This window comes from Bombina bombina, chromosome 5 (genome assembly GCF_027579735.1).
Source record: "Bombina bombina isolate aBomBom1 chromosome 5, aBomBom1.pri, whole genome shotgun sequence".
Lineage (NCBI taxonomy): Eukaryota > Metazoa > Chordata > Amphibia > Anura > Bombinatoridae > Bombina > Bombina bombina.
In genome coordinates, this window is record NC_069503.1 from 90,840,995 (window position 1) to 90,913,083 (window position 72,089).

The following is a 72,089-nucleotide window of genomic DNA, read 5'->3' on the forward strand; positions in this document are numbered from 1 at the left end:
TTATTCCTATTTAAAGCTAAATACTTACCTGTAAAATAAACCCTATTATAGCTACAATATAAATTATAATTATATTGTAGCTATTTTAGGATTAATATTTATTTTACAGGCAACTTTGTAATTATTTTAAACAGGTACAATAGCTATTAAATAGTTCATAACTATTTAATAGTTACCTAGTTAAAATAATTAAAAAATTACCTGTAAAATAAATCCTAACCTAAGTTACAATTAAACCTAACACTACACTATCAATAAATTAATTAAATAAAATACCTACAAATAACTACAATGAAATAAACTAACTAAAGTACAAAAAATAAAAAAGAACTAAGTTACAAAAAATAAAAAAATATTTACAAACATTAGAAAAATATTACAACAATTTTAAACTAATTACACCTACTCTAAGCCCCCTAATAAAATAACAAAGACCCCCAAAATAAAAAAATGCCCTACCCTATTCTAAATTAAAAAAGTTCAAAGCTCTTTTACCTTACCAGCCCTGAAAAGGGCCCTTTGCGGGGCATGCCCCAAAGAATTCAGCTCTTTTGCCTGTAAAAAAAAAACATACAATACCCCCCCCCCAACATTACAACCCACCACCCACATACCCCTAATCTAACCCAAACCCCCCTTAAATAAACCTAACACTAAGGCCCTGAAGATCTCCCTACCTTGTCTTCACCTCACCGGGTTCACCGATCGGTCCAGAAGAGGGTCCGAAGTCTTGATCCAAGCAGCGGCTGAAGAACTCCATCATCGTGCTGAAGTCGGAAGTCCATCATCGGGATGAAGTCTTCTATCAAGCCGCATCTTCAATCTTCTTTCTTCCGGAACGGAGCGGAGCCATCTTCTTCCCAGCCGACGCGGATCCAACCTCTTCAAGCGACGCCTACTCGCCGAATGACGGTTCCTTTAAATGACGTCATCCAAGATGGCGTCCCTCGAATTCCGATTGGCTGATAGGATTCTATCAGCCAATCGGAATTAAGGTAGGAATATTCTGATTGGCTGATGGAATCAGCCAATCTGATTCAAGTTCAATCCGATTGGCTGATCCAATCAGCCAATCAGATTGAGCTCGCATTCTATTGGCTGTTCCGAATCGAAATGGATTTTTAATCTTGATTGTCTCTACCCAAAGGGACTAAATAATAAAGAAGACCTCTCACACCTGTTTTAAATATAATCTAAGACTTCAAAGAACTACACAGCAACTTTGAAGAACACACCTCAAGAAATAACTATATGGCTAATGATTCCCTAGAATATCTCTCAAAAAATCCTGGCCTTACGTCTCGACTTGAATATGTTATGTTCTGATATGAAACGTTGAGAGAAACACCATCTAACCTCAAAATAAGAATATAACATGATCCACACCTAGTCCTCCAAAAAGAAAAGAAACTACTAAGATTCCAAACATAGATAAGTAATAGAGAACACTATCCCTCTTATCTCCTCAAGTTAGAACACCAAGATTAAGGATATACTTCTGCTAATTAAAATCGATTATCTATCAGATACATCACCTCAAAAGTGCAACTACAGAAGATACACCAACTCTGAATGATAAGTAGTCAACTTAGGTTTTAAATTTCATAAACTAAGTATATAAGATCTCTCCCCATAGCTCTCCTTCTACTCACGAATATATGATACACCATTATTATATTTATACTATCCGTTATAAATACAGTAGCAATTTAGCAGGAAATATAGCTTTCTCTTGTTCCGCTATGAGTAATGATTAAAATATTTGTACCCTAAGGGATTATTCCACAAACAATTAACGCTTTATTTTTATTTTTATATATTAAACAATTAGCCCCCCAGAGAGGATAGACCAACACATAAAAGTAGGTCTTTTAGAAAATATACGTGCAGAGTATCTGAGCAACAAGCTGTGTCCTTGCTACAAAATATACAACTGACACATGTCCTGTCCCCTTACACATAACTGACAAGTCTTCAGATCTCCCAATTAGTTTAAGAATCGATTCCTCTAACAACCATACATATATATATATATAGCTCTACCATAAAATATTGTAACTAAAATTCCTTTTATTCAGATCCAAGCTCTATGATGCAAACACACTTAATATAGTTGTCAGAAGATAAGATATCTCGGTATACCTCTATAATGGAAAAGATTTAAGAAACATCATAATCACATTTTTTAATAGGAGTTTCGTTTTTTTAAAAAAAAGGGATATTAAAAGCACTAAAATAGTGATAACATAAGCAAGATAAGCTTTCCAACTCCACTATGTATTAAACATACTAAAGGATTATAGAGTACATATCCCCAAATATATAAGAATTAAGGAATTCACACCCTCGGCTATGCCCTATCACCAGTGTAGCTACCAGTGACGTCATAGCCAATGGGATAGTCAAGAATTCGGCACTCCCAAAAAACAACCAATAGGATGCCCCAAAAAACGGCACTGCAAAATACAGGTAAACATCGCAACCAAAAGTATATAATTGAGGCAAAGGATATTACATCACCAACATAGATGTAACAGTCAGAAGAATAAATCTGCAATATAGTTTATATCAGGTATAGAGCTGCGATTAACGGCAGCCACCCCCGACCGGAAGTGACGTCACGGGTACACGGAGGCTAAAAAACCTTTTTTCTAATAATATAACCTCATTTCTCAAAGTGTATATATAGAGCATATCACTACCATATAGGGCTCTATTAAATGAGAGACAACAAAACAAAATATTTATATTTTCAACAAAACAACGAAACCGGAAGTAATATGAACATCTACATCCGGTCACTCACAGGTAATAGCTATAAAAGGCCATTAACAAGTACAAGTAATCAGTCTTGATAAAGGCCTAGAGAGGCCGAAACGCGTAGACCTTGTACTGGTAAGTCTGATTCTATTGGAGCACCTTTCTGTTAATTTATTACACATTGTACCTATTTCTTTTTTCCACAGGTACCCACTGTTACTTTTATTTTTGCATTGATTTTGTTTTTTATCGTCTTGCATTCATATTTTTCACCATGATTGACTCTCCTATCTTGTGAGTGAATCCCCTGCTCCAAAGACACTAGAACACTATCTGATTTCAGGAAGTTTCATCACTTTGAAGTTCATTGTGTGTGTAACATTTGGAGTTATTTTTGCACTACCGCAATAATCACTTTCATTTTGTTTTTCTCAACCCACTGTTTTTCACAAATTGGATTATTTTTAAGATTTTTAAGATTTTTTTGACACATTGCTTTGGATAAATTCTGGAACATTAACATCTGAGTTTTGATCACAGCACTAACCCATTTAGGACAGATTTTTTGGGACACAGATCTTCTTTTTCTTTATCTTTTTCACCAGTATCCACAGTCTTAGGACACATATTAATCTTATAGAAACTGGTATTTCGGACATTACTTGCAGTCTAATTACAGTAGATTCCTACTCAAGGTGCAAATTTTAAGTCCTTTTCAATGCTTGATATTGATTTAATCGTATCAATTTGATTATTTGATTATTTGATTTTATTGTATAAATATATTTTATTGTAAACATTGTAATTAGTCTTGGATCCATAGACTAGGAGGTTTTATTGTTTTTATCATTATTGTTATTTTTCTTGTATAACATTAAACTCTGCATTTTTTACGCCTAGCCTCCGTGTGTTGGCGCCTGGTTACCCCATTTTTTCACATTTATATACCACTGGTGATAGCTAGGTATCACCATTTCCCGGGCCCACAGGTGTTAGTTGGCGCTCAAGTAGACAACCCACTCTACACTGGTTAATTATTGTAGGTAGCTGGCGGCGACGTTGTGGGGGGCAGATTAGGGGTTAATAAATATAACATAGTGGTCGGCGATGTTAGGGGCAGCAGATTAGGGGTACATAGGGATAACGTAGCTGGCGGCGGTGTACGGAACGGCAGATTAGGGGTTAATAATAATATGCAGGGGTCAGCGATAGCGGGGGCGGCAGATTAGGGGTTAATAAGTGTAAGGTTAGGGGTGTTTAGACTCGGGGTTCATGTTAGGGTGTTAGGTGCAGACATAGGAAGTGTTTCCCCATAGTAAACAATGGGGCTGCGTTAGGAGCTGAACGCTGCTTTTTTGCAGGTGTTAGGTTTTTTTTCAGCTCAAACAGCCCCATTGTTTTCTATGGGGGAATCGTGCACGAGCACGTTTTTGAAGCTGGCCCCGTCCGTAAGCACCGCTGGTATCGAGAGTTGCAGTGGCGTTAAATATGCTCTACGCTCCCTTTTTTGGAGCCTAACGCAGCCATTCTGTGAACTTTAAATACCAGCGGTATTTAAAAGGTGCGGGGAAAAAAAAGCACGCGTAGCTAACGCACCCCTTTGGCCTGCAGAACTCTAAATCTAGCCGTTAGATTTCTTGGACTCAAGTAAGGTTATTTGTGCATGTATATATCGACGTAAACTAATGACTGTGATTACAATGAATGCTGTTTACCATGTTATATTTTGAATAAAGAAACAATAAAAATAAAAAAAAGAATTACAAAATTTTTTAATTTTTAATTATTAAGAATACTGTGACAACAAATATGATTGGTGTAAATATTTTGAAAGTCGGCCTGGCACACAGGCTGGCAGGCAGGAGGAAAATGCAATTCAATGGCACTAGGAGACTGAATATTTGCAGTCCAAAAAATTATGATTTTTAATTTTTAATATACTGTTACAAGAATTATGATTGGTGCCACTAATTGGCTAGTTGGGCCTGGAAAACACGCTGGCAGGCAGGAGGAAAGTGCAATTCAATGGCACGAGCAAACTGATGAATCACAAGCGATCAATTTGGAATTTTAAAGATTAACAATACTTTTACAACAACTAGAATTGGTGGCACTAATTAGCTAGTTTATGCCTGGCACACAGGCTGGCAGGCAGGAGGAAACTGCAATTCAATGGCACTAGTAGACTGAATATTTGCAGTCCAAAAAATTATGAATTTTAATTTTTTTGATACTGTTACAAGAATTATGATTGGTGCCACTAATTGGCTAGTTGGGCCTGGCACACAGGCTGGCAGATATGAGTCGTGGATGGTAGGTAGGGCAGCAATTTAACACAGTATGCTGTGTAAGTGACAAAAACACAGGCCTGATAGAAAATTAAGTTAGATTACACTAGCAAAAAATTTTAAAATTTTAGATTTTAATATTAAAAAAATGTTAAGAAGTGCAATGCACATATTAGTGGTCGCACTGGCTGGCTGCTACGTAGGGCAGCAATTAACAACAGTATGCTGTGTAAGTCAGATAGACAGTTAGACACAGGCCTGATAGAAAATAAAATTAGATTACACTAGCATAATGATTTAAAGACTTTTTTTTGGCAATTTAAAGAAAAAGGTGAAGCACATACATATGAGTCGTGGCTGATAGCCTTGGAAGGGCAGCTATTAAAAACAGTAGGCTCTGTAAGTCAGATACACACACGTCTGATAGAAAATACTATTAGATTACACTAGAAAAATGATTTAAATTATTTTTTTGGGGGGAAATTAAAAAAAGGTTAAACACATATGAGACGTGGCTCATAGACTAGGGAGGGCAGCAAGTAAACACAGTAGGCTCTGTATGTCAGCAAAACACACAGGCCTGATAGAAAATTATATTAGATTACACTATCAAAAAAAATTAAACTTTTTTTTTTTATATTTAAATTAAGGTGAAGAAGATATGAGTGGTGGCTGCCTGGCACAGACCAATTAACCAAAAGACTGGAAAAAAAAACAGGTATATTAATGCTGTGTGAGCCTGACAGACACAGGCCTGATAGAAAATGTAATTAGATTACACTAGCAAAATTATTTAATTTTTTTTTTTTTATTTAAAATAATGTTATAAACGGATATTAACACTGGTGGCTGGCACAGAGCAATGAGCCAGAGTATATGCTGTGTGACACAGGACTGATAGAAAATGAAAAAAATTACACTAGCAAAATAATTAAAATTTTTGGTTAGTTAAATTTAAACTAATGTTGTTAGGGAGATATCAGTGGTGGCAGTAATCACAGCATATGCTGTGAGCCTTAAACACACAGGCTGAAAGCCAGGCAAATGCTAATAAAAATATGAAGGAAAAAAAAAACGGCACGAAATATAGCCCTAAAAAGGGCTTTTTGGGGTGCTGTCCTTGCAGCAGAGATGAGTGGAGTCCTTCTGGACTGTAGTGGACACTAAATACACTAGCCTAGCTATGTATTTCCCTATAATGTCAGGAGCACAAACACAACACGTCCTCTCACTAAGAAAGCAAGGTCGTTATGAGTCTAAAATAGCGGCTTCCGAGTAGCTGGGAGGGTCTGTGAGGGAGTGTCTGATGTTGATTGGCTCTAATGTGTCAGACGGCTGTGACATACAGGGTCAAAGTTTCCTCAATGATGACACATAGGGGCAGATCGAACATCGCCATGTGTTCGCCCGCAGCCACGAACGCGAACAAGCTATGTTCGCTGGGAACCGTTCGCGGGTGAACAGTTCGGGACATCACTACTGCTCATTTCCTGCACTTCCTTTTATGGCCAGACTGGTGTGCATCATCCATGTGAGACAGGATGCAGTCTCAGAATTGTGATGTCATCACTTATTATTTAAAGGGCCTCTGTTCAGTATGCTTTGCCTTTGCGTTGTCTCAGACCTGTTTGTGAGAGTTCCTGTGTATTACCTGGCTGCCTGACGTCCTTCCTGGTTCCTGATCCCTGACTTGTTCCTGACTCTGCTGTTTCCTTGTTCCTAATTCCGGCTCGTCTGACTATTCGCTTTGGCTCCTGACTCGGCTTGTCTGACTTCCAGCTCTGGTATTGACTCCTGGCTTGTTATTTGACTTGTGGACGTTTTATTATTTTTTGCTATTAATAAAGGTGTGATTATTTTTGCTCGTCTCAGTCTGATTCCTGGCACCCTGACATTACGCAAAGGCCATGAATCCTGATGCTGCTAATTATCCACCTTTACCTGCCATCATTTCCAGGATGGATGTGCAGGATCACCGCTTGGATCAATTTGCACTAGCCCTGTAAACTCTGCTGACTCGCACTGCACATTTGGACCAAAGTGTCCCGCAAGTTATGGCTGCTCCTGTTTCCGCTGCTGCACCTATGCCTACCAGGAGCATGTCCGGTTCTGCACCTCTACCTCAGCGATATGGAGGCGATCCTATTCAGTGCAAGAGGGTTTTTGAACCAGGTGGGCATTTACTTTGAGATGTTAACTCAGGCGTTTCCCTCTGACAGAGCTAAGGTGGGATTTCTCATCTCGTTACTCTCTGACACAGCTCTTGCCTGGGCTAATCCCTTGTGGGAGACTAATAAACCTGTGATTTCTAATTACCCTGAATTTGTGGCCTCCTTTCGAAGGCTATTTGATGTTCCGGCTCGCTCCTCCGCTGCTGCTAAACGACTCATGTCCATTCAACAAGGTACAAGATCTGTGGCTCAGTATGCTATTGAGTTCCATACACGTTGCAGAGGTAGGTTGGAACAGTGAAGCCCTTGTTGCCGCCTTCTTTCATGGGCTCTCTGATGCGATTAAAGACAAAGTTGCTGCCAGAGATTTACCAGAGGATCTCGAGACATTGGTGTCTTATTTTATCCTAATTGACATCCTCTTTCAAGGAGCGCTTGCAGAAGCCTCCTGTTCCGTTGTCTCCTACATGTTCGTTCCCACCCATGCCTCCCTCTCCTCCCATGCCTCCTGGTCCCGAGTCACCAGGTACTGCTGAGCTGATGCAGTTTGGATTCACGCATCTCTCTGTGGCAGAGAGGGCCTTTAGGAGGAGGGAGGGGCTCTGCCTCTATTGTGGGTTACAGGGCCACCTTTTGAAGTCTTGTCCTACACGGCCGGGAAACGCTCACACCTAAGGTCCTGTTGGGGGCAGACCTTCGGTGGTTTATCCTCGTCCCCGGAACCGCTTAAGGAGAAACGTTTGCTCATGGTTGTCCTTTCCTGGGTGGACTCCTCCATAGTCACTCAGGCTCTTGTTGACTTCGGTGCTGCGGGCTATTTAATTGACAGTGCTTTTGTATCAAAGCACTCCATTCCTTTTTTGCCTCAGTCCGTTCCGCTTGCTATTGAGGCCATTGATGACAGACCCCTTCAGCCCGCACTCGTTACTCACTAAACTGCTCCGTTGTCCATGGCTGTTGGGGCTCTCCATTTTGAAACCCTCCAGTTCCAGGTGATAAACTCTCCGCATTTTCCGGTTGTTCTGGGTTATCCCTGGCTCCAAAAGCACAATCCCAGTCTCGACTGGCGCAGGTCCGAAATTTTGTCGTGGTACCCGCAATGTATTTCCATTTGTCTTCGGAAACCAGTTAAAGTCTTGTGCACTTCTTTGGTATCTCAATTGCCAGAGGAGTACCGAGAGTTCCTAGACGTGTTTGACAAGGTGCTTGCCAGTACGTTGCCTCCTCACCGGTCTTATGATTGTGCCATAGACCTGCAACCCGGAGCCATTCCTCCTCGGGGGCCAGCTGTACCCTCTGTGTGTTGCAGAGAATTGTGCTATGGAGGAGTATGTTGCCGATGCTCTGTCGTGGGGGACCATCTGCAAATCCTGCTCTCCTACAGGGGCTGGCTTCTTCTTTGTGAAGAAAAAGGGAGGCAAGTTAAGACCATGTATCGATTATAGGGGTCTTAATCATCTTACCATTAAGAATGCTTACCCTATTCCGCTCATTACGGAACTCTTTTACCACCTCAAGGGAGCTACGGTCTTTACTAAACTTGATTTGAGAGGAGCGTACAATCTCGTTAGGATTAAGGAGGGCCACAAATGGAAAACAGCATTTAATACCAGGAGTGGGCATAATGAGTATCTTGTAATGCCCTTTGGCCTATGTAATGCTCCTGCTGTTTTTCATGAATTTATTAATGATGTCCTACGAGATATGTTGCAACAGTGTGTTGTGGTGTACTTAGACGACATCCTCATACACTCACCCACACTTGAGGCTCATCGTTCTGATGTCACACGGGTTCTTCAGAGACTACGTGAGAACGGACTGTTTTGTAAACTCGAGAAATGTGAGTTCCATCAGACTCAAGTAACCTTCCTAGGTTATGTTATCTCAGTTGCAGGGTTCTCAATGGATCCTGACAAGTTATCTACAGTTCTGCAGTGGCCTCGCCCAGTTGGTCTTCGGTCTATTCAACATTTTTTGGGGTTCGCCAATTACTATAGAAAGTTTATTAACAACTTTTCTTCCTTGGTCAAACCTATCACAGACATGACCCATAAAGAGAATGATCCACTCCATTGGTGACCTACTGCCATTAAGGCCTTTGATAGTGTTAAGAATGCCTTTACTGCCGCTCCAGTTCTGGATCATCCTAACCCTGTCCTGCCTTTTGTTCTTGAGGTCGATGCATCTGAGACTGGAGTAGATGCCCTCTTGTCTCAAAGTCCTACGCCTAACGGTTCCTTGCATGTGGTTTCTTCTCTAAGAAATGGTCTCCAGCAGAGTGCAATTATGAAATTGACGACAGGGAATTACTGGCCATAATTTTGGCACTCAAGGAATGGAGGCATCTTCCCAAGGGTACTAGCGTGCCAGTGCTCATTCTTACTGACCACAAGAATTTAACTTACCTATCTGAAGCAAAACGTTTGTCGCCCCGACAGGCCAGATGGGCGCTATTTTTGTATCGGTTTAATTATATGGTCTCCTACCTGCCTGGTAGTAAGAATGTTAGGGCTGATGCCCTCTCCCGACAATTTTCTCCTCTGTCCAAGGAGGAATCTGTACCTACTCCTGTTATACCTCCTAACCATATTTTGGCTACCATACGTACTAATATGACTTCTCCCTTGGGGGAGGAGATCCTGGCTGCACAAACCAATGCACCTCCTGAGAAACCTAGTGGTAAGTGTTTTGTTCCTGAGAATCTTTGAACTAAACTTTTGCACACTTACCACTATCCTAAAGCTGCAGGTCACCCAGGCAAGAACCAAATGATTTGGTCTGTCACTCGACAATTCTGGTGGCCAGGTCTTCGTTCTGATGTTGCTGCGTATGTTGCCTATGTTGGGTCTTCTTCAACCTATTGCTAATGGTGAGCGTCCTTGGACACATCTTTCCATGGACTTCATTGTCATTGTTTCCATTGGCAATACTGTTATCCTAATGGTGGTTGACCGTTCCTAAAATGTCACATTGCATTCCCTTGATGAAGCTGCCTACTGCTCAGGAGCTTGCTTCAATTTTTGCCCGGGAGGTCTTCCGTTTACATGGGTTACCCAAGGAGATAGTGTCGGACCATGGTAGCCAGTTTGTCTCCAGATTTTGGCGTTCCCTTTGTGCTCAAATGAGGATCTAAGCTTTCCTTCTCCTCGGCATATCACCCTCAATCCAATGGGGCTGCGGAACAGTCTAATCAAGCTCTGGAACAGTTCCTCCGTTGCTATGTCTCAGATCACCACAATAATTGGTCTGGACTGTTACCTTGGGCAGAGTTTGCTCGTAATAGTGCTATTAATGCTTCCTCCAAGTTATCCCCGTTCATGGCGAATTATGGGTTTCAACCATCCTTGTTGCCCGATTCATTCATGTCTCAGGGTATTCCGGCTTTGGAGGAGCATCTCCGGCAACTCCGTTCCACGTGGGTGCAGATTCAGGATTGCCTTCATCGTTCTATGCAGCGACAAAAGTTCCAGGCTGATCATAGGCGTCTGCCCGCACCTTCCTACCAGGTTGGTGAGAGAGTTTGGCTGTCCTCCCGCAACATGAACCTTCGTGTGCCTTCCAATAAATTGGCTGCCCGTTTTGTTGGTCCTTTTCAAATACTCCGACGGGTTAATCCTGTGGCCTGCGCTCTTGACCTTCCTCCTGCTATGCGCATCTTCAATGTTTTTCATGTCTCCCTCCTGAAACCATTGTTTTGTAATCGGTTTACCACTGTGTTGCCTCGTCCCAGTCCTATCTTTGTTGACAACCATGAGGAGTATGAGGTCAGCAGCATTATTGACTTTTGTATGACCAGGGGCCGTGTACAGTATTTGGTTCACTGGAGGGGCTACGGTCCTGATGTTCAAGCTCCCGCCCTACTACGTGCCTTCCATGCCCGTTTCCCCAATAAGCCTTTTGTCCTCCTGCGGGGGAGGGTTCGTTGAGGGGAGGGTACTGTCAGGGTTTTTTCCCTGTTTTGTTTTGTTTGCCATTTGCTGCTGGCAGCCATTTTACTCACCTCTCTTCCTGAATATGGTGCATTGTGGGGGATGCTGCTCATTTCCTGCACTTCCTTTTATGGCCAGACTGGTGTGCATCATCCATGTGAGACAGCATGCAGTCTCAGAATTGTGATGTCATCACTTATTATATAAAGGGCCTCTGTTCAGTATGCTTTGCCTTTGTGTTGTCTCAGACCTGTTTGTGAGAGTTCCTGTGTATTACAAATGTGTGAATAACCAAAGCGCCACTAGTAAGGCCAGGTCTGACTGATCTTGTCGTAGAGTATATAATAAACAATTAATTAAAAATTAATATGTAGTGTTTATTTACATACATATAACAAACAGCATGGATCCATGTAAAATATTTTAAAACAAAAATATCCAATGACAGTACATCAATTAAAAATACATAAAAAAGGTAAAACAGTCGATTGTGCGAATTTATTCCTGCTGGAATATGTGAGTGGAAGCACTTAAATTCCTTATGACAATGTATATAAACTTGTGCAAATAATGATAACACTTGGATTTCTTCTTTATATGTAATATAAACCAACACCTATTCTCTGGTCGGAGTGTGGCAAGTGCTAGTTTCCTACTGGATAAATTGATAGAACATGATCTGTAGAATAAAACCCAGTGTACTGTCTGTATTTATAAGGTACTTAATGAATGGTTTGGTGTATACTAATATCCTACTATTATATATATATTAGTATACATCAAACCACTAGGAGACACTAGGAGTCTATCCACCAGAGCAAAGGTCTAATTCAGTAGGCGCTAAGTGTATTTTACTATTATCTATAGTTCCTGTGTATTACCTGGCTGCCTGATGTCCCTCCTGGTTCCTGATCCCTGGCTTGTTCCTGATTCTGCTGTTTTCCTTGTTCCTGATTCCGGCTCATCTGACTATTCGCTTTGCCTCCTGACTCAGCTCGTCTGACTTTCAGCTCTGGTTTTGACTCCTGGCTTGTTATTTGACTTGTGGACTTTTATTATTTTTTGCTATTAATAAAGGTGTGATTTTTGCACTTCTCGTCTCAGTCTGATTCCTGGCACCCTGACACCCTGTAACCCCCAATAGAGGCAGAGCCCCTCCCTCCTCCTAAAGGCCCTCTCCGCCACGGAGAGACACGGGAATCCCAACTGCATCGGCTCAGCAGTACCTGGTGACTCGGAACCAGGAGGCATGGGAGGAGAGGGAGGCATGGGTGGGAACAAACATGTAGGAGACAATGGAACAGGAGGCTTCCACAAGCGCTATTTGAAAGAGGGCCTCTCACTTAGTCTGATGTCAATTAGGATAAAAAAAAGGCACCAATACCTCGATATCATCTGGTAAATCTCTGGCAGCAACATCGTCTTTAATCGCATCATAGAGCCCATGAAAGAAGGCGGCAACAAGGACTTCATTGTTCCAACCTACCTCTGCGGCAAGCGTACGGAACTCAATGGCATATTGAGCAACAGATCTTGTATCTTGCTGAATGGACATGAGTTGTTTAGCATCAGAGGAGGAGCGAGCCGGAACATCAAATACCCTTCGAAAGGAGGCCACAAATTCAGGGTAATTTGAAATCACAGTTTTATTAGTCTCCCACAAGGGATTAGCCCAGGCAAGAGCTGTGTCAGAGAGTAACGAGATAAGAAATCCCACCTTAACTCTGTCAGAGGGAAACGTCTGAGGTAACATCTCAAAGTAAATGCTCACCTGGTTCAAAAACCCTTTGCACTGATTAGGATCGCCTCCATATCGCTGAGGTAGAGGTGCAGAACCGGACATGCTCCTGGTAGGACTAGGTGCAGCAGCGGAAACAGGAGCAGCCATAACTTGCGGGACACTTTGGTCCAAATGTGCAGTGCGAGTCAGCAGGGTTTGCAGGGCTAGTGCAAAATGATCCTGTTCATCCATCCTGAAAATTATGGCAGGAAAAGGTGGATTATTAGCACTATCTGGATTAATGGCCCTTGCGTAATGTCAGGGTGCCAGGAATCAGACTGAGACAAGAAGTGCAAAAATAATCACACCTTTATTAATAGCAAAAAATATTAAAAAGTCCACAAGTCAAATAACAAGCCAGGAATCAAAACCAGAACTGGTAGTCAGACGAGCCGAATCAGAAGCCAAAGCGAATAGTCAGACGAGCCGAGTCAGGAGCCAAAGCGAGTAGTCAGATGAGCCGGAATCAGGAACAAGAAGAACAGCAGAGTCAGGAACAAGCCAGGGATCAGAAACCAGGAGGGACGTCAGACAGCCAGGTAATACACAGGAGCTCTCACAAACAGGTCTGAGACAATGCAAGGGCAAAGCATACTGAACAGAGGCCCTTTAAATAATAAGTGATGAGGGGCGGTGCCTAGTTGTGAGCCAAGATGGAGGTGTAGGTGAGGAGATCCGTGCAGCTGAGAGCTAAAGAAGGGCACAGTGAGTGCTTATAATGTGGACAATCATCCAAACTTGAAGGAAAAGGATCCTTTAATACTGGGACAAATTTTTTGCTGCACAGAAGCGCTATTAGATGTGCGGATACATAGGGGCCTGAGATAACCCGGTCCGGGCCTAATGCAGTGACGCATAATACCAAGAGCCCAACTGAAGAGTGACTGCTGGGGCTTTCCCTCTACCGGCACCGGGTTAAACAGTCAGGTAGCCTGATCGGATAGTAAGGAGGTCAGAAGACATTGCCCGACGGAGCGGTGTGAGGAGATCCCCGCCGCGATAACGCACCGCCATCACCACGTGGGTAAGACACTCCTTAGGGAAACTCTGTACTAGAGAGCTGAGAGAGTGCTCCAGTCACGGCCCCAACCCTCTCCCCAAAATAGAATACAAAAGAGCCAGCTGATGGGGGGCAGATGGGGAGATTGCTGAACACTGATACATCAAGATGAGAGGGGGAATTTATTATCAATGGCGCAGATTAAATTGAGGCATTGAATGTGACCTAGTACTTAATAACACAGCAAAGGATGCTTTCAAAATAAATATTACTTTAACAGAGAGTGCTGCGATACATGGCTAACTTCTAGATCTTAAAGGGGATGCAACATGCAAATCACCTAAGCTAGCTTATACTGGGATCATTGCTAACTCCTTACTAATTATTAGATCTGCAAGAGGGGGTATTAAATGTATACATTCTGATAACCAATGACAAATAAAACCCTGAAATACAGGAAGCAAAGGTAATATAAAGGCAACTGCGAAAACATTATTGCTGGCTGCAAATAAAACCTGCTCTCTGTCAAAATTTGGAGGACACAGGGACATATTAAACAACACACAGCCATGTCCACCAGAAAGGCAAACAAGCCAGATAAGATTACTAAAATAGTTCCCATGGACTCTTTCTTTAAAACCTCAAAAGGGAATAAACCTCCTGGCAATATGGAGTCAGAAACAGAGGAGGATGCAGAAATGGAATCTACTATGTTAATCCCAGCAGATCAAATCCCTGCCACGAAAGCTGACCTGCAATTGTTGGTTTCCAATCAGGACATTGATACTAATTTTGAATAACTTTGGAACAAAATTGATAACCTCCATTCCACGGTGACAGCTAGTTTAAAAGAAATTAAAAATGACATCACAGAAATAGGCAACAGGGTGGACACCCTGGAAACCAACCAAGATGAGATGTCAGAAGAAATCTCCACACTCTCCCAGTCTGCCTCTTCACAACAGCAAGAGATCCTGGAACTCTAGGAAAAGATGGAAGACTTGGAGAACAGATCTAGGAGGTGTAACTTACGCCTCAAAGGAGTCCCAGAGTCAATCCTAAACAAAGATCTACACACCTATCTTCACCAATTGTTCAGAGCAATTACAGGAGACAACACAGAGGACTCTTATCAAATAGAAAGGGCCCATAGAGCCCTTAGAGCCCGACCAAGAGATAACCTATCACCTAGAGACATCATAGTGAGACTTTTCCGGTTCCCTGAGAAAGAAAAAATCCTACAAGCAGCGCGTCAAAATCTCACTTTTAAATTCCAGGGAAACGTAGTACAATTTTATCAGGACCTCTGTGTTCGCACTCTACAACGTCGCAGCACCCTTAGACCGCTTACAGTACTTCTGCGAAAACACCAAATACCATACCGCTGGGGCTTCCCTTTCGCCCTCATGGTAGTGAGAGACGGAAAGACAACAACCGTCAGATCCATAGAGGATGCCCCTGTGGCATGCCAATCCCTAGGCCTGGATTTGCCAGATTTCCCAACTACTGCGCCATCTGCAAAAGCACAGGATACTTCAGATAATAGAAGCTTAACATCCAAAGCCAGATGGTCAGCCAAAACATGAATCTCCAATCCACTCTCAAAGGGTGGGCGTTGGGATTGCCTCTACAATGTGACTTTTTTGTTCACCGGAACTTTTACTGGACAAGTTACCCTGTTAATGTAAAATCAGTTGCAGCATACCTCCATGATGACAAGGGACACATGGAGTGTTCCAATGAATACCTCTTCATACATCCCCGCTTTGTTACCTTTTGTTCTCATATATCCATGAAAAGTAATTGTCAGTAATGTTTAAATGTCCACTATCCAGAAATTTTCCTTTTTTTTTTCCCTTTTCCAAAGCTCCTAGCAGAAATCAGGCTTTAGCCTGTTACTCCCGGCTGCATGTTCTCTTTTATCTCTTCTCTCTTCTTGCTATTCTAAATCACTTAATTTCTATCTCTCCACCTTCTTAATTTCTTTTTCTAGCTCTCATCTCATTTCTCTTAATGGTTAAAAATGTTTATATGTTTATGTTCATGTTTTGTTTGAGTTTATTAGGTTGTTAATTCATCACTACGAATGCCTTAAAATTCAACTACTCCTGAGTCAGGTAATATTGCTAATTAAAATGCTTCCCCGATTAGGAGATTTTTAGGGCTCTTATCATAAATGTTATACAGCTCACAAGCCAGGTGGTTCTTCCATTGCTCCCCCCTCGAGGGTGTTGATGAGACAGGGGACCAAAATAGCTCACATACTCCATCATGGGATCGACTGCCAACATCACACAACATGATGACACTTCCCACAATTAATCTACTCTCACACAATGTGAGAGGACTACACTCTGACCTTAAGAGACGTACAGCTCTAACTCAATATAGAAGTTTACATGCCAACATTGTGTTCCTCCAGGAGACACATTTTGTTACTTCCACTATCCCCAAATACTGGTCGCGGGAATACACGCAACACTACCATGCCACTTCAAACACAAAGAAACGCGGAGTTTCAATACTGATACATCATTCATTGTTGTTTGTACATGGGGAAACAATAGCGGATAATGAGGGGTGATATATTTTGATACAGGGCCAGATCCAGGGTGTGGATATAGTCCTATGTAATATTTATGCTCCAAATGAGAAACAGAATACCTTCTTTAAAAACATCTCGTATTTACTAACTAACTGGTCCAAGATGCGTGTTATTCTGGCAGGTTATTTTAATCTGGATATCCAAAACCTAGTTTATAACACTCCCAAGACACTGTCCAAAAAAAGCAATAGAATGAGATCTATGGCCAAAACCATTATGGACTATTTGGGACCACATTCCCTTATTGATACTTGGAAAACACAATTTGGCATAACCACTGATACTACATACTATTCAGCAGCCCACAAATCTTATTCCAAGATAGATTATATCTTTATAAGCCAGATATTGCAACCGGTTCTTAGGTCCACCAACATTCACACATGCGAATGGTCAGACCATTCTATAACCCAAATACAGTTGGGGGAGCTGAGAGACATAAACAGACTGCAAACCTGGACTTATGACCCTTCTTGCCTGAAAAATCCCCAAACTAAAACTAATCTAATTAGGGCAATAGGTGAATACTGGAATATTAACCTAGATTCAACATCTAACCCAATATCAGTCTGGGCGGCACACAAGTCAGTAGTTCGGGGAATACTCATTAAAGAAAAAACCATATATAGGAAGAAAATTAAGGCACACCTCTCACAACTATACACTGAAATAGAGGATCTGGAGCGCTCCCATAAATTGACCCTTTCAACAGCAACTCTTCACACATTACAACTTAAAAGACAGACCCTAGCAAAATATTTGAATGAGCACTCCATCAGGATGGCCCATAGACTGAAAACAAATTATTTCCTTTATGCAAATAAGCCTGATAAATATCTGGCCAAAAAAATTAGAGATACACAGCAGGCCTCGTCAATTCCACTCTTACAAAATACGTCTGGTCATCTAACTTCCCATCCACAAGAGATTGTGGACACATTTGCGGATTACTATGGGGATCTGTACGACGGCAAAAAGATAAACTATAGTAACAATACACAACAACTACAGCAAAACTTTTTAGACTCTGCAAGACTAGACAACATAACAGAAAAAGACCATGAATTACTAAATGCTAAAGTCTCCCGGGAGGAAATCCTGGCAGTTCTTAAAGATCTTAAACCAGGGAAAGCCCCAGGACCAGACGGATTCTCTAGCGAGTATTATAAACTGTTCAAATCAGTCCTAATTCCCCATTTGATTAAGTTTGCAAATCATATTCTAGAAGGCCATGCAATCCCAACAGAATTACTTCAAGCTAAAATAGTTGTATTGCCCAAACCAGGGAAAAATCCAAAATATTGCTCCAATTACAGACCTATCTCCCTCATAAACCAGGACATTAAAATAGTGATGAAAGTGATGGCCAACAGACTCAAACTAATAATCCCGACGTTGATACACCCTGACCAAGTGGGCTTCATTGCAGGGAGGGAAGCTCCTGACAATGTACGACGAATGACAGTAGTGGCGGACTATCTAACTGACAATAGAGTGCCTTCTCTGCTCCTGTCCTTGGATGCAGAGAAGGCATTCGACAGAGTGGACTGGCAATACATGTGGACGGTGCTTGAAAAGAGAGGAATCCATGGTGCCTTTCTAACAGCGCTTAAGAATGTCTACTCCAGCCCTTCAGCACGAATTAGAGCAATTGGCCACCAATCTGCAGCCATTCCAATTAGAAACAGGACCAGACAGGGATGTCCTCTTTCGCCACTCCTGTTTGCGTTATGCATAGAGCCACTTGCTGCTTCAATTCGAAATAACCCAAGTATAGCAGGTTTGCAGATCGGAAAATTTACCCATAAGATAACGTTGTTTGCAGACGACATTTTATTGACAATAACCAAATCACTCCTGACACTCCCGACCCTGTATAACACTATCCAAGAATTTTCCTCTGTCTCGGGGTATAAAATTAATCTAGACAAGTGTGAAGCCCTCCCCATTAACCTCCCGAAACAAACAATTAAAATAATCGAAACTAACTTTGAATTTAGATGGGCCAAAAACAGCATCAAATACTTGGGGATAAACTTAACCTCTCATTCCTCTAACCTTTACACACAAAATTACATCCCGTTGTTCAAAAAAATACGCTCAGACCTTAATAGATGGCAGACATATAACTTCTCCTGGTATGGGAGACTAACCTCCATTAAAATGAACATCTTACCGAGATTATTGTATCTATTTAGAGTATTACCAATAAAGGTCAACAAACAAGACCTTGACTCTGTTCAATCAGCATTACATAGCTTTCTCAGAGACAAGAGGCAAGCTAGGATCCCATCTCGGATTCTTACCCGACACAGACAGTTGGGAGGGGTTGGGCTACCTAACCTACAGGACTACTATCGGGCGTCCAGGCTGGCTCAGATCTCCCTTTGTGGCAGGAGAGATAATAATATCCTCTGGCCAAAATTGGAATCCGAGATGGGGAAGCTTAATTCCCCAGAAGACATCATATGGGGTTCGGGGGTGGGGGGGGAGGAGACATTACACAGCACCCCAATTTCTAAACTGACAATACGAGAATGGAATTCGGTACTTGGGACCCCCAATATCTTCCCTGTAAACTCATTGAAAAGACCCCTAAAATACTTGGTAACTCCTGACTATAGACCAATAATAAGTAAATGGGAAAACAAAGGTCTTTATAGAGTCGCAGATCTGGTAAGCAGTGGAGCACCTATTTCTTATCTACAATTAAGTAAAAAAATAGAACCATTACCACTACAGTGGTTCCTATACTTGCAAATATCATCTGCGATACGCACCTACATTGCCAAAAGCAGTTTACAACCTACTACATATCTGGAGAGATTGAGTAGTGCCCCAAATAGAGCCAAACACGCAATCTCACAAATTTATATTGACCTACAGATGGCTAAACTTAAATCTAAATCTCCTTTGATTCTCAGATGGGAAACTGATCTGGGGATGGAGAAAGACCAAGATGATTGGGACAGACTGTTTTCTGAATCATGTAAAAATCTATTAAGCGCAGATCTTAGAGAAAACATTATTAAGACCTCTTTTAGATGGTATCTAACCCCCATCCAGACAGCACACACCGTTAGGAATGGGTCTAGACTTTGTTACAGGGGGTGTGAAGAGGTGGGGACCTACCTCCATATGTGGTGGGAATGCCCTAGGGTTAACAGCATATGGCAAAACCTTTCTAAGCTTTTAAGTGCTCTATTAGACGAACCCATACATCTAGATGTTGCACAAGCCCTTTTACAGGACAACCTACCCACTTTTAATAGGTATATTAATGCTTTTATTAGAATATTATGCACCATCACAAGAACCAGTATAGCAAAATATTGGAAAGTGGGAGCACCCTCATGGCCGGAAATTCTGTCCAAATCAGGCAAACATACTCTATGTATGAATCTGCTGCTCACTTACAAAACACCTCAGAATCTTTCCAGAAAATATGGTTTTATTGGAATCTAGGAGCGGAGGGTGGGAACTTACTGCTAACAGATTCCACTTCGCGGAGCAGCCAGGAGAGGAGTGATGGGGGGTACACTTACATAGACAACACGCTACTGTAGAACTAAGAAAATAGGGGGTTTTCTTTTAATTCTTACATTTTGAGGAGCAATGGAGGCAACTAGCCTTAGCAGAAAAAGAAGACTGAGCTGTAGTGACAAATATAGTTATATCTAATGAAACTTAAAAAACCTTAAACTCATTTGTAAAAAGTTGTTTATACTATAAGTTTAGGTTGTTTCAGGTTTATTGTTATCTATACAAACAGTCAACAATATAGAGTTTGGGAGGTTTTTTCTTTGACCCGCTCTCAATTTAAATCATCTACTCATCTGCCTCATGCTATCCCACTAGATGGACTCTGGGGAGGGAAAAATGTCATAAGATCACCAAACCGTTAACATCCTCCCAGAAGACATAATCAGAGAGACCAGTGGGAGATGAGAACTTAAACCTTAGGATTAGTACTAGCTTTATTAGCGGTACTACAGTGACTTTATGAACTTCAGACACGGTCTTGTTGTGTTACAAGCTATCCCTTGTAGAGGCCAGATGATACATTAGCGGTTGATTGTGATTCACAGGTTCTGTATTGTAAACTTGAAATGTTTAATAAAAAAGATTTAATCTAAATAATAAGTGATGACATCACAATTCTGAGACTGCACCCTGTCTCACACGGATGATGTACACCAGTCTGGCCATTAAAGGAAGTGCAGGAAATGAGCAGCATCACACAGTATTTTACAGAGTCAGGAAGAGAGGTGAGTAAAATGGCTGCCAGCAGTACATGGCAAACAGATCAGGGAAAAAACCCTGACATTATCATGACAACTATTACATACCACAGCTGGAAATGCACTTAGCTTTGGTAGAACTGTTATGAGGCAGCAGGGTTCCAACAATGGTTTCTGAGACAGGATCAGATTGAGACATTTTGCAAATGTAAGAGTAAAAAACAACATATAAAGCAAAATTATCAATTTCCTTAAATGGCAGTTTCAGGAATGGGAAAAAAATGGCGCACAACGTAAATGAAAAATTTGGGGCGCTAACAATATCCGTAAATGGTACACTCGCGTCATTGACGATGCAACCTTGTGCAAGGAAATCAGCGTCAACTAAGACGCCGGAAATGACGAATTTGGGTCATCGGACGTACCTTCGCGGCAAAAAAATTCTCACACCAAGAATGACGCAATAAACGTTGGCATTTTGCTCCCTCGCGAGCCTAATTTTGCCGGCGAAATTTTAATGTAAAAAGCAGTCAATTTGAAAAAAGACTAAACCCCAGGTAAGAAAAATATTTTGCTAAATATGTTACTCCCCAAATATGAAACTGCGAGTCTGCAAAAGGAAATATACATAAACCTGACATGGCAAATATAAGTACAATACATATATTTAGAACTTTATATTAATGCATAAAGTGCCAAACCATAGCTGAGAGTGTCTTAAGTAATGAAAACATACTTACCGAAAGACACCCATCCACATATAGCAGATATTCAAACCAGTACTGAAACGGTTATCAGTAGATTTAATAGAATATGAGAGTATATCGTCGATCTGTGCTAGTGAAGGGTTAATACACACTGTGCTGCTCTCTGTGCTAGTGAAGGGTTAATACACACTGTGCTATCTCATACCCCCCAACTGTCCCGATTTTCGCGGGACAGTCCCGATTTTAGGGGTCTGTTCCCCTGTCCCGAGTTGCTAGCCATCTGTCCCGATTTGCCCCAGGCATTAAAAAAAAAATATATATTTTTTTTAAATTCTGTTGGGCCCATACTAAGAAGCAGCTGGCTTTGCTTTCACAGGGTTAAATACCTGTTTCCCTGTGGAAAAGGAATGGTGTGTGGGTTAAGCAGGAGTAAGAAGGCTGTATACACTCTGACCACGGGTAATGGTGACCTCTCTAACCTACTTCTGGTAGTGATGATGTCTAACCCTTGGTGATAATACTAGCATGCCTTCAGTTTTATACAATGAGCAGTGCTAATACCAGGGTAAAAAACAGTGGCAGCCGCAGACTGCCAGCTAATGCTTGCCAACCCCAGGACCCCATACAATGAATGTAGTGCGTGTGTCTATCTGTATCCATAACTGTGTGTGTGTATCTGTATGTATAAGTTTATGCTATGTAGTGTGTGTGTGTCTGCATGTATAAGTGTATACTATGTAGTGTCTGTGTATCTGCATGTATAAGTTTATGCTGCCTGTATAAGTGTATGCTATGTAATGTGTGTGTGCATCTGCATGTATAAGTGTATGCTATGTAGTGTGTGTGTATCTTCATGTGTAAGTGTATGCTATGTAGTGTGTGTATCTTCATGTGTAAGTGTATGCTATGTAGTGTGTGTGTATCTGCATGTATAAGTGTATGCTATGTAGTGTGTGTGTATCTGCATGTATAAGTGTATGCTATGTAATGTGTGTGTATCTGCATGTGTAAGTGTATGCTATGTAGTGTGTGTGTGTATCTGCATGTATAAGTGTATACTATGTAGTGTGTGTGTATCTGCATGTATAAGTGTATACTATGTAGTGTGTGTGTATCTGCATGTATAAGTGTATGCTATGTAGTGTGTGTGTATCTGCATGTGTAAGTGTATGCTATGTAGTGTGCTACTGTGCATTTTTGCTGACTTTAAAGGCCAGAATTTAGAATATTAATGGGGAATGCAGAGAGCAGTTTTAAAGAATTTATTCTTAAATGTCCAATTAAGATAAAAATATTTAGCAATGTCTTTGCAAAGGATAATTAAATACATAGCTCACATAGCCATACCAGTGGTTTGAGCTTCTGTTGATTTGCTGCCTAAGTGTATTAAAATCTAGGACTTTATTTAAAATTTTATTTATATTACTTTGGTCTTATGATTTTTTAAGCCCCGCCCACCACATTTAAAAAAAATTTGCCGGGGGGGGGGGGGGAAATGTTCCTCTTTTGAATTTTGAAATGGTTAATACACACTGTGCTGCTCTCTGTGCTTGTGAAGGGTTAATACTCACTGTTTAACTCTGTGCTTGTGAAGGGTCAATACACACTGTGCTGCTTTTTGTCTTAATGAAGGGGTTACTACAATGTGTAGATCTCTGTGCTAGTGAAGGGGTTAATACAAAGTGCAGCTCAGTGCTAGTGAAAGTGCTAATATATATTGTGTAGCTTTATGTATATAGTGTAGCTTTATGTATATAGTGCAGCTTTATGTATATAGTGTAGCTTTATGTATATAGTGTAGCTTTAAGTATATAGTGTAGCTGTATGTATATAGTGTAGCTTTATGTATATAGTGTAGCTTTATGTATATAGTGTAGCTGTATGTATATAGTGTAGCTTTATGTATATAGTGCAGCTTTATGTATATAGTGCAGCTTTATGTATATAGTGTAGCTGTATGTATATAGTGTAGCTTTATGTATATAATGTAGCTTTATGTATATAGTGTAGCTGTCTGTATATAGTGTAGCTGTATGTATATAGTGTAGCTTTATGTATATAGTGTAGCTGTATGTATATAGTGTAGCTGTATGTATATTGTGTAGCTTTATGTATATAGTGTAGCTTTATGTATATAGTGTAGCTGTATGTATATAGTGTAGCTTTATGTATATAGTGTAGCTGTATGTATATAGTGTAACTTTATGTATATAGTGTAGCTGTATGTATATAGTGTAGCTTTATGTATATTGTGTAGCTTTATGTATATAGTGTAGCTGTATGTATATAGTGTAGCTGTATGTATATAGTGTAGCTGTATGTATATAGTGTAGCTTTATGTATATAGTGTAGCTGTATGTATATAGTGTAGCTTTATGTATATAGTGTAACTTTATGTATACAGGGAGTGCAGAATTATTAGGCAAATGAGTATTTTGACCACATCATCCTCTTTATGCATGTTGTCTTACTCCAAGCTGTATAGGCTCGAAAGCCTACTACCAATTAAGCATATTAGGTGATGTGCATCTCTGTAATGAGAAGGGGTGTGGTTTAATGACATCAACACCCTATATCAGGTGTGCATAATTATTAGGCAACTTCCTTTCCTTTGGCAAAATGGGTCAAAAGAAGGACTTGACAGGCTCAGAAAAGTCAAAAATAGTGAGATATCTTGCAGAGGGATGCAGCACTCTTAAAATTGCAAAGCTTCTGAAGCGTGATCATCGAACAATCAAGCGTTTCATTCAAAATAGTCAACAGGGTCGCAAGAAGCGTGTGGAAAAACCAAGGCGCAAAATAACTGCCCATGAACTGAGAAAAGTCAAGCGTGCAGCTGCCAAGATGCCACTTGCCACCAGTTTGGCCATATTTCAGAGCTGCAACATCACTGGAGTGCCCAAAAGCACAAGGTGTGCAATACTCAGAGACATGGCCAAGGTAAGAAAGGCTGAAAGACGACCACCACTGAACAAGACACACAAGCTGAAACGTCAAGACTGGGCCAAGAAATATCTCAAGACTGATTTTTCTAAGGTTTTATGGACTGATGAAATGAGAGTGAGTCTTGATGGGCCAGATGGATGGGCCCGTGGCTGGATTGGTAAAGGGCAGAGAGCTCCAGTCCGACTCAGACGCCAGCAAGGTGGAGGTGGAGTACTGGTTTGGGCTGGTATCATCAAAGAAGAGCTTGTGGGGCCTTTTCGGGTTGAGGATGGAGTCAAGCTCAACTCCCAGTCCTACTGCCAGTTTCTGGAAGACACCTTCTTCAAGCAGTGGTACAGGAAGAAGTCTGCATCCTTCAAGAAAAACATGATTTTCATGCAGGACAATGCTCCATCACACGCGTCCAAGTACTCCACAGCGTGGCTGTCAAGAAAGGGTATAAAAGAAGAAAATCTAATGACATGGCCTCCTTGTTCACCTGATCTGAACCCCATTGAGAACCTGTGGTCCATCATCAAATGTGAGATTTACAAGGAGGGAAAACAGTACACCTCTCTGAACAGTGTCTGGGAGGCTCTGGTTGCTGCTGCACGCAATGTTGATGGTGAACAGATCAAAACACTGACAGAATCCATGGATGGCAGGCTTTTGAGTGTCCTTGCAAAGAAAGGTGGCTATATTGGTCACTGATTTGTTTTTGTTTTGTTTTTGAATGTCAGAAATGTATATTTGTGAATGTTGAGATGTTATATTGGTTTCACTGGTAAAAATAAATAATTGAAATGGGTATATATTTGTTTTTTGTTAAGTTGCCTAATAATTATGCACAGTAATAGTCACCTGCACACACAGATATCCCCCTAAAATAGCTATAACTAAAAACAAACTAAAAACTACTTCCAAAACTATTCAGCTTTGATATTAATGAGTTTTTTTGGTTCATTGAGAACATGGTTGTTGTTCAATAATAAAATTAATCCTCAAAAATACAACTTGCCTAATAATTCTGCACTCCCTGTATAGTGTAGCTGTATGTATATAGTGTAGCTTTATGTATATAGTGTAGCTGTATGTATATAGTGTAGCTGTATGTATATAGTGTAGCTGTATGTATATAGTGTAGCTGTATGTATATAGTGTAGCTTTATGTATATAGTGTAGCTTTATGTATATAGTGTAGCTGTATGTATATAGTGTAGCTTTATGTATATAGTATAGCTGTATGTATATAGTGTAGCTGTATGTATATAGTGTAGCTTTATGTATATAGTGTAGCTGTATGTATATACCGTAACTTTATGTATATAGTGTAGCTTTATGTATATAGTGTAGCTTTATGTATATAGTGTAGCTGTAATGTATATAGTGTAGCTGTATGTATATAGTGTAGCTGTATGTATATAGTGTAACTTTATGTATATAGTGTAGCTTTATGTATATAGTGTAGCTTTATGTATATAGTGTAACTTTATGTATATAGTGTAGCTGTATGTATATAGTGTAACTTTATGTATATAGTGTAGCTTTATGTATATAGTGTAGCTTTATGTATATAGTGTAGCTGTAATGTATATAGTGTAGCTTTATGTATATAGTGTAGCTTTATGTATATAGTGTAGCTGTAATGTATATAGTGTAGCTGTATGTATATAGTGTAACTTTATGTATATAGTGTAGCTTTATGTATATAGTGTAGTTGTAATGTATATAGTGTAGCTTTATGTACATAGTGTAGCTTTATGTATATAGTGTAGCTGTAATGTATATAGTGTAGCTTTATGTATATAGTGTAGCTTTATGTATATAGTGTAACTTTATGTATATAGTGTAGCTGTATGTATATAGTGTAGCTTTATGTATATAGTGTAGCTTTATGTATATAGTGTAGCTGTATGTATATAGTGTACCTTTATGTATATAGTGTAGCTTTATGTATATAGTGTAGCTTTATGTATATAGTGTAGCTGTATGTATATAGTGTAGCTTTATGTATATAGTGTAGCTGTAATGTATATAGTGTAGCTGTAATGTATATAGTGTAACTTTATGTATATAGTGTAACTGTAATGTACTAGTAGAGGATATGACAGTGACAATTTGCTCAGTTACTAATTCTATTAATTTGCAGATAGAATCTAGACATGTTAAAACGCATCCAATTAAATTTGAAATGTTTGCAGTTTTTGCTTTTGTCTGGCTGCTGTTTAACATGTGACTTCTTATCATGTATTCTGCGAGATGTAGTTCTGTATTGCAGTGATTTTTAACCTTTTTTTTGCCGGGGCACACTTTTTTACATTAAAAAATCCTGTGGCACACCACCATCCCAAAATTTTAAAAAAATCACACATTGTAGCCTAATACAGCATATATATACACATACACACAAACACACACATACTGTATGTATTGTGCTGTTATGCCATGCCTCCTACAAACTACCCCTGCACTGGGAGTAAAAAACAAGCAAAGTTTAAAAAATATGTCACACTGTTGTCAGTCTGCCGTGGCACACCTGAGGATCTCTCACGGCACACTAGTGTGCCACGGCACACTGGTTGAAAAACACTGCTGTATTGAACTGACGTTTGTTCCCCTCCCATTTACTTCCTGTGCAGCTGCTGCTGGGTGAGTGAGTCAGGCTGTGTGTATTGTGTGAAAAAACGTTTTAGTGACTTTCTAGTCTGCTTAAAAAGTTTATAATTGTTGTTCTTTTAATGCATGTTATTCATCTGCTTCTGCCAGGTAATGGGATATTAAGTTCTGTTTAACTATTTGTGTTAGTGAAGGGTTATTACACAGTGTGTAGTTCTCTGTGCTAGTGAAGGGTTAATACCCACTATAGATTTCAGTGCTAGTGAAGGGGTTAATACATACTGTGCAACTCTCTGAGCTAGTCTAGGGTTAATAAACACTGTTCAGATATCTGTGCTAGTCAAGGGGGTTAATATATAGTCGGCAGATGTTTGTGCTAGTGAAGCGTTAATGCACACTTCTGCTCTTTGTGCTAGTGAAGGGTTAATACACAATGTGCAGCTTGCAGCTCTCTGTGTTAGAGAAGAGTAAATACACACTGTGCAGCTCTGTGCTAGTGAAGGGTTAATACACACTGTGCTGCTCTCTGTGCTAGTGAAGGGTTAATACACACTGTGCTGCTCTCTGTGCTAGTGAAAGGTTAATACACACTGTGCTGCTCTCTGTGCTAGTGAAGGGGTTAATACACACTGTGCAGCTCTGTGCTAGTGAAGGGTTAATACACACTGTGCTGCTCTCTGTGCTAGTGAAGGGGTTAATACACACTGTGCAGCTCTCTGTGCTAGTGAAGGGTTAATACACACTGTGCTGCTCTCTTTGATAGTGAAGGGTAAATACACACTGTGCTGCTCTCTGTGCTAGTGAAGGGTTAATACACACTGTGCAGCTCTCTGTGCTAGTGAAGGGTTAATACACAATGTGCTGCTCTCTGTGCTAGTGAAGGGTTAATACACACTGTGCTGCTCTCTGTGCTAGTGAAAGGTTAATACACACTGTGCTGCTCTCTGTGCTAGTGAAGGGGTTAATACACACTGTGCAGCTCTGTGCTAGTGAAGGGTTAATACACACTGTGCTGCTCTCTGTGCTAGTGAAGGGGTTAATACACACTGTGCAGCTCTGTGCTAGTGAAGGGTTAATACACACTGTGCAGCTCTCTGTGCTAGTGAAGGGTTAATACACACTGTGCTGCTCTCTGTGCTAGTGAAAGGTTAATACACACTGTGCTGCTCTCTGTGCTAGTGAAGGGTTAATACACACTGTGCAGCTTGCAGCTCTCTGTGTTAGAGAAGAGTAAATACACACTGTGCAGCTCTGTGCTAGTGAAGGGTTAATACACACTGTGCTGCTCTCTGTGCTAGTGAAGGGTTAATACACACTGTGCTGCTCTCTGTGCTAGTGAAAGGTTAATACACACTGTGCTGCTCTCTGTGCTAGTGAAGGGGTTAATACACACTGTGCAGCTCTGTGCTAGTGAAGGGTTAATACACACTGTGCTGCTCTCTGTGCTAGTGAAGGGGTTAATACACACTGTGCAGCTCTGTGCTAGTGAAGGGTTAATACACACTGTGCAGCTCTCTGTGCTAGTGAAGGGTTAATACACACTGTGCTGCTCTCTTTGATAGTGAAGGGTAAATACACACTGTGCTGCTCTCTGTGCTAGTGAAGGGTTAATACACACTGTGCAGCTCTCTGTGCTAGTGAAGGGTTAATACACAATGTGCTGCTCTCTGTGCTAGTGAAGGGTTAATACACACTGTGCTATCATCATACCCTCCAACTGTCCCGATTTTCGCGGGACAGTCCCGATTTTAGGGGTCTGTTCCCCTGTCCCGAGTTGCTAGCCATCTGTCCCGATTTGCCCCAGGCATTAAAAAAATATATATATATTTTTTTTTTTTTAAATTCTGTTGGGCCCATACTAAGAAGCAGCTGGCTTTGCTTTCACAGGGTTAAATACCTGTTTCCCTGTGGAAAAGGAATGGTGTGTGGGTTAAGCAGGAGTAAGAAGGCTGTATACACTCTGACCACGGGTAATGGTGACCTCTCTAACCTACCTCTAGTAGTGATGATGTCTAACCATTGGTGATAATACTAGCATGCCTTCAGTTTTATACAATGAGCAGTGCTAATACCAGGGTAACAAACAGTGGCAGCCGCAGACTGCCAGCTAATGCTTGCCAACCCCAGGACCCCATACAATGAATGTAGTGCGTGTGTCTATCTGTATCCATAACTGTGTGTGTGTATCTGTATGTATAAGTTTATGCTATGTAGTGTGTGTGTGTCTGCATGTATAAGTGTATACTATGTAGTGTCTGTGTATCTGCATGTATAAGTGTATGCTATGTAATGTGTGTGTATCTGCATGTGTAAGTGTATGCTATGTAGTGTGTGCATCTGCATGTATAAGTGTATGCTATGTAGTGTGTGTGTATCTTCATGTGTAAGTGTATGCTATGTAGTGTGTGTATCTTCATGTGTAAGTGTATGCTATGTAGTGTGTGTGTATCTGCATGTATAAGTGTATGCTATGTAGTGTGTGTGTATCTGCATGTATAAGTGTATGCTATGTAATGTGTGTGTATCTGCATGTGTAAGTGTATGCTATGTAGTGTGTGTGTGTGTATCTGCATGTATAAGTGTATACTATGTAGTGTGTGTGTATCTGCATGTATAAGTGTATACTATGTAGTGTGTGTGTATCTGCATGTGTAAGTGTATGCTATGTAGTGTGCTACTGTGCATTTTTGCTGACTTTAAAGGCCAGAATTTAGAATATTAATGGGGAATGCAGAGAGCAGTTTTAAAGAATTTATTCTTAAATGTCCAATTAAGATAAAAATATTTAGCAATGTCTTTGCAAAGGATAATTAAATACATAGCTCACATAGCCATACCAGTGGTTTGAGCTTTTGTTGATTTGCTGCCTAAGTGTATTAAAATCTAGGACTTTATTTAAAAATGTATTTATATTACTTTGGTCTTATGATTTTTTAAGCCCCGCCCACCACATTTAAAAAATTTTGCCGGGGGGGGGGGAATGTCCCTCTTTTGAATTTTGAAATGTTGGGAGGTATGCTATCTGTGCTAGTAAATGGTTAATACACACTGTGCTGCTCTCTGTGCTTGTGAAGGGTTAATACTCACTGTTTAACTCTCTGTGCTTGTGAAGGGTTAATACACACTGTGCTGCTTTTTGTCTTAATGAAGGGGTTACTACAATGTGTAGATCTCTGTGCTAGTGAAGGGGTTAATACAAAGTGCAGCTCAGTGCTAGTGAAAGTGCTAATATATATTGTGTAGCTTTATGTATATAGTGTAGCTTTATGTATATAGTGTAGCTTTATGTATATAGTGCAGCTTTATGTATATAGTGTAGCTGTATGTATATAGTGTAGCTTTATGTATATAGTGTAGCTTTATGTATATAGTGTAGCTGTATGTATATAGTGTAGCTTTATGTATATAGTGCAGCTTTATGTATATAGTGCAGCTTTATGTATATAGTGTAGCTGTCTGTATATAGTGTAGCTGTCTGTATATAGTGTAGCTGTATGTATATAGTGTAGCTTTATGTATATAGTGTAGCTGTATGTATATAGTGTAGCTGTATGTATATTGTGTAGCTTTATGTATATAGTGTAGCTTTATGTATATAGTGTAGCTGTATGTATATATTGTAGCTTTATGTATATAGTGTAGCTGTATGTATATAGTGTACCTTTATGTATATAGTGTAGCTGTATGTATATACTGTAGTGTAGCTGTATGTATATAGTGTAGCTTTATGTTTATAGTGTAACTTTATGTATATAATGTAGCTGTATGTATATAGTGTAGCTTTATGTATATAGTGTAGCTGTATGTATATAGTGCAGCTTTATGTATATAGTGTAGCTGTATGTATATAGTGTAGCTGTATGTATATAGTGTAGCTGTATGTATATAGTGTAGCTTTATGTATATAGTGTAGCTTTATGTATATAGTGTAGCTGTATGTATATAGTGTAGCTTTATGTATATAGTGTAGCTGTATGTATATAGTGTAGCTGTATGTATATAGTGTAGCTTTATGTATATAGTGTAGCTTTATGTATATAGTGTAGCTGTATGTATATAGCGTAACTTTATGTATATAGCGTAGCTTTATGTATATAGTGTAGCTTTATGTATATAGTGTAGCTGTAATGTATATAGTGTAGTAGTATGTATATAGTGTAGCTGTATGTATATAGTGTAACTTTATATATATAGTGTAGCTTTATGTATATAGTGTAGCTTTATGTATATAGTGTAGCTTTATGTATATAGTGTAGCTGTAATGTATATAGTGTAGCTGTAATGTATATAGTGTAGCTTTATGTATATAGTGTAGCTTTATGTATATAGTGTAGCTGTAATGTATATAGTGTAGCTGTATGTATATAGTGTAACTTTATGTATATAGTGTAGCTGTAATGTATATAGTGTAGCTGTAATGTATATAGTGTAGCTTTATGTATATAGTGTAGCTTTATGTATATAGTGTAGCTGTAATGTATATAGTGTAGCTGTAATGTATATAGTGTAGCTTTATGTATATAGTGTAGCTTTATGTATATAGTGTAGCTGTAATGTATATAGTGTAGCTTTATGTATATAGTGTAACTTTATGTATATAGTGTAGCTGTATGTATATATATATATATAGTGTAGCTGTATGTATATAGTGTAGCTTTATGTATATAGTGTAGCTGTATGTATATAGTGTAGCTTTATGTATATAGTGTAGCTTTATGTATATAGTGTAGCTGTAATGTATATAGTGTAGCTTTATGTATATAGTGTAGCTTTATGTATATAGTGTAGCTTTATGTATATAGTGTAGCAGTATGTATATAGTGTAGCTGTATGTATATAGTGTAACTTTATGTATATAGTGTAGCTTTATGTATATAGTGTAGCTTTATGTATATAGTGTAACTGTAATGTACTAGTAGAGGATATGACAGTGACAATTTGCTCAGTTACTAATTCTATTAATTTGCAAATAGAATCTAGACATGTTAAAACGCATCCAATTAAATTTGAAATGTTTGCATTTTTTGCTTTTGTCTGGCTGCTGTTTAACACGTGACTTCTTATCATGTATTCTGCGAGATGTAGTTCTGTATTGAACAGACCTTTGTTCCCCTCCCATTTACATCCTGTGCAGCTGCAGCTCGGTGAGTGAGTCAGGCTGTGTGTATTGTGTGATAAAACGTTTTAGTGACTTTCTAGTCTGCTTAAAAAGTTTATAATTGTTGTTCTTTTAATGCATGTTATTCATCTGCTTGTGCCAGGTAATGGGATATTAAGTTCTGTTTAACTATTTGCATACCCCCCAACTGTCCCGATTTTCACGGGACAGTCCCGATTTTAGGGGTCTGTTCCTCTGTCCCGAGTTGCTAGCCATCTGTCCCGATTTGCCCCAGGCATTTTTTTTTTTTTTAAAGTCTATTGGGCCCATACTCAGAAGCAGCTGGCTTTGCTCTCACAGGGTTAGATACCTGTTAGATTCCCTGTGGAAAAGGAATGGTGTGTGGGTTAAGCAGGAGTAAGAAGGCTGTATACACTCTGACCATGGGTAATGGTGACCTCTCTAACCTACCTCTGGTAATGATGATATCTAACCCCTGGTGATAATACTAGCATGCCTTCCGTTTTATACAATGAGCAGTGCTAATACCAGGGTAACGAACAGTGTAACGAACAGTGGCAGCCGCAGACTGCCAGCTAATGTGCTTACCAACCCCAGGACCCCATACAATGAATTACAGATACCCATATATGATGTAGTGTGTGTGTCTATCTGTATCCATAACTGTGTGTGTGTATCTGTATGTATAAGTTTATGCTATGTAGTGTGTGTCTGCATGTATAAATGTAAGCTATGTAGTGTGTGTATGTGTATCTGCATGTATAAGTGTGTATCTGCATGTATAAGTGTATGCTATGTAGTGTGTGTATCTGCATGTATAAGTGTATGCTATGTAGTGTGTGTATCTGCATGTATAAGTGTATGCTATGTAGCGTGTGTGTATCTGCATGTATAAGTGTATGCTATGTAGTGTGTGTGTATCTGCATGTATAAGTTTATGCTATGTAGTGTGTGTATCTGCATGTATAAGTATATACTATGTAGTGTCTGTTTATCTGCATGTATAAGTGTATGCTATGTAGTGTGTGTATCTGCATGTATAAGTATATACTATGTAGTGTCTGTTTATCTGCATGTATAAGTGTATGCTATGTAGTGTGTGTATCTGCATGTATAAGTATATACTATGTAGTGTCTGTTTATCTGCATGTATAAGTGTATGCTATGTAGTGTGTGTATCTGCATGTATAAGTATATACTATGTAGTGTCTGTTTATCTGCATGTATAAGTGTATGCTATGTAGTGTGTGTATCTGCATGTATAAGTATATACTATGTAGTGTCTGTTTATCTGCATGTATAAGTGTATGCTGCATGTATAAGTGTATGCTATGTAGTGTGTGTGTCATACTTGCCAACTGTCCCGTTTTTGCCGGGACAGTCCCGGATTTTGGGACCCTGTCACGGCCATTTAAATGTCCCGGACTGTCCCGGCAAGTTAGTAGCAGGCTGCAGCTTTGCTAGCTAGCGCGCTCATGTGTGCCACTCCTGAGTCTCCTCCTTCTTAAATTTATCACCTATCTCGACTATTGCGTGTCAGGCAGCAAAGTCAGCACCTCCTCGACGTCACCATCATGTGACCACCCTGCTTTGCCGCTCACCACTGCAGTGCACCAGCTTTCTCACAGACACGCGGCAGCAGGAGTTAAAGTTTCTCAGAACTTAAGAGCCGATCTCATCAGTCACATCAGACGTGTGGACCAGCAGACAGAGGTGAGTCACTCAGCCCTAACTAAACTGGCATGCTCCGGAGTCCTGCAATAAAATATGTGCTGCTCTGCTCACTATGTTTTGAAGAGGTGACCGTGAATCACCAATGATTATTTAAAAAAAAAAAAAAATGCAGCTAGCTGTGACTCTGACTTGTCACTCAGTGAAGTGAAATCATACAAATATTAGTTGTTAAAGGTGGACTGCATGATTACCCCATTAGCTTGTTGCCATCAGTGATACATATAGTCAGTGCATGTTGGTTCTTTATAGACTTGATATGCCTGAATATAAGATAAAGAAATTTGCAGCAAACTGTCACCAAGTCCACAACACCTTCAGACAACTCCGCATACCCCCCAACTGTCCCGATTTTCGCGGGACAGTCCCGATTTTAGGGGTCTGTCCCTCTGTTCCGACTTGCTAGCCATCTGTCCCGATTTGCCCCAGGCATTTAAAAAATTTTTTTATTTTTTTTTAAATTCTATTGGGCCCATACTCAGAAGCAGCTGTCTTTGCTCTCACAGGGTTAGATACCTGTTATATTCCCTGTGGAAAAGGAATGGTGTGTGGGTTAAGCAGGAGTAAGAAGGCTGTATACAATCTGACCTCAGGTAATGGTGACCTCTCTAACCTACCTCTGGTAATGATGATATCTAACCCCTGGTGATAATACTAGCATGCCTTCAGTTTTATACAATGAGCAGTGCTAATACCAGGGTAACAAACAGTGTAACGAACAGTGGCAGCCGCAGACTGCCAGCTAATGTGCTTGCCATCCCCAGGACCCCATACAATGAATTACAGATACCCATATATGATTTAGTGTGTGTGTATCTGTATCCATAACTGTGTGTGTGTATCTGTATGTAAAAGTTTATGCTATGTAGTGTGTGTGTGTGTCTGCATGTATAAATGTATGCTATGTAGTGTCTGTGTATCTGCATGTATAAGTGTATGCTATGTAGTGTGTGTGTGTGTCTGCATGTATAAATGTATGCTATGTAGTGTCTGTGTATCTTCATGTGTAAGTGTATGCTATGTAGTCTGTGTATCTGCATGTATAAGTGTATGCTATGTAGTGTCTGTGTATCTGCATGTATAAGTGTATGCTATGTAGTGTGTGTATCTGTATGTATAAGTGTATGCTATGTAGTGTCTGTGTATCTGCATGTATAAGTGTATGCTATGTAGTGTCTGTGTATCTGCATGTATAAGTGTATGCTATGTAGTGTCTGTGTATCTGCATGTATAAGTGTATGCTGCATGTAGTGTGTGTGTGTCTGCATGTATAAGTGTATGCTATGTAGTGTGTGTGTGTCTGCATGTATAAGTGTATGCTATGTAGTGTGTGTGTATCTGCATGTATAAGTGTATGCTATGTAGTGTGTGTGTGTCTGCATGTATAAGTGTATGCTATGTAGTGTGTGTGTATCTGCATGTGTAAGTGTATGCTATGTAGTGTGTATGTATCTGCATGTATAAGTGTATGCTATGTAGTGTGTGTGTGTCTGCATGTATAAGTGTATGCTATGTAATGTGTGTGTGTCTGCCTGTATAAGTGTATGCTATGTAGTGTGTGTGTGTATATTCATGTGTAAGTGTATGCTATGTAGTGTGTGTATCTTCATGTGTAAGTGTATGCTATGTAGTGTGTGTGTATCTGCATGTATAAGTGTATGCTATGTAGTGTGTGTGTATCTGCATGTGTAAGTGTATGCTATGTAGTGTGTGTGTGTGTATCTGCATGTATAAGTGTATACTATGTAGTGTGTGTGTATCTGCATGTATAAGTGTATGCTATGTAGTGTTTGTGTGTATCTGCATGTATAAGTGTATACTAAGTAGTGTGCTACTGTGCATTTTTGCTGACTTTAAAGGCCAGAATTTAGAATATTAATGGGGAATGCAGAGAGCAGTTTTAAAGAATTTATTATTAACTGTCCAATTAAGATAAAAATATTTAGCAATGTCTGTGCAAAGGCTAATTAAATACAGCACTCACATAGCCATACCAATGGTTTGAGCTTGTGTTTGATTTGCTGCCTAAGTGTATTAAAATCTATGAATTTATTAAATTTTTTATTTATATTACTTTGGTCTTATGATTTTTATAAGCCCCGCCCACATATTTTTTTTTGCGGGGGGGGGGGTGTCCCTCTTTTGAATTTTGAAATGTTGGGAGGTATGCTACACTATATACATAAAGCTACACTATATACATACAGCTACACTATATACATACAGCTACACTATATACATAAAGCTACACTATATACATACAGCTACACTATATACATACAACTACACTATATACATAAAGCTACACTATATACATAAAGCTACACTATATACATACAGCTACACTATATACATACAGCTACACTATATACATAAAGCTACACTATATACATACAGCTACACTATATACATAAAGCTACACTATATACATACAGCTACACTATATACATAAAGCTACACTATATACATTACAGCTACACTATATACATAAAGCTACACTATATACATTACAGCTACACTATATACATACAGCTACACTATATACATAAAGCTACACTATATACATACAGCTACACTATATACATACAGCTACACTATATACATAAAGCTACACTATATACATAAAGCTACACTATATACATTACAGCTACACTATATACATACAGCTACACTATATACATAAAGCTACACTATATACATTACAGCTACACTATATACATACAGCTACACTATATACATAAAGCTACACTATATACATAAAGCTACACTATATACATACAGTTACACTATATACATAAAGCTACACTATATACATACAGCTACACTATATACATACAGCTACACTATATACATACAGCTACACTATATACATAAAGCTGCACTATATACATACAGCTACACTATATACATAAAGCTACACAATATATATACAGCTACACTATATACATAAAGCTACACTATATACATACAGCTACACTATATACATAAAGCTACACTATATACATAAAGCTACACTATATACATACAGCTACACTATATACATTACAGCTACACTATATACATACAGTTACACTATATACATACAGCTACACTATATACATACAGCTACACTATATACATAAAGCTACACTATATACATACAGCTACACTATATACATAAAGCTACACTATATACATTACAGCTACACTATATACATTACAGCTACACTATATACATACAGCTACACTATATACATACAGCTACACTATATACATACAGCTACACTATATACATACAGCTACACAATATACATACAGCTACACTATATACATAAAGCTACACTATATACACACAGCTACACTATATACATAAAGCTACACTATATACATACAGCTACACTATATACATAAAGCTACACTATATACATACAGCTACACTATATACATAAAGCTACACTATATACATAAAGCTACACTATATACATACAGTTACACTATATACATAAAGCTATACGCATGTATAAGTGTATACTATGTAGTGTGTGTGTATCTGCATGTATAAGTGTATGCTATGTAGTGTTTGTGTGTATCTGCATGTATAAGTGTATACTAAGTAGTGTGCTACTGTGCATTTTTGCTGACTTTAAAGGCCAGAATTTAGAATATTAATGGGGAATGCAGAGAGCAGTTTTAAAGAATTTATTATTAACTGTCCAATTAAGATAAAAATATTTAGCAATGTCTGTGCAAAGGCTAATTAAATACAGCGCTCACATAGCCATACCAATGGTTTGAGCTTGTGTTTGATTTGCTGCCTAAGTGTATTAAAATCTATGAATTTATTAAATTTTTTATTTATATTACTTTGGTCTTATGATTTTTATAAGCCCCGCCCACATATATTTTTTTGCGGGGGGGGGGGGTGTCCCTCTTTTGAATTTTGAAATGTTGGGAGGTATGCTACACTATATACATAAAGCTACACTATATACATACAGCTACACTATATACATACAGCTACACTATATACATAAAGCTACACTATATACATACAGCTACACTATATACATAAAGCTACACTATATACATAAAGCTACACTATATACATACAGCTACACTATATACATAAAGCTACACTATATACATAAAGCTACACTATATACATACAGCTACACTATATACATAAAGCTACACTATATACATACAGCTACACTATATACATACAGCTACACTATATACATAAAGCTACACTATATACATACAGCTACACTATATACATAAAGCTACACTATATACATTACAGCTACACTATATACATAAAGCTACACTATATACATACAGCTACACTATATACATAAAGCTACACTATATACATAAAGCTACACTATATACATTACAGCTACACTATATACATAAAGCTCCACTATATACATACAGCTACACTATATACATACAGCTACACTATATACATAAAGCTACACTATATACATAAAGCTACACTATATACATACAGCTACACTTTATACATAAAGCTACACTATATACATACAGCTACACTATATACATAAAGCTACACTATATACATACAGCTACACTATATACATACAGCTACACTATATACATAAAGCTACACTATATACAAAAAGCTACACTATATACATACAGCTACACTATATACATAAAGCTACACTATATACATACAGCTACACTATATACATAAAGCTACACTATATACATTACAGCTACACTATATACATAAAGCTACACTATATACATACAGCTACACTATATACATAAAGCTACACTATATACATAAAGCTACACTATATACATTACAGCTACACTATATACATACAGCTACACTATATACATAAAGCTACACTATATACATAAAGCAACACTATATACATTACAGCTACACTATATACATACAGCTACACTATATACATAAACCTACACTATATACATAAAGCTACACTATATACATAAAGCTACACTATATACATACAGTTACACTATATACATAAAGCTACACTATATACATACAGCTACACTATATACATACAGCTACACTATATACATAAAGCTACACAATATATATACAGCTACACTATATACATAAAGCTACACTATATACATAAAGCTACACTATATACATACAGCTACACTATATACATTACAACTACACTATATACATACAGTTACACTATATACATACAGCTACACTATATACATACAGCTACACTATATACATAAAGCTACACTATATACATACAGCTACACTATATACATAAAGCTACACTATATACATACAGCTACACTATATACATAAAGCTACACTATATACATACAGCTACACTATATACATACAGCTACACTATATACATAAAGCTACACTATATACATTACAGCTACACTATATACATACAGCTACACTATATACATAAAGCTACACTATATACATAAAGCTACACTATATACATTACAGCTACACTATATACATTACAGCTACACTATATACATACAGCTACACTATATACATAAAGCTACACTATATACATAAAGCTACACTATATACATACAGTTACACTATATACATAAAGCTACACTATATACATACAGCTACACTATATACATACAGCTACACTATATACATAAAGCTGCACTATATACATACAGCTACACTATATACATAAAGCTACACAATATATATACAGCTACACTATATACATAAAGCTACACTATATACATACAGCTACACTATATACATAAAGCTACACTATATACATAAAGCTACACTATATACATACAGCTACACTATATACATTACAGCTACACTATATACATACAGTTACACTATATACATACAGCTACACTATATACATACAGCTACACTATATACATAAAGCTACACTATATACATACAGCTACACTATATATATTACATCTACACTATATACATAAAGCTACACTATATACATACAGCTACACTATATACATTACAGCTACACTATATACATACAGCTACACTATATACATAAAGCTACACTATATACATACAGCTACACTATATACATTACAGCTACACTATATACATACAGCTACACTATATACATAAAGCTACACTATATACATTACAGCTACACTATATACATAAAGCTACACTATATACATACAGCTACACTATATACATACAGCTACACTATATACATAAAGCTACACTATATACACACAGCTACACTATATACATAAAGCTACACTATATACATACAGCTACACTATATACATTACAGCTACACTATATACATACAGCTACACTATATACATAAAGCTACACTATATACATAAAGCTACACTATATACATAAAGCTACACTATATACATACAGTTACACTATATACATAAAGCTATACGCATGTATAAGTGTATGCTATGTAGTGTGTGTGTATCTGCATGTATAAGTGTATACTAAGTAGTGTGCTACTGTGCATTTTTGCTGACTTTAAAGGCCAGAATTTAGAATATTAATGGGGAATGCAGAGAGCAGTTTTAAAGAATTTATTATTAACTGTCCAATTAAGATAAAAATATTTAGTAATGTCTGTGCAAAGGCTAATTAAATACAGTGCTCACATAGCCATACCAATGGTTTGAGCTTGTGTTTGATTTGCTGCCTAAGTGTATTAAAATCTATGAATTTATTAAATTTTTTATTTATATTACTTTGGTCTTATGATTTTTATAAGCCCCGCCCACATATATTTTTTTGCGGGGGGGGGGTGTCCCTCTTTTGAATTTTGAAATGTTGGGAGGTATGCTACACTATATACATAAAGCTACACTATATACATACAGCTACACTATATACATACAGCTACACTATATACATAAAGCTACACTATATACATACAGCTACACTATATACATACAGCTACACTACATACATAAAGCTACACTATATACATAAAGCTACACTATATACATACAGCTACACTATATACATAAAGCTACACTATATACATAAAGCTACACTATATACATACAGCTACACTATATACATAAAGCTACACTATATACATACAGCTACACTATATACATACAGCTACACTATATACATAAAGCTACACTATATACATACAGCTACACTATATACATAAAGCTACACTATATACATAAAGCTACACTATATACATAAAGCTACACTATATACATACAGCTACACTATATACATAAAGCTACACTATATACATAAAGCTACACTATATACATTACAGCTACACTATATACATAAAGCTACACTATATACATACAGCTACACTATATACATACAGCTACACTATATACATAAAGCTACACTATATACATAAAGCTACACTATATACATACAGCTACACTATATACATAAAGCTACACTTTATACATAAAGCTACACTATATACATACAGCTACACTATATACATAAAGCTACACTATATACATACAGCTACACTATATACATACAGCTACACTATATACATAAAGCTACACTATATACATAAAGCTACACTATATACATACAGCTACACTATATACATAAAGCTACACTATATACATACAGCTACACTATATACATACAGCTACACAATATACATACAGCTACACTATATACATAAAGCTACACTATATACACACAGCTACACTATATACATAAAGCTACACTATATACATACAGCTACACTATATACATTACAGCTACACTATATACATACAGCTACACTATATACATAAAGCTACACTATATACATAAAGCTACACTATATACATAAAGCTACACTATATATATACAGCTACACTATATACATAAAGCTACACTATATACATAAAGCTACACTATATACATTACAGCTACACTATATACATAAAGCTACACTATATACATAAAGTTACACTATATACATACAGTTACACTATATACATAAAGCTATACGCATGTATAAGTGTATGCTATGTAGTGTGTGTGTATCTGCATGTATAAGTGTATACTATGTAGTGTGTGTGTATCTGCATGTATAAGTGTATGCTATGTAGTGTGTGTGTGTGTATCTGCATGTATAAATGTATGCTATGTAGTGTGTGTGTATCTGCATGTGTAAGTGTATGCTATGTAGTGTGTGTGTATCTGCATGTATAAGTGTATACTATGTAGTGTGTGTGTATCTGCATGTATAAGTGTATACTATGTAGTGTGTGTGTATCTGCATGTATAAATGTAGACTATGTAGTGTGTGTGTATCTGCATGTATAAGTGTATACTATGTAGTGTGTGTGTATCTGCATGTATAAGTGTAGGTTATGTAGTGTGTGTGTATCTGCATGTATAAATGTAGACTATGTAGTGTGTGTGTATCTGCATGTATAAGTGTATACTATGTAGTGTGTGTGTATCTGCATGTATAAGTGTAGGTTATGTAGTGTGTGTGTATCTGCATGTATAAATGTAGACTATGTAGTGTGTGTGTATCTGCATGTATAAGTGTATACTATGTAGTGTGTGTGTATCTGCATGTATAAGTGTAGGTTATGTAGTGTGTGTGTATCTGCATGTATAAGTGTATACTAAGTAGCGTGCTACTGTGCATTTTTGCTGACTTTAAAGGCCAGAATTTAGAATATTAATGGGGAATGCAGAGAGCAGTTTTAAAGAATTTATTATTAAATGTCCAATTAAGATAAAAATATTTAGCAATGTCTTTGCAAAGGCTAATTAAATACAGCGCTCACATAGCCATACCAATGGTTTGAGCTTGTGTTTGATTTGCTGCCTAAGTGTATTAAAATCTATGAATTTATTAAATTTTTTATTTATATTACTTTGGTCTTATGATTTTTATAAGCCCCGCCCACATATTTTTTTTTTGCGGGGGGGGGGGGGGTGTCCCTCTTTTGAATTTTGAAATGTTGGGAGGTATGACTCCGTAAATAGGAGCTATTATTTCTAGCAAAAACTCTACTTTCCAGTGCATTATGAGATTTGTAGTTTTTAAAGCATTTTATGTATAACAGTCTTTCCTCAAATGAATACAGTTCCCATCATGCTACTGAAGGGATGTTTTATTAGTAACAGGAAGTGTGTCTGCTCAGTGCTTTGTTTTCTATATGAATCAGTGAGTGTAGCCCATAAGAAACATGGCCGAGCAGCAAGAACACATGACTTAAGGTTTGTACAGCTGTATATAGACCTGTGCTGTTGTTGTCTCATTGTGTAACTTTGTGTGCCAAAAAGTGTGTGTGTCACACTTAGTGTGTTTACATTGTGTGTTAATGAGTGTTTGTGTTATTTTGTGCATGTGCCACTGTTTGTTATTGTGTGTGGTGACTGTCAAACATCATAGTACTCTATGTAATTTTTACTTTGTGTGTGTCATTGTGTTTGTGTTACTTTGTGTGTCTATAAGTGTGTATGTCATTGTGTGTTGCACTTAGTGTATGTCACTGTGTGTTGCACTGTGTGTTTTGTGTGTGTATGTCACTGTGTGTTTTGTGTGTGTATGTCACTGTGTGTGTTTTGTGTGTGTATGTCACTGTGTGTTTGTGTTACTTTGTGTGCCCATGTCTTACTGTGTGTTGCACTGAGTGTTTTGTGTGTGTATGTCACTGTGTGTTGCACCAAGTATTATTGTTTATGTCACTTTGTGTTACTGTGTGTTGTAACAAGTGTTATTGTGTATGTCACTGTGTTATTGTGTATGTCACTGTGTGTAACAGTGTGTTGTACCAAGTGTTATTGTGCAAGTCACTGTGTGTTGCACCAAGTGTTACTGTGTGTGTCATTGTGTGTTTGTGTTACTTTTTGTGCCAATAAGTCTTAACACAAAGTGTTATTGTGTGTGTGTGCGTGTGTCATTGTGTGTTACTGTGTTTTGTGGTGAGAGGGATTTGTGTTTAAGGCAGAGGGGACCTCTCTATAATATTAAATATATACTGATTAATAAGTTACTGGGGAGGGGCTCTGTGAGTGAGGCAGAGGGCACCTCTCTATAATATTTTATATATCTGTATATAAGGTACAGGTGAGGGGCTATCTGATGAAGGCAGAGGGAACCTCTCTATAATATTAAATATGTATTGATTTATAAGTTACTGGGGAGGGACTATGTAAGTGATGCAGAGGGATCCTCTCTATAATATTACATTTTTGTATATATGGTAATGGGAGGGGATGGGCGTGTGAGGCATCTTCCTTTTTGCTCCCATTTCTTTCATTAATTCCATTCTGTACGTATATATATATATATATATATATATATATATATATATATATATATATATATATATATATATATATATATATATATAAAAATCATCTGCACCATAATAAATAGGCGGAGCTAAATTATGCTAATTATGTGGGTTTGGTAAAGTGGGCGGAACTTTAGGGCAGGGGGTGTGGTAAAATGTTTCCTGCAGGTAATTGATAGCTGCAAAGTGTCCCTGGAAATTTTTTTCAAATGTTGGCAACTATGGTGTGTATCTGCATGTATAAGTGTATGCTGCATGTATAAGTGTATGCTATGTAGTGTGTGTGTATCTGCATGTGTAAGTGTATGCTATGTAGTGTGTATGTATCTGCATGTATAAGTGTATGTGTATATGCATGTATAAGTGTATGCTATGTAGTGTGTGTGTGTGTGTATCTGCATGTGTAAGTGTATGCTATGTAGCGTGCTACTGTGCATTTTTGCTGACTTTAAAGGCCAGAATCTAGAATATTAATGGGGAAAGCAGAGAGTAGTTTTAAAGAATTTATTAATAAATGTGCAATTAAGATAAAAATATTTAGCAATGTCTTTGCAAAGGCTAATTAAATACAGCGCTCACATAGCCATACCAGTGGTTTGAGCTTGTGTTTGATTTGCTGCCTAAGTGTATTAAAATATATGACTTTATTTAGAATTTTATTTATATTACTTTGGTCTTATGATTTTTTAAGCCCCGCCCACCACATTTCAATTTTTTTGCCGGGGGGGGGGGGGGGGTGTCCCTCTTTTGAATTTTGAAATGTTGGGAGGTATGTATTTGTGTTAGTGAAGGGTTATTACACAGTGTGTAGTTCTCTGTGCTAGTGAAGGGTTAATACCCACTATAGATTTCAGTGCTAGTGAAGGGGTTAATACATACTGTGCAACTCTCTGAGCTAGTCTAGGGTTAATAAACACTGTTCAGATATCTGTGCTAGTCAAGGGGGTTAATATATAGTGGGCAGATGTTTGTGCTAGTGAAGCGTTAATGCACACTTCTGCTCTTTGTGCTAGTGAAGGGTTAATACACAATGTGCAGCTTGCAGCTCTCTGTGTTAGAGAAGAGTAAATACACACTGTGCAGCTCTGTGCTAGTGAAGGGTTAATACACACTGTGCTGCTCTCTGTGCTAGTGAAGGGTTAATACACACTGTGCTGCTCTCTGTGCTAGTGAAAGGTTAATACACACTGTGCTGCTCTCTGTGCTAGTGAAAGGTTAATACACACTGTGCTGCTCTCTGTGCTAGTGAAGGGGTTAATACACACTGTGCAGCTCTGTGCTAGTGAAGGGTTAATACACACTGTGCTGCTCTCTGTGCTAGTGAAGGGGTTAATACACACTGTGCAGCTCTGTGCTAGTGAAGGGTTAATACACACTGTGCAGCTCTCTGTGCTAGTGAAGGGTTAATACACACTGTGCTGCTCTCTTTGATAGTGAAGGGTAAATACACACTGTGCAGCTCTCTGTGCTAGTGAAGGGTTAATACACACAGTGCTGCTATCTGTGCTAGGAATGGGTTAATACACACTGTGCTAGTGAAGGGTTAATACACAATGTACAGGTCTCTGCCAGTGAATGGTTAATACACACTGTGCTTATCTCTGCGCTAGTGAATGGTTAATACATACTGTGCTGCTCTTTGTGCCAGTGAAGGGTTAATACACACTGTGCTACTCTCTGTGCTAGTGAAGGGTTAATACACACTGTGCTGCTCTCCGTGCTAGTGAAGGGTTAATACACACTGTGCAGTTCTCTGTGCTAGGGAAGGGTTAATACACACGGTGCAGCTCCCTGTGCTAGTGAAGGATTAATACATTCTGTGAAGGTATCTGTGTTAGTGAAGGGTTAATACACACTGTGCTGCTCTCTGTGCTAGTGAAGGGTTAATACACACTGTGCTGCTCTCTGTGCTAGTGAAGGGTTAATACACACTGTGCTGCTCTCTGTACCAGTGAAGGATTAATACACACTGTGCTGCTCTCTGTGCCAGTGAAGGGTTAATACACACTGTGCTGCTCTCTGTGCCAGTGAAGGGTTAATACACACTGTGCTGCTCTCTGTGCCAGTGAAGGGTTAATACACACTGTGCTGCTCTCTGTGCCAGTGAAGGGTTAATACACACTGTGCTGCTCTCTGTGCCAGTGAAGGGTTAATACACACTGTGCAGCTCTCTGTGCTAGTGAAGGGTTAATACACACTGTGCTTCTCTCTGTGCCAGTGAAGGGTTAATACACACTGTGCAGCTCTCTGTGCTAGTGAAGGGTTAATACACACTGTGCTACTCTCTGTGCCAGTGAAGGGTTAGTACACACTGTGCTGCTCTCTGTGCTAGTGAAGGGTTAATACACACTGTGCTGCTCTCTGTGCCAGTGAAGGGTTAATACACACAGAAGAACAACTGTAGCACAAGTTATGTTTATGAGTTAGTCATTTACAGCAGCTACACACAGGGCAGGGGATTAAGATTAAACATATTATATAAATCAGTATTATACACTGAGGAGATTTATCAAGCTGAGGCGGACAGGGGCGCACATACGCCCCTGTCTGCGCACAGTTTCTAGCAAAGAGGGGCGCACAGTATCTGGCGCAGAGGGACACACAGTAACTAGTAACCTCCCTTAGGCCTAGATTTGGAGTTCGGCGGTAAAAGGGCTGTTAACGCTCCGCTGGCTTTTTTCTGGCCGCACCATAAAATTAACTCTGGTATCGAGAGTTCAAACAAATGCTGCGTTAGGCTCCAAAAAAGGAGCGTAGAGCATTTTTACCGCAAATACAACTCTCGATACCAGAGTTGCTTACGGACGCGGCCGGCCTCAAAAACGTGCTCGTGCACGATTCCCCCATAGGAAACAATGGGGCTGTTTGAGCTGAAAAAAAACCTAACACCTGCAAAAAAGCAGCGTTCAGCTCCTAACGCAGCCCCATTGTTTCCTATGGGGAAACACTTCCTACGTCTGCACCTAACACTCTAACATGTACCCCGAGTCTAAACACCCCTAGCCTTACACTTATTAACCCCTAATCTGCCGCCCCCGCTATCGCTGACCCCTGCATATTTTTTTAAACCCCTAATCTGCCGCTCCGTAAACCGCCGCCACCTACGTTATCCCTATGTACCCCTAATCTGCTACCCCTAACACCGCCGACCCCTATATTATATTTATTAACCCCTAACCTGCCCCCCACAACGTCGCCGACACCTGCCTACACTTATTAACCCCTAATCTGCCGAGCGGACCTGAGCGCTACTATAATAAAGTTATTAACCCCTAATCCGCCTCACTAACCCTATCATAAATAGTATTAACCCCTAATCTGCCCTCCCTAACATCGCCGACACCTAACTTCAATTATTAACCCCTAATCTGCCGACCGGAGCTCACCGCTATTCTAATAAATGGATTAACCCCTAAAGCTAAGTCTAACCCTAACACTAACACCCCCCTAAGTTAAATATAATATTTATCTAACGAAATAAATTAACTCTTATTAAATAACTTATTTCTATTTAAAGCTAAATACTTACCTGTAAAATAAATCCTAATATAGCTACAATATAAATTATAATTATATTATAGCTATTTTAGGATTAATATTTATTTTACAGGTAACTTTGTATTTATTTTAACCAGGTACAATAGCTATTAAATAGTTAAGAACTATTTAATAGTTACCTAGTTAAAATAATAACAAATTTACCTGTAAAATAAATCCTAACCTAAGTTATAAATAAACCTAACACTACCCTATCAATAAAATAATTAAATAAACTACCTACAATTACCTACAATTAACCTAACACTACACTATCAATAAATTAATTAAACACAATTCCTACAAATAAATACAATTAAATAAACTAGCTAAAGTACAAAAAATAAAAAAGAACTAAGTTACAGAAAATAAAAAAATATTTACAAACATAAGAAAAATATTACAACAATTTTAAACTAATTACACCTACTCTAAGCCCCCTAATAAAATAACAAAGCCCCCCAAAATAAAAAATTCCCTACCCTATTCTAAATTTAAAAAGTTACAAGCTCTTTTACCTTACCAGCCCTGAACAGGGCCCTTTGCGGGGCATGCCCCAAGAATTTCAGCTCTTTTGCCTGTAAAAAAAAACATACAATACCCCCCCCCCCCAACATTACAACCCACCACCCACATACCCCTAATCTAACCCAAACCCCCTTAAATAAACCTAACACTAAGCCCCTGAAGATCTTCCTACCTTGTCTTCACCATCCAGGTATCACCGATCCGTCCTGGCTCCAAGATCTTCATCCAACCCAAGCGGGGGTTGGCGATCCATAATCCGGTCCAGAAGAGGCTCCAAAGTCTTCCTCCTATCCGGCAAGAAGAGGACATCCGGACCGGCAAACATCTTCTCCAAGCGGCATCTTCGATCTTCTTCCATCCGGAGCGAAGCGGCAGGATCCTGAAGACATCCAGCGCGGAACATCCATCCGGACCGACGACTGAACGACGAATGACTGTTCCTTTAAGGGACGTCATCCAAGATGGCGTCCCTCGAATTCCGATTGGCTGATAGGATTCTATCAGCCAATCGGAATTAAGGTAGGGATTTTCTGATTGGCTGATGGAATCAGCCAATCAGAATCTAGTTCAATCCGATTGGCCGATCCAATCAGCCAATCAGATTGAGCTCGCATTCTATTGGCTGATCGGAAAAGCCAATAGAATGCGAGCTCAATCTGATTGGCTGATTGGATCGGCCAATCGGATTGAACTAGATTCTGATTGGCTGATTCCATCAGCCAATCAGAAAATTCGTACCTTAATTCCGATTGGCTGATAGAATCCTATCAGCCAATCGGAATTCGAGGGACGCCATCTTGGATGACGTCCCTTAAAGGAACAGTCATTCGTCGTTCAGTCGTCGGTCCGGATGGATGTTCCGCGCTGGATGTCTTCAGGATCCTGCCGCTTCGCTCCGGATGGAAGAAGATCGAAGATGCCGCTTGGAGAAGATGTTTGCCGGTCCGGATGTCCTCTTCTTGCCGGATAGGAGGAAGACTTTGGAGCCTCTTCTGGACCGGATTATGGATCGCCAACCCCCGCTTGGGTTGGATGAAGATCTTGGAGCCAGGACGGATCGGTGATACCTGGATGGTGAAGACAAGGTAGGAAGATCTTCAGGGGCTTAGTGTTAGGTTTATTTAAGGGGGGTTTGGGTTAGATTAGGGGTATGTGGGTGGTGGGTTGTAATGTTGGGGGGGGGGTATTGTATGTTTTTTTTTACAGGCAAAAGAGCTGAAATTCTTGGGGCATGCCCCGCAAAGGGCCCTGTTCAGGGCTGGTAAGGTAAAAGAGCTTGTAACTTTTTTAATTTAGAATAGGGTAGGGAATTTTTTATTTTGGGGGGCTTTGTTATTTTATTAGGGGGCTTAGAGTAGGTGTAATTAGTTTAAAATTGTTGTAATATTTTTCTTATGTTTGTAAATATTTTTTTATTTTCTGTAACTTAGTTCTTTTTTATTTTTTGTACTTTAGCTAGTTTATTTAATTGTATTTATTTGTAGGAATTGTATTTAATTTATTGATAGTGTAGTGTTAGGTTAATTGTAGGTAATTGTAGGTAGTTTATTTAATTATTTTATTGATAGGGTAGTGTTAGGTTTAATTATAACTTAGGTTAGGATTTATTTTACAGGTAAATTTGTTATTATTTTAACTAGGTAACTATTAAATAGTTCTTAACTATTTAATAGCTATTGTACCTGGTTAAAATAATTACAAAGTTGCCTGTAAAATAAATATTAATCCTAAAATAGCTATAATATAATTATAATTTATATTGTAGCTATATTAGGATTTATTTTACAGGTAAGTATTTAGCTTTAAATAGGAATAAGTTATTTAATAAGAGTTAATTTATTTCGTTAGATAAAAATTATATTTAACTTAGGGGGGTGTTAGTGTTAGGGTTAGACTTAGCTTTAGGGGTTAATCCATTTATTAGAATAGCGGTGAGCTCCGGTCGGCAGATTAGGGGTTAATAATTGAAGTTAGGTGTCGGCGATGTTAGGGAGGGCAGATTAGGGGTTAATACTATTTATGATAGGGTTAGTGAGGCGGATTAGGGGTTAATACATTTATTATAGTAGCGCTCAGGTCCGCTCGGCAGATTAGGGGTTAATAAGTGTAGGCAGGTGTCGGCGACGTTGAGGGGGGCAGATTAGGGGTTAATAAATATAATATAGGGGTCGGCGATGTTAGGGGCAGCAGATTAGGGGTACATAGGGATAACGTAGGTGGCGGCGATTTGCGGTCGGAAGATTAGGGGTTAATTATTTTAAGTAGCTGGCGGCGACGTTGTGGGGGGCAAGTTAGGGTTTAATAAATGTAATACAGGGGTCGGCGGGGTTAGGGGCAGCAGATTAGGGGTACATAAATATAACGTAGGTGGCGGTCGGCAGATTAGGGGTTAAAAATTTTAATCGAGTGGCGGCGGTGTGGGGGGACCTCGGTTTAGGGGTACATAGGTAGTTTATGGGTGTTAGTGTACTTTAGGGTACAGTAGTTAAGAGCTTTATAAACCGGCGTTAGCCAGAAAGCTCTTAACTCCTGCTATTTTCAGGCGGCTGGAATTTTGTCGTTAGAGCTCTAACGCTCACTTCAGAAACGACTCTAAATACCAGCGTTAGAAAGATCCCATTGAAAAGATAGGATACGCAAATGGCGTAGGGGGATCTGCTGTATGGAAAAGTCGCGGCTGTAAAGTGAGCGTTAGACCCTTTAATCACTGACTCTAAATACCAGCGGGCGGCCAAAACCAGCGTTAGGAGCCTCTAACGCTGGTTTTGACGGCTACCGCCGAACTCCAAATCTAGGCCATAGTTTGCCTTATTTGTAGGAGCCAATTTGATCTTGTTACTAAGTAGACAAAGGGTTGTCATGTTAATTTTTTTAGCACTTAATTGTTTTAGATGATCTTATCTGCCCTGCTGAGACTTACTAGGGGCAGATATGTAGCAGGGTCAAGTTTATGAAGCCTGTAGTGTGCACTTATAATTCTAATGATGGAGAACCCACAATTTTCAGAGTTTAAAGAACAGTCTAGTCAAAATTAAACTTTCATGATTCAGATAGGGCGTCATTTTAAACAACATTCAATTTACTATTATCATCAAATTTGCTTTGTTCTCCTGATATTCATTATTGAAAACTATTTCTAAGCCCTTGAAAGCTGCCTCTTATCTCAGTGCATTTATATAGGTTTTCACAGCAAGACACTGCTAGTTTGTGCGTGCCATATAGATAACACTCTCATCATAAAGCTGCATAAAATCAAAGTATCACAATTGATTAATCCCCACTGTTCAATAGTCCCCCTTAGGACTAAAATGCAAGTCTCTCAAAAGATCTGAGATAGGGGGGTGTTCTGCAGAGGCTTAGATACAAGGTGAAAAATATGGAATTAGATTTGTCACAAAGGCAGGTGTGTGTGTGTGATTCTTTATCATTGTACATAAATTGTGACATACAAATATTTAAATGCAATTTTTTTCCCCTTCTTAATATAAGGAGAGTCCATGGCATCATTCCTTACGGTTGGGAAATACTGAACCTGGCCACCAGGAGGAGGCAAAGACACCCCAGCCAAAGGCTTGAATACTCCTCCCACTTCCCTCACACCCCAGTCATTCTTTGCCTTTCGTCACAGGAGGTTGGCAGAGAAGTGTCAGAAAATTTGGAGTAGTTCCTTAGGAAGGGTATCTGACCTTCGTTATGGGACTGAAGTTTTAAGTAGTCTTGTCAGCCTCTCAGTGAGAGCATTGATGAAAGTTAGTCAGGAGATGCATGGAGAGTCTTTCTGCGAACCCATCCAAACTGCCTGCTAACAGCTCCTAAGCAATCAGTGTTGACGAGTTTCACTGCCTGCTTGTTCTCTCACTCAAGTCCATGTCAGGAGCGATGATGATCATAGAATACAATAGAAAATAATTACCTATGAATTATAGGGCCAACATCCATCCGTCTATATACCAGGCGCACATGGTTGCCTAGCAACCAACTCACAGCCATGTCTGAAGTAAAAACATTGAACAGTGTACTACGAGGAATCAGACAGGAGGCACCAACCTGCTAAAGTTAATATACACTCGGAGCCCCATACATTAAAAATAAGCAGGTGTGGAGCGCTTTACGGCGCAATAACTAACCCGCATAGAAAGCAGCTGCCAATGCATATACACCAGCACGCACAGACCGCTATGAGCAATGATCACATACAATTCTATCCACCTATGAAGTACGCAGCCATTCATACACACATACCAGAACACAGAGTGGAGACCAAGCACCCACCTAGCAGCCTTATCAACTTTGTAATTACACATAATGTTCTCCACAAACCGCATACTAAAGTCCTAGGGGCTCCTATACACCACACCTCTCAAAGCCATTCTCACCAGCCATACAAAGTTGTGTGCAGCTATTAGATTGCCACGTAAGTAGTGGTACAAGTTACCCTATGTCGTATAAGGAACTTTTTGTTGGTCCAAGGATGCAAAAAACTGGAACTTTGGATGAGGCCCCTGCATATAATGCAGCCGCTACATCTGAAGCAACCCATCTTTTTCAGATTCAGCCATGTACTTGGGTTGTAGCAATCTCTGTTGTCCGGTCGTAACAGAAGATCTTTTAGGGACCGTCCCCGCCTGTAACCCACCATCAGGCTTTCCATCTGGTTGAAGGGGAGTGTTTTATCGCTGGTCACAATGTCCCAATGGTCTTTCAAAGGAGCAGAGAAGTGGAGTCGTTAAGGTGTGAAGGTGGTCGTAAACACCATGCGTTTACCTTTCTCATCGCGTTCGGTCTTAATCAGAGCCTGCTCTTGAGTCATCTGAAGAGTGTCATGTAATGCCTTCTGAGTTTGTACATTGCCATACCCCCTCTCCTTAAAGCGGTGGTGCATCTCTTCCAGCTGTACATGCTTCTGTTGGTCATTGGTGTTGTTCCGCACCACACGCTTAAACTGCGAAAAAGGTAGTGCCTTTTTAAGGCTGGGGGGATGACAACTCGTTACCTTCAGCAAGGAATTTCTGTCAGTCGCCTCTTGGAACAAGGTAGTGCAAAATCTCTCATTACCTTTTAGATATCCTCAAATCCAGAAAATCTACTGACTCAGTGCTGGCCGTCATCTTAAATTGGACTCTTGCATTAACTTTGTTCAGATCGTTGAACCAAAGAAGAAAATCATCATATGTGCCACCCCAGATGATGAAGAGGTCATCTATATACCTGCAAAACAATTTGATCATTGTATCCATAAAGAGGTCTGTTTCCTCCAGCTCAAAGTCAGCCATGAACAAATTGGCAAAGGATGGGGCCACATTGGACCCCATCGCTGTGCCCGAAATTTGTAAAAAGAATTTTTTTTCAAATTTAAAATAGTTATATTTCAAACAAAAATACAATAGCTGCAAAATGACATCCACTGGTGGGCCAACATACGGACTCTTTAGCAGATGTTTACCGACAGCTGTCATGCCAAGTTTGTGCAGAATAATAGTATAAAGGCTGGTCACAGCCACAGATCGCACAGATCGTACTGGCTTCAATCCTGTAGTACTTTGATTAATTCTATAGAATCCAATAGGAATGAGGGAACATTGCGTACCAGTGGTTGTAATATAGAATCAACATATGTGGCCAGTGGCTGTATGTGGCCAGTGGCTGTAAAATCGAGCCCCTGGCCGAGACTATAGGTCTGCCAGGGGGATGGAGAGGATCCTTATGGACTTTTGGTAGAGTATAAATCACTGGTATGATCGGGAAATCGGTAAGAAGATAATCCCTCAACTGTTTGTTGATAATCTCCAGTTGTAGCAGACGGTTCACATAGATGTCAATCTCCTCTTTAAAGATTTTCATGGGGTCCCTGGGTAGTTTCTGGTATGTACCCCCATCAGAGAGTTGTACTAGAACAGTTTGTAGCTCAGCTCCACTGTCAGGTGCAGGCCAAAAAGGGTGCTGTAATCCCTTTAGTCACAATAAATCCACAGAAGAAGGCAGCACCTTGCAGTATAAAAATATCTTTATTTCCACATGCTGGAATAAAACAGTGACGTTTCGGGTGGGACACCCTTAATCATACAAAGCTAAAACACATTGTTCAAACCTTAAAAAGGCCTACCTATGCACAGGTGTTCAATTAACATTTCTCAACACTTCCACCTAGTGGTTACTCATTTAATTACATCTATGTTAGAACTTAATGTTCTCATTTCACCTTGGTGCAAGATAGAATTAAAATCAATACAAAAAATATATACATATGCAAAACAATGACATATACAGATACAAATGTACTTTCAACCAAATAAATTATTGCTAAACAAATTATTGAAAATCAATTTGTTGAAAAACACTTGCAGCAAATTTGGTGAAAAACAGTTGCAGCAAATCAGATGAAAAACAATTGCAGCAAATTTGACATTTCATGACTCAAAATGATTACAAAGATAGTTGCAAAAATGATTATAAAAATGATTATAAAAATAGAGTATAATCCAATTCTTTATTTAAACCCAAAGGTTGCATTGCATTGAGTTTGTAAATCCAAAATGCCTCCTTCTTTTTTAGCATTAACTCTCTATTACCGCCCCGTCTGGGACGTGGCATTGCATCAATGATTTGAAAACGGACCTGACTAATGTTGTGGCCACATTGGATAAAATGTCCTGACACTGGTGCCTCTAGATTTCCACATCTGATATTGCTTTTGTGTTGTACTATCCTATCACGGACACAACGTGTCGTCTCGCCAATGTAAATTTTTCCAAATGGACATTTTATGAGATAGATAGCAAAAGCAGTATCACATGTGTAAAAACCTCTTATCAAGAATTTCTTACCAGTGAGAGGGTGTACAAATTGAGGGCCTTTGATCATTGAATTGCAGTTGCCACATCCCAGACATGGATAACACCCATAGTTTTTATCATATATATAGCTTTGCTGTTTTTTATTTGCACTTCCAATATCTGTATGTATAAGCTCATCTCTGAGATTTCTCCTTCTTCTATAGGCTGGCATGGGGGGTACTGCAAATTCAGCAACACCTGGATGGCAACCCTGTAGGATACGCCAGTGTTTTTTTAGTACACTCATAATTTCACTACCGTGGTTATTGTGATCCATAACCATTACCATACGTTTATCTTCCTTTTTTGGTGTTTGATCTTTTTTAGATTGTACTTTAACTAATTCATTCTGAACCAACGCTGTAGGATAACCCCTATTCTCAAATTTCTTTGCCATATTATGTAATCTCTTTTGCAATCTATCTTCTTCTGATACAATGCGTTGCACCCTCAGGAACTGACTCCTAGGTAATGACCTAACTGTGCTTCTAGGATGGAAACTTTGATAGTGTAACAAGCCATTCTTATCAGTAGGTTTTACATATAAGTCTGTACAGACCTTACCATCTTTTAGATATACTGTGGTGTCTAAGAAGTCAACCTGTATTTCACTTGCATTGAGACAAAATTTTATAGAATCAGTGCTACAATTGAGCTCAGCGACAAATTCCTCCAGGGTTCCAATGTCGCCACACCACACACCGAATACATCATCTATGTACCGCCACCAGGCCACTGCATATTATAGAAATAATCTATTCTCATAAACAAATGTTTCCTCGTACATATTCATGAATATATTCGCGTATGTGGGGGCGACATTGGAACCCATGGCTGTTCCCTGAAGCTGGAGAAAAAATTTATCCTGAAACAAGAAATAATTCTGGTAAAGAACAACTCTCAATAGATTTTCAAAAAACATCTTCTGTGATGGAGAATACTTATTAACTGTGTGGAGTACCTTCATGACTGCTGAAATACCGCTCTCATGTTTTATTGCAGTATATAAACTGCTCACATCTAATGTGAATAGTATGTATTTGTTGCCATATAGATCTAAATGATGTACTTTGTCCAAAAAATCCCCAGTGTCCTTGATATATGAATTGCCAAGGTGCACAAGCGGCTGAAATATTCTATCCAAAAAGATAGCTATGTTAGAGAAAACTGAACATATGCCGGCCACAATTGGCCTACCTGGTGGATTCTCAAGCCGCTTGTGCACCTTTGGCAAAGTGTAAAAAACTGGGATGCAGGGGTGAACTATGATCAAGAAATCAGCAACATCTTTAGATACTATACCCATTTTTAAAGCTCTATTCACCATAGACACAATCTCCTTTTGGACAATTATGGTAGGATCATATGGTAATTCTTTGTATACATCTTGTTTAGACAACTGATTTTTAATCTCTGTAATATACATACTAGTATTCATGACAGTAATCGCACCGCCCTTGTCTGCCATTTTTATCGTTACTGCTTTGTTACTTTTTAACAAGTTGATAGCCTCTCTTTCTTTTTTAGATATATTATTACTGCAATGTTTTCCAGCAATCTTTTTGTATACTTTTTCTAGATCTTTTTTGACTAGCTCCATATACGTATTGACACTATGGTTAACATTCACTGGAATAAATTTGCTTTTGTTTCTGAGGCCAAAACTGCTCAATGTTAACCCAGTGTTACCATCCTTATCAGTAATTGGAGAATTTTTATTTGCAAAAAAACTTTTCAGTTTGATAGATCGAAAAAATCTAAATAAAAGATCTTGCTCTAATCTAAATAGATCTAGATTTTGTGTGGGACTAAACGATAAACCTTTATTAAGGGCTAATGTTTGCTCACTAGACAGAACATAATCAGAGATGTTAATGATTAAATCACTTTTAGGCAGTTCATGGTTGGAATTATCACCGTCAGATATCAAACAGTCAGTTGGTCTCCTGTTACCTCCTTCTAATACCTCCGACCTCGACTCAATCTCCTCTGACCCCTCCGGAATGGTTGCGATCCAGTCGCCATACCTCTTGCGGCCCTTGTGTTTGCGGCCACCCCTGTGGCCTCTCCCGACTCTTCGGTTAAAAAACCGACTGAAGAATCTGTGTCGCTTCCCAACGCAGCTGCACCTTGCTGCCTGTGTCTCGGACGCCACAGCTGACGGAATTCCCCCGCTTGTGGGCGGTAACTTGGCTCCCGGTCATGTGACCATCGATAAACCAATCCGGATTCGTAATCCTCGATGTCCCTCTGAAATTTCGTTCTTTTCCGATCCTCCAATATTTTACGATACTCTGCTTCTCCTTGCTCCACATTCTTTACCAGAGTATTGTATGCTTCTAATGTCAGTGATTCACTCAGCTCCTCCCTCAGTCTTGACACCTCCAATTTTTGTTTAGAAATTTCTTTGTGCAAGAACTCCACGGTCAGTATCATGAGATCGTAGGAGCATTTATTTAATATGCTGACAAATAGCTTACAATATTCTTCATTGCTGGTCATTAGAGTTGGTCGGGCATTCATCCGAAGTCCTCTGGGTATCCTCTTTACCTTGCAGTATTCAGCCAGTGTTACTGCATGCAAATCTAGAGCTGTACATTTCTTGGTCTGTTTCTCCAGTAATTTGCCATTAATCTCAGTCGCTGAGGTTTTTAAAAAGTCACTTGAGCCTTTAACCAGAGTCATAACCCTGGCTGCATCGGTATCTGTATAGCCAAACATCGATAATCCAGTTGTTTCTGTGGTATCTTTGGTAGACATATTTCGACAGGGTGCACGCAGCTACTAACAGCAATCAGCAATAGTAGTTCTAGAACAGTTTGTAGCTCAGCTCCACTGTCAGGTGCAGGCCAAAAAGGGTGCTGTAATCCCTTTAGTCACAATAAATCCACAGAAGAAGGCAGCACCTTGCAGTATAAAAATATCTTTATTTCCACATGCTGGAATAAAACAGTGACGTTTTGGGTGGGACACCCTTAATCATACAAAGCTAAAACACACTGTTCAAACCTTATAAAGGCCTACCTATGCACAGGTGTTCAATTAACATTTCTCAACACTTCCACCTAGTGGTTACTCATTTAATTACATCTATGTCAGCGGTGGCGTCCGAGACACAGGCAGCAAGGTGCAGCTGCGTTGGGAAGCGACACAGATTCTTCAGTCGGTTTTTTAACCGAAGAGTCGGAAGGAGAGGCCACAGGGGTGGCCGCAAACACAAGGGCCGCAAGAGGTATGGCGACTGGATCGCAACCATTCCGGAGGGGTCAGAGGAGATTGAGTCGAGGTCGGAGGTATTAGAAGGAGGTAACAGGAGACCAACTGACTGTTTGATGATAATTCCAACCATGAACTGCCTAAAAGTGATTTAATCATTAACATCTCTGATTATGTTCTGTCTAGTGAGCAAACATTAGCCCTTAATAAAGGTTTATCGTTTAGTCCCACACAAAATCTAGATCTATTTAGATTAGAGCAAGATCTGTTTAGATTTTTTCGATCTATCAAACTGAAAAGTTTTTTTGCAAATAAAAATTCTCCAATTACTGATAAGGATGGTAACACTGGGTTAACATTGAGCAGTTTTGGCCTCAGAAACAAAAGCAAATTTATTCCAGTGAATGTTAACCATAGTGTCAATACGTATATGGAGCTAGTCAAAAAAGATCTAGAAAAAGTATACAAAAAGATTGCTGGAAAACATTGCAGTAATAATATATCTAAAAAAGAAAGAGAGGCTATCAACTTGTTAAAAAGTAACAAAGCAGTAACGATAAAAATGGCAGACAAGGGCGGTGCGATTACTGTCATGAATACTAGTATGTATATTACAGAGATTAAAAATCAGTTGTCTAAACAAGATGTATACAAAGAATTACCATATGATCCTACCATAATTGTCCAAAAGGAGATTGTGTCTATGGTGAATAGAGCTTTAAAAATGGGTATAATATCTAAAGATGTTGCTGATTTCTTGATCATAGTTCACCCCTGCATCCCAGTTTTTTTCTACAATATGCAGTGGCCTGGTGGCGGTACATAGATGATGTATTCGGTGTGTGGTGTGGCGACATTGGAACCCTGGAGGAATTTGTCGCTGAGATCAATTGTAGCACTGATTCTATAAAATTTTGTCTCAATGCAAGTGAAATACAGGTTGACTACTTAGACACCACAGTATATCTAAAAGATGGTAAGGTCTGTACAGACTTATATGTAAAACCTACTGATAAGAATGGCTTGTTACACTATCAAAGTTTCCATCCTAGAAGCACAGTTAGGTCATTACCTAGGAGTCAGTTCCTGAGGGTGCAACGCATTGTATCAGAAGAAGATAGATTGCAAAAGAGATTACATAATATGGCAAAGAAATTTGAGAATAGGGGTTATCCTACAGCGTTGGTTCAGAATGAATTAGTTAAAGTACAATCTAAAAAAGATCAAACACCAAAAAAGGAAGATAAACGTATGGTAATGGTTATGGATCACAATAACCACGGTAGTGAAATTATGAGTGTACTTATAAAACACTGGCGTATCCTACAGGGTTGCCATCCAGGTGTTGCTGAATTTGCAGTACCCCCCATGCCAGCCTATAGAAGAAGGAGAAATCTCAGAGATGAGTTTATACATACAGATATTGGAAGTGCAAATAAAAAACAGCAAAGCTATATATCTGATAAAAACTATGGGTGTTATCCATGTCTGGGATGTGGCAACTGCAATTCAATGATCAAAGGCCCTCAATTTGTACACCCTCTCACTGGTAAGAAATTCTTCATCAGAGAGTTGTGTGGCTATCTCAGCCCTATAATCTGTATAGTCCTGGAGTACCAGGGCACCCCCCCTTGTCCGCCTCCCTGATTATCAAATTATGGTTGGCCTGTAGATCCTTTAGAGCTTCCCTCTCCAATTTCGTAAGATTATTATGAACAGAGTGTCGTCTATTGTGTTGATCATATAACATATCCTCCTTTATCATCCTTGAGTAGGTTTAAATACTGGGGTTGTTACTCTTAGGATCAATTTTCCCTTTCCTCCTGAATTCAGGAAGCATTGTGTCCGAAACACCAAAATGTTCCTTAAGATGTAATGATCACATATACAGATCAACACTCAGAGAAAAATCATCCGTAGTAACAGTGGGAATGAACTTGAATCCCTTCTGTAACAAAGATTGTTCAGCATCAGTTAATAGATGTGAGCTGAGATTCATGATAATATTAGTGCCATATCCATCTATTTGCGCCATTGTCTTGGTGGTCACCCCCTTGGTCTGAAGCTTGTGCCCACCCCTTCATGTGTGCGGCCTCTGCCTTCCCAGTTTTTTTGACCGAGTCTGCATCGCTTGTGAGTTCTGGACCACCTCCGTAGGACCCATGGTACCTCCATCATTATATGTACTGTTGTCAGAGCTTTCTATAGTGTTCAAATTCCTTGGTTTGAACACCCTGGCTCTCCGATTCCTGGAGTAGAAACTCCTCTCCTGAGGTCCCAGCATCCATCTATAAATCCTCTTCTCTTTATAATCGACTGTAACCGCCTCCCACTTGTTTTCTTTGAAACTAATCAGCTCTTTTTCATAGCAATCTAATTGTTGCTTTAATTTAGTCAGCCATGCATTATCAGTATACTCCATTAATTTATTTATGTGAGAAGTTTCAAAGGCTCTTATCTCAACATCCAGGTTTCTCAGCTGTTCCCCTCCTCCTCAATAACATCAAATCAAGGGAGCATTTATTAAGAATGCAACACCACTTTGTACAAAATAGTGGGCTATTCCTACCAATAGTGGGTACATTCCTAACCCTGAAACCTTTTGGGATGAACAATTACCTGTGATATTCAGACAGGTAACAGCCGTGCAGTTTTAAATCAACACCCTTCTTTTTTAGATTTCTGCTGCCTCTCCTTTTGATTTGTTTATTACTTTATGTGTGTGTATATATATATATATATATATATATATATATATATATATATATATATATATATATATATATATACATATATACACACACACACACAGACAGGTGCTCTGCCTTTTTTTTGTTTGTTTTTCTGCGTGATCAAGTGGAGTGAGTGCTGGATTCTATATATATATATATATATATATACTCACACACTATATATATATATATATATATATATATATATATATATATATATATATATATATATATATATATATATATATATATATATATATATATATATATATTGATTTTTATATTTTTTTAAATTTTTCTGCCCGGGTCCTCATAGGATTTTAGTCCGCCCCTGAGCTTCCTTTTATCTCCCCCTTATCCAAGGGTGCATGTTTGCTGCTTTTGGGAGGGTTTGCGGTTGCGGGTAGAGAGGTGGTACATGCTTGGGTAGTGCAAGCAGCACAGCAGCAGGTCTTACTCTGACAGTGCTGACAGAAATGCAGCCCTGATTTTACTATGAGCTGCTTCACATTGTATCTCTTGCAAGGAGGATGACTGATCAATGATAGGTTGGCAAAGGCATGAACGGTGGGGGGATGCTGTATTTTTACAAGAAGCAAAGAGTTGCACTGCTGTGTGTGTTGTATGAGCGTTTGTGTGCTGTGTGTGTTGTATGAGAGTGCGTGTGCTGTGTGTGTTGTATGAGAGTGTGTGTGCTTTGTGTGTTGTATGAGAGTGTGTGTGCTTTGTGTGTTGTATGAGAGTGTGTGTGCTGTGTGTGTTGTATGAGAGTGTGTGTGCTGTGTGTGTTGTATGAGAGTGCGTGTGCTGTGTGTGTTGTATGAGAGTGCGTGTGCTGTGTGTGTTGTATGAGAGTGCGTGTGCTGTGTGTGTTGTATGAGAGTGTGTGTGCTTTGTGTGTTGTATGAGAGTGTGTGTGCTGTGTGTGTTGTATGAGAGTGTGTGTGCTGTGTGTGTTGTATGAGAGTGCGTGTGCTGTGTGTGTTGTATGAGAGTGCGTGTGCTGTGTGTGTTGTATGAGAGTGTGTGTGCTGTGTGTGTTGTATGAGAGTGTGTGTGCTGTGTGTGTGTTGTATGAGCGTTTGTGTGCTGTGTGTGTTGTATGAGCGTGTGTGTGCTGTTTGTGTGTTGTATGAGAATGTGTGTGTGTTGTAAGAGAATGTGTGTGTGTGTTGTATGAGAGTGTGTGTGCTGTGTGTGTTGTATGAGAGTGTGAGTGTGTGTGTTGTATGAGTGTGTGTGTGTTGCATGAGAGTGGATTGTGTGTGTTGTATGAGAGTGTGTGTGTTGCATGAGAGTGGATTGTGTGTGGTGTGTGTTGTATGAGAGAGTGTGTGTGCTGTGTGTGTTTGAGAGTATGTGAGTTGTATGAGAGTGGATTGTGTGTGGTGTGTGCTGTATTAGAGTATGTGTGTGTGTGTGTTTGAAAGTGTGTATGCTGTGTATTTGGTGTGTGTGCTGTTTGAGAGTGTGTGTGCTGTTTGAGAGTGTGTGTGCTGTTTGAGTGTGTGCGCTATGTGTGCTGTATGAGAGTATGTGTTTGTGTTTGAAAGTGTGTATGCTGTGTGTGTTGTATGAGAGTGTGTGTGTATGTTGTATGAGAGTGTGTGTGTTGTATGAGAGTATGTGTGTGTGTGTGTTGTGTGTGTGTGTTGCATGAGAGTGAATTGTGTGTGTTGTATGAGAGAGTGTGTGCGCTGTGTGTGTTGTTTGAGAGTATGTGTGTTGTATGAGAGTGGATTGTGTGTGTTGTATGAGTGAATGTTGAATGAGATTATGGGGTGTGTGTTTGCATTATATCCTTTTTCCAACACTTTCAAGTTTGACTACAAACAGGAATAAAGTACGGACACATTTTAGTCACTTTGCCAAAAATCACAGCTATCTTATATATTACTTCAAAAATTGTCAGATCAAGCATAAAAATAGGGTCACAAAGGTATTTGGTATCATGGCATGGGGTCTTTGGAAAAAAAGTTTGAAGAACCCTGCATTAGAGGGTACTCCCTCTATTCTAAAGAGTAATACCTGTTTATATTGTGAGGAGGCCATGGTATATCTGTCCTCTCAGTTATGTTCCACATGCCTTGACAAAGTTATTATATCAAAAAAGGTTAATATGTTTGATACCACTGAGCCGTCCACCTCTGAGGAATCTACATCCCATGAGGTGCGTACCCTACATTCATCTCCTTCCACACATGCAGCTTTCTGTAGCACTCCTAATCCTCCATCTGGAGGGGGCCTTTTACTGCCAGATTTTACTGCGCAGTTACAAATGGCGGTATCTGCGGCCATCAGTGCTTTACCTCGCCCTGCTAAGCACAAGCGAAAGGTTAAACATAGCTCTCCTGCCCCGGGCTCATCATGTAATTTTTGGGATTTAACTGCTCTGTCTCAGTTATCCGAGGATGAGGTACGCTCTGAGGCTTCAGAGGATAAACTTTCTGGGACCAAGTCTGCTGCCTCTAAACCTCCGGCTGTGGAGTAACCAGACTTTAGATTTAAGATTGAACATTTACGTTTTCTTCTAAAGGATGTTCTGTCTACATTAGAGGTTACAGAGGGCAAGCTGCTTGATAAACCTTTGATTCCTAAATTAGACAGAGTTTATAAGGACAGGGTATTGCCTTTAACTTTACCTGTACCTGTAAAGATGGTGAACATTATTAAGAATGAATGGGATAGGATTGGATCTTCCTTTTCCCCTTCGTCGTCTTCTAAGAAATGATTCCCGGTCCCGGACTCTCAATTGGAGTTGTGGGGTTCTGTCCCTAAGGTGGATGGCGCTATCTTCATGCTTGCCAAACACACGACTATCCCGCTTGAGGATAGCTTGTCGTTCAAAGAGCCCATGGATTAAAAAAAAAAAAAAAAAAGGAAACTCTGTTAAGAAAGATGTTTCAACATGCGGGATAGTTGTTTCAACCGGCAGCGGCTGTTGCTGCGGTTGCTGGAGAGGCTAACTACTGGTGCGACTCCTTATCTGAATTGATCGAGGTGGAGAGTCCCCTCGATGTCATCCAGGAAAGAATCCAGGAAAGAATTAAGACCTTGAGGGTTGCTAATTCTTTTATCTGTGATGCAAATATGCAGATTATTCGCCTAAATGCTAAGGTTTCAGGTTTTTCTGTTCAAGCCGTTGGGCTCTCTGGCTGAAGTACTGGTTTGCAGATATGACTTCTAAGTCTAGACTTCTTTCTCTACGCTTTAAGGTAAAGATTTTATTTGGTCCAGGCCTGGACTCCATTATCTCCACAGTTACAGGGGACAAGGGTGCCTTCCTACCGCAGGATAAAAAGAACAAGTCTAAGGGACAAGGTTCTAATTTTTGTTCCTTTCGTTCTCATAAATCCCAACATCAGCAGTCCTCCGCGAAGCCTGAGCAAACCAAGGGTACTTGGAATCTGGCTCAGTCCTGGAATAAGTCCAAACAGAGCAAGAATCCCGCAGAGACTAAATCGGCATGAAGGGGCGGACCCCCCGATCCAGTTGTGGATTGCGTAGGGGGCAGGCTGTCGCTTATTTTAGATGCTTGGTTTTGGGACGTGCAGGATCCATGGGTCCTGGAGGTCATAGCTCAGGGATACAAGATAGGTTTCAAATCTCATCCACCCAGGGGCAGATTCCTTCTTTCAAACCTGTCTTCCAGACCAGAAAAGAGGGAAGCCTTTCTGGGGTGCGTGAGGGATCTGTCCTCCCTAGGAGTCATTGTCCCAGTACCTATTGCAGAAAGATATTTGGGATACTATTCAAAACTTTTTGTGGTCCAAAAGAATGAGGGAACTTTCCGCCCGATTCTGGACCTAAAGTACTTAAACAAATTTCTAAATGTCCCATTGTTCAAGATGGAGACGATAAGGTCCATCCTTCCCTTAGTTCAGGAAGGAGAGTTTATGACCACTATAGACCTGAAGAATGCTAACCTTCACGTTCCAATCCACAAGAAACATTTCAAGTTCCTAAGGTTTGCGTTTTTGGACCAGCACTTCCAGTTCATTGCTCTTCCGTTTGGTCTTGGTACTGCTCCAATAATTTTTTACGAAGGTCCTAGGGGCTCTTCTAGCCATTGCCAGAACCAGAGGTATAGCAGTAGCTCTCTACTTGGACGATATCCTGGTTCAAGCACCATTTTTTCATCTGGCAGAAGACCATTCAGAATCTCTTCTGTTTCTTCTTTGATCTCATGGATGGAAGATAAACTTAGAAAAGAGTTTTCTTACTCAAAGTACCAGGGTACTCTAATAGACTCCATATCCATGAGATTATTTCTTACAGACCAGAGATGTTGCAAGCTAACTTTTGCATGACTTGCCCTCCAGACCTCCTTAAGGCCCTCTGTGGCTCAGTGTATGGAGGTGATTTGTCTCATGGTGTCCAGCATGGACATCATTCCCTTTGCCAGGTTCCATCTCAGACCGTTGCAACTGTGCATGCTGAGGCAGTGGAACGGCGAGAATTCACATCTGTCTCAACAGATTTATCTGGACATAATAAACAAATAAGTACAAAAATCACTTGGTAAATTAATAAAAATAAAAACAAAAAGTGAAAAATAAACCAAAAACAATCAAATACAATTTTAAGGATATGTGTAATCCGTGAAGTCCTCCTCAATCTTAGTGATTCATGTGTTTTCTCGCCTTTAAAAAAAAGAAAAAGAAAATATAGTGCAATACATTTAAAAAAAGGAGATAATATTCACACCGGTGGTCCTGCCAAGGTGTTACTCACACCTTGTAGAGCCAGCCAGGCTCAAGGTTTAGATGCACACCTGGTTTTATACTGCCAGGTCCCCAGTATAACACCAATCGCAGGCCGCTGCTTTAGGTAAATAGCTTTTTATTTAAAAACAAATTCTTAAAAAGCCCCCAAAATAACTCATACATATAGTCACTCGGGTATCTGTCCACATACAATTCTTTAGTGGGAGTGATATCATAACCCCTTCTCGGATGGAGATGGATGGCGTGCCGGATGGCTATGCTAACCTTTGCCGGGTAAGTTATAAACACTTGATACCTGTCCTGGTGACTTTTTTGTAAGAGCATAGTGGTTGCGTTTGCTGATGTTTCACTTTAAGTGTAAAGCTTTTTCAAGGAAGTAGATTAGTGTGCGTCTTCATCTCAGGTGCTAATATATGATGGATGATCCTCCTATTGATCATATCTGCTGATGTCATCGGTCTGTGCTTACATGTCCCGTCCTCCATTTTTAAAGAGGGCATAGTCTCAAAAACGTATTGTCCATATCTATGGAATCCATTTTAGAAGAGGGCAAGTGCATGATGTGACTTATTACCCTTAATACGATATGCATATCTGATTTCATGTGTAGTAAGTCAAACTATTAAAAAATACAATTAAAAGGGAGAATTTACATTGTTTCACATGTAACCAATTAAATAAGTAAACAACAATTAGTACAACGTTTACATAGTAATATTTCACTAATTGTGAAAATGTCTTAAGACAATTTCAGCATAAATAGATTATTACCAAAGTAGAAAAAATATCTATAATATATGATTATATAGTGCTCTTCCTTGTCCTCTTGTTATTTCTAACAGCAATAACTAACATGTCCTAAAAATGACTATAACGTCACATATATTAATAATACATTTTAGTTTTCAATTTCCATTGACCCCTTATTAATAGGTTTCAAAAGGATCTAAATATACAAACCCAAATTTGTCTGATAGATCTATTAGGGACTTTTATGTTAATACAGAATGCAATTAGGAGGGAAAAACGAAAAATTCCAAATTCATTCAAAAAAGTACGTTACTCAAAGTCTTTGTTCAAGCCATAGGGCACTAAGTGTCAAGGATATAAATCTATTTCATCTCTAATTGTCCTAGGTTTTGTAATCTATCTCCTCCTCTCCAATATTGAGTAACCTTCCTAATTCCTATGAATTCTAAATATTTGGGATCTTTTATTATAAACTTTATCGAAGTGGGCTGATACTGTATGGTTTTTTTAAACCAGTTTTAATGTTTATATACATGTTTGTTTATTCTCGTCTTCAGTAATCTGGTAGTTCTTCCCACGTAAAACAAATTACATGAGCAACGCAACATGTATACCACATATTTACTGTAACATGAAATCATTTCTATTATATAAAACTATTTTCCTTCTTTGGATAAAAATTGTTTTGTCACCCAATTGTTTATTTTGGTGTTCTAATATGCATTACATGATTGACATTTGACAAATCCTATTTGTGCTGTGTGCAACCAATTGGTACTTTTGTCTTTAATGTATCTTTTAGTTAATTGATCTTTAATATTAGGTACTTTTCTATATACAATAGTTGGTTTCTCTTCCAAGATGGTTTCTAGTATGGGGTCCCTAAATAATATTTTCCAATGCTTATTGATGATGTCTCTAATTTGGTTATATTGTGAGCTGTGTCTTAGGACCAATGGACCTATTGGTTTCTTAGCAGCTGTATCAGTTTGATTCTTATCTTTATATTTTAAGAGGCTGTTTCTTTCCATTTTATCAACCTCCTCTATCATTCTTCTGATAGATGTTTCATTATAGTTTTTCTCTATAAATCGTTTTTTAAAAAATTCTGCCTGTATTAAATATTCCTTATTTTCTTTTAAGTCTAATGATTTGGCTTTTTGGGATGTTGGAAAGCCATTTAGTTTGATGACAACTATTGGTGTTAATAAAGTTATTCACATCAACCGTTTTTAAAAAGTTTTTAGTCTTAATTTTGTTTTCATCTATCTATCTATCTATCTATCTATCTATCTATCTATCTATCTATATATATATATATATATATATATATATATATATATATATAAAAATATAAATTTAAAATTTCTACTCTTTGCTGACTATAATTTCAAGTGAAACCTATATTGAATTGATTGCTTTCTAGATATTTTAAGAATTCATTAAGTTGGACAACAGAACTGGACCAAATAAAGAATATATCATCTATGTAACGGCAATAGCAAACGAGGTGTTACGCCCAGTTATGCTGGCAGAACACAACCATATCTTCCCAGTGTGCCATAAATAAATTAGCATAACTGGGCGTGTCGGCTCTACAAAGTGTGAGTAACCCCTTGGCGGGACCACCTGTGTGAATATTATCTCCTTTTTTTGTAATTTATTGCACTATATTTTCTTTTTCTTGTTTTTGAGGCGAGAAAACACTTGAATCACTAAGATTGAGGAGGACTTCACAGATTACACATATTGTTAAAATTGTATTTCATTGTTTTTGATTTGTTTATTTTTCACTTTTTATTTTTATTAGATTTCTCTGGACAACCAGTCAAGAGAATCGCTCTCTTGGTGGCTCTGTCCAAATCATCTGTCCCGAGGGACATCCTTCTCAAGACCATCCTGGGAGTTTGTGACTACGGAAGCAAGTCTGTCAGGATGGTGAGCTGTTTGGGGTGCCAGGAAGGCACAAGGCCTGTGGAATCAGGAGGAATGCTCCCTCCCGATCAACATTCTGGAACTTCGGGCAATCTTCAGTGCTTTGAAGGCTTGGCCTCTTCTGGGTTCATCCCAGTTTATCAGATTCCAATCAGACAATATAAACTCGGTGGCTTACATCAACCATCAGGGGGGAACGAGAAGCTCCTTAGCAATGAGGGAAGTATCTCAGATTCTGGAGTGGGCGGAGGCCCACAGCTGTTTGCTGTCAGTGATCCACATTCTGGGTGTGGACAACTGGGAAGCGGATTTTCTCAGCAGACAAGCCTTTCATCCGGGGAAATGGTCTCGCCAGATTTGCAACAGGTGAGGAACACCAGAGATAGATCTCATGGCGTACCGTCTCAATACCAAGTTACCCAGATATGGGTCGAGGTCCAGGGATCCTCAGGCAGAGCTAATAGATGCATTAGCAGTGCCATGTAGGTTCAGTCTAATTTACCTTTTCCCGCCGTTACCATGTCTTCCTTGTGTAGTGGCCCGCATCAAGCAGGAGCAAGTGTCATAAATACTGATTGCTCAATCGTGTCTGAAGGATGTGGTACGCAGATCTTGTGGGGATATCATCATCTCCTCCATTGATGTTACCTTGTCGCAAGGATCTGCTGGAACAAGGTCCTTTTGTTCATCAAAATCTAGATTTTCTGAGGCTGACTGCGTGGAGATTGAACGATTAGTCCTAGCCAAGAGAGGTTTTTCTGAGAGAGTTATTGATACACTCAGGCTTGTAAACTGGTTACTCGTCACATCTATCATAAGGTGTGGAGAATGGGGTTTGTCCTGGCATAAGGTTAAGGCCGCCAGGATTCTTTTGTTTCTCCAGGATGGTCTGGAGAAGGGCCTTTCTGCTAGTTCCCTGGGGGGACAGATTTCGGCTCTGTCTGTTTTACTGCACAAGAGCCTCACAGAGCTTCCAGATGTGCAGTCCTTTTAAGGCTCTGATTAGAATCAGACCTGTTTTTAGATCTAATGCTCCTCCTTGGAGTTTAAATCTTGTTCTTAATGTTTTGCAACGGGCTCCGTTTGAGCCTATGCATACAGTTGACATTAAATTGTTGTCCTGAAGGTTCTTTTTCTACTGGCTATTGCTTTTGCACGCAGAGTATCTGAGATTGCTGCCTTGCAATGTAAACCTCCTTATCTAGTGTTCCATTCTGATATGGCTGTTCTACATACCAGCTTAGGTTTTCTTCCAAAGGTTGTGTCTGACCACAACATCAATCAAGAGATTGTGGTTCCTTCCTTGTGTCCCAATCCTCCTCCTTCGAAGGAACGTTTACTTCACATATTGGACAGGGTTCGAGCCTTGAAGTTCTATCTTCAGACTACTAAGGATTTTAGACAAACTTCTTCCTTGTTTGTTGTCTATTCTGGGAAGCGTAAGGATCAGAAGGATTCTTTGACTTCCTTATCTTTTTGGTTAAGGAGTGTTATCCGCTTAGCTTACGAGACAGCGGGGCATAGACCTCCTCAGAGGATTACGGCTCATTCCACTAGAGCAGTGGCTTCCTCTTGGGCCTTTAAGAACGAGGCCTCTATGAATCAGATTTGTAAGGCGGCTACCTGGTCCTTCTTTTCTAAATTTTACAAGTTTGACATGTTTGCTTCAGCTGAAGCAGCTTTCGGGAGACAGGTTTTGCAGGCTGTGGTGCCCTCAGATTAGGGTCTGCCTCTCTTTTTGTCCCTCCCATTATCATTCAGTGTCCTCTAGACCTTAGGTATAGTTTTCCAAACAGTAAGGAATGATGCTGTAGACTCTCCTTATATTAAGAAGGAAACCATAAATTATGCTTACAGGATAATTTCCTTTCCTTCTGTATAAGGAGAGTCTACGGCCCCCGCCCATGTACTCCCATGGGTGGACCTAAATTATGTTTCTCTTCTAGGACCATTTATGCCCTGATATTTCTCCTACTGTTCCTTGTTCCCTTGGCAGAATGACTGGGGTGTGAGGGAAGTGGGAGGTGTATTTAAGCCTTTGTCTGGGGTGTATTTGCCTCCTCCTGGTGGCCAGGTTTACTATTTCCCAAAAGTAAGGAATGATGCAGTGGACTCTCCTTATACAGAAGGAAAGGAAATTATCTGGTAAGCATAATTTTTGTTTTTTTGGAAGTACAATCTTCTTATTTTTTAGAATTACGCTTTTGTTTTGTTTTTTAAATACAACCCAATTTGTTTCTATTGGAATTATACTTCTTGCATTTGTCAAAATACTGTCAAAAAAATAAATCTAGTTCCGATTTTGATAATAGACTTGTGATGTCACAGCATTCATTTCAGTAGTTTGCCTGGGAACTATCTAAATAAATATTCATTTTTGTATAAAACAAGGCAGATTAAGGACTTTAAGCATACAAATGTATATTCATCTCTATAGTGTTGTATTAATGAGAATAATCACTTCTGGCATGTAAGCCATGTTGCATTTAAATGAAAGCAAAAGAACAACTAGTTCCCAGGCAAACTTCTGAACTGAATGCTATGACATCACAAGTCCTTTAGCAAAATGGGAACTCATATTTATGTTTGACAGTGTTTTGACACATGCTAGAAGTGTAATTCCAAAAAAGAACAATTGTATTTGTCATTAAAGATTTGTATTCCTATGTCACAATGTATATACAGTGATAAAGAATGGCACACGCCTGCCCTTTTGTCAGCAATCTTATTCCATAAAAAAGTAAATTAACAGAACTGAGTTAGTTGTGCCAAACTGGGGAATGGGTAATAAAGGGATCAAGTCAAAACTAAACTTTCATGATTCAGACAGAGCAGCTGTTTTAAATCATTTCCCAATTTTCTTTAATTTAACAAAATGTGCACAGTCTTTTTTATATTTATACTTTTTGAGTCACCGGCTAACACTGAGCATGTGCAAGAATTCACAGAATATACATAATTTCATTTGTGATTGGCTGATGGCTGATGCCGGTCCTCGTGCTGCTGTTTTCACTTGCAGGGGTGCGCGTGCGAGGTCGGGTGGATGCGCGTGCGATCAGCTGTGCGCTTTCTAAGGCCAAGTGTTTGTCTGTACTGCGCATGACGGCTTCAGACAAACACTTGCCTTTTATAATATAGGATTACAGCAATAAGTGATATAAGTGTCATTTGTTAAACATCAGATTCAGTTGGTTTGATTTGCTGCTTATCAATATAGATCGTTTATTTGAATAGCAATACGTATGTATGCTGAGGAATTTACAATAACGTATTTAGTTTATATAACCCTTTGAGAAAGCCGTGCTTGACGGCGAAACATGTCAGGGACTTAGGGAATTGGTGAGGAGTCAATGCGATCTTTAACTGGTGACTTTTGACTAAACTTATGCATACAGGCTTTCAATATATCAGCTAAATCACTTAGCGATAATTTCACAGAGAGATAATTTGGAATATTTAAACCACTGAACTAACAACCCAAATAGCGAAAATAGTGGATATTGGCTGTCGTTTGTGAGAAACGCTACCTAAACGGATAATCGGCTAATATACACCACTTGATTTAACCCTATGACTATGCATTATGTACCTCATTAACATGCACATAGAGGTTTAAAATATGCCATGTATTGAATAATATAGTCCAGTGGGAATCTGATATTGTAAAGAGTAATAGATAAATAACCCTGCAGGAAATTAGAC